At 38.4% G+C, this 60,948-nt stretch overlaps 4 protein-coding genes across 5 annotated transcripts; 2 read left to right on the top strand and 2 right to left on the bottom strand.

Moving 5' to 3' along the window:
• Nucleotides 1–385: 385 nt before the first annotated feature.
• On the bottom strand, nt 386–4,472 carry LOC115928043. Of its 2 annotated transcripts, none has more exons than XM_030994589.1 (2): nt 4,337–4,472; nt 386–2,565 (listed from the first exon to the last, which is right to left on the bottom strand). In XM_030994589.1, the coding sequence occupies exon 2, from the start codon at nt 2,558–2,560 to the stop codon at nt 914–916; it is 1,647 nt and encodes a 548-aa protein (XP_030850449.1). In that variant the 5' UTR covers nt 2,561–2,565; nt 4,337–4,472; the 3' UTR covers nt 386–913. The 2 variants fall into 2 exon arrangements, with proteins under 2 accessions (XP_030850449.1, XP_030850448.1); XM_030994588.1 differs by having other exon boundaries at nt 4,342–4,472.
• A 9,001-nt stretch (nt 4,473–13,473) lies between these two features.
• On the top strand, nt 13,474–22,116 carry LOC581696 (autophagy protein 5). Its single transcript, XM_030994586.1, has 9 exons — nt 13,474–13,584; nt 14,844–14,974; nt 16,078–16,205; nt 16,579–16,657; nt 17,494–17,593; nt 18,247–18,309; nt 19,808–19,899; nt 20,532–20,643; nt 21,351–22,116. The coding sequence occupies exons 2-9, from the start codon at nt 14,867–14,869 to the stop codon at nt 21,491–21,493; spliced, it is 825 nt and encodes a 274-aa protein (XP_030850446.1). The 5' UTR covers nt 13,474–13,584; nt 14,844–14,866; the 3' UTR covers nt 21,494–22,116.
• Nucleotides 22,117–26,411: 4,295 nt separating this feature from the next.
• Nucleotides 26,412–29,732, top strand: LOC762504 (kin of IRRE-like protein 1). The gene has a single exon (XM_011665173.2). It carries the CDS (start codon nt 26,520–26,522, stop codon nt 28,398–28,400), a length of 1,881 nt encoding a protein of 626 aa, XP_011663475.2. The 5' UTR covers nt 26,412–26,519; the 3' UTR covers nt 28,401–29,732.
• A 14,436-nt stretch (nt 29,733–44,168) lies between these two features.
• On the bottom strand, nt 44,169–46,488 carry LOC105437957. Its single transcript, XM_030994105.1, has 3 exons — nt 46,289–46,488; nt 45,319–45,513; nt 44,169–44,442 (listed from the first exon to the last, which is right to left on the bottom strand). The coding sequence occupies exons 1-3, from the start codon at nt 46,395–46,397 to the stop codon at nt 44,258–44,260; spliced, it is 489 nt and encodes a 162-aa protein (XP_030849965.1). The 5' UTR covers nt 46,398–46,488; the 3' UTR covers nt 44,169–44,257.
• Between the last annotated feature and the right edge of the window lie 14,460 nt (nt 46,489–60,948).

The following is a 60,948-nucleotide window of genomic DNA, read 5'->3' as shown; positions in this document are numbered from 1 at the left end:
ATAAATGTTGTTGATGTTGTTGAATTGTACAATTATTGAATAAATTACTTCTGAATAGGATTTTTTTTTTTTTTAATCATTAAAATAATTTTTTAAAAGGCCACATAGCCCATCATATTTGATTTGATGTGACGCCTCTTTCAATAAAATCAGGCTGTGATAAGCGAAACAGCAATATTTTCTCCTAACGCTCGTTCAGATATGATGCGCCAAATGATTGTTTTTTGATCAAGTAAACTGCAATACGCGGTACATTTCTGCTTTTTTTGTAAACAGAGCTCAGTAAAATATATTTTAAACCCCTCAAGCCTTGGATTAGGGGTCAAGTGAATTAAACACTGTATCACAACACATCCAGCTGAGGCGGTGCTCAAGGGGGGGGGGGGGGGGGGGTCAGGGGACAGAGTGTCCCCAATAGCTTTTCAGGTACCCCACTGTAATACGTGCCCGTTCTACATTCTTATAAGTGCCCCTAACTTGTGTAAATGCCCCCTTTACCTCTAGTAACTGCCCTTATTCAAATTTGAGAGGTTCTCCTTTTACTTTGACAAGTGCTCCGTTTCCTTTTTTATAAGTGCCCCTTAGCCTTATTTTAAGTGACCCTTATTTAACATACCCCCTGTTTCTTTTTATTAAATGCCCCCTTTTTTGTGCTAAATGCGCCCATTTAATTTAATGAGTGGCCTTCTCCTATTTTTAAAGGTCCCTTCGCACCTCTGATAAATTCCTCTATTTAAGTATGATAGGTGCCCTTTTTAACTTCTGATTAGCGTGGCAAGTTAGGGGCACTTCACCTATGACAAATACCCTGACAATTACCGTAATAACTAACCTGGAAAAATACTCTGGAAAACTACCCTGACACTACCGAGCCGAGCCTAGGTTCTTTATCACCGAGGAGGACCTTTTACCATCATAACACACACTCTTTCTTGTAAACAAATATTCTTTTCTCGTCACACAAGACAAGCTTTCCAGACGGAGTCACCAAGCAAGCACTACGATAGAAAGTCGTGCTTCGGTCGTCGTATCCTACAACCCCTTTCGCCTTGATGATACCCTCCGAAGACATCTGACCAACGGTACATCTACCGCGCTCTTTGCACCAGTTCGTAACAAAGATGGTGTCTGTGAGCGTCTCAGATCGGAATAAAGAGAAGTCGCCTTCGTCGTAGATGTAAGAATTTGTTTCTCCGTTTCTTGCGATGACGGTGACTTCGCAAGCACCACTGCGTGCGATGATGCTACCCGAAGACAAAGCATGGATTCTACCTCGGACTTCCTTCCCCGTGAACGTGATGGTGTTCTCGATCTCGCCATCAGCAGGGTTGATGACATGGATGTTGGACTGTCCAAACAGAGCTGCAAGGATCTTTCCATCCGAGCCAACGTCGACATACGCGTAATCACAATTAACCTTTCTCGGTATAGGGATGGTTCGAATCTGATTCCATTTGTCGTCGTGTATGGTTACGCAATTGTCCAAAACGTCTCCAGTGCATCCTTTGCAGAACTTACCACACGCGACCCTGTATCTATCAATGGAGGAACAAGAGACGAAGAATGTACCAGGAGTACCCTTAACGACCCTCGTGGATGTTCCTAGGCTTAGATCGATGACATATAGCCCCATGTCATTGCTGTCGTGGTTTGTAACAGCAATGCTGTCATACCCCACTAACCCGACAAACTTCGGCACGTTCAAAGGATTTTCAAATTTTTGAACTTCAATAGTTTTGATGAGTTTCCACTGCATTGAAGGATAGTCTAGCCTCCCACAAAAGGAACTGTTGATGTGGCCCTTGATGAAAGTGAGTCTATCAAGTGTGTTTAGCAAACACCAAGCTGATTGGTAGCCCTGTTCATCGTGTAACGAACCAAGTAATTCTAAAACTTGCCGAGTATTTCTAATCAAATATTTATCATCTTGTTTTAGTTTTTTGACGTTGTCACGCTTTTCACAAACCATCTTACGCTTCATTTCTAAGTTCGTCTCTAACTTCGTGATCCCATTGATCCGCGTGATCTCCTCAAGGATCTCGCTCTTCTGCTGTTTCAAAGGTATAATTAGTTTATCACAAAATTGGCAACATAATCTCAACTTTGCCTCCCTCTCCTGATTAATTCGTCGTATTTTGTCATCTGCATCTTCATTAATCACGCGTTCCTTTTCTCGCTTCAAATTAATTTCCCTCTCAATTTTATCATCATAAGCATTTTGAACAGCGCTCCGAATTAATGGTAGACGCGAATCTGCAATTTCTTTGCAGGATTGTATGCATGCTTGAAGATCGAGTAAATGCTTGTTCCCCTCTTCAACCGTCTTGTCTCTCTTCATCTCGTCAAGAAGATCATCTATTGTCTCTAGGTTGCATCGCGTATGGTTCTCGGTAACGCACATGTCACAAATAGCGACCACGTGATATTCGCAGTAGAATCTGACTGGTTTGCTGTGTTTGTCACATGACCACGATGTGTCTCGCCCCCGGTCACGCCTTCTCCAGTTCACTCGCCCTCGTTCAAACGGCCCTGAGAAATCGGACGCCATGTCAGTTATCATGCGATCTGGTCATAGGTCAAAGGAAATATCGTTATTTGATTAATGCCATAACATATATATAATTCTACAACACAAATAGTATATACAAATTTATGCTTGCAAGTGCATTAGACAATATGCACTGCACGCAGGTCAAGCCACAATAGGCCAGGCAATGAACGAGACTTGTCCAGTTCATGATCCAGTTAAGTATGACTTATCCAAGTGAATTGCAATTTGCTTATCACTAATACACAAGCTTCAAAACATATATTATTTGTTTTATAAAACGGGTGGGCAAATATAAATGGAAGTCTACAAAATTAATAAGCAATTAACATACCTGATCAAAATGCCAAATGTCGCACACTATTTGGCCAACCGTTTGCTATGAATGACGTAATTACGGAACTAGTTAGTGCATAGGTTTATGGGATAGAGGTTCACGTCTTGGCATTGTGATATGTTTTGCATACAATAGTCGTAATACAGTCAAGTCCTGATATAATACAACCCCTTGGGGCCTTGTAGCTATGTTACAAATGAATTACATTGAAATTGTAATAATTTCAAGTTTCAGATCAGACCATTAGACCGTAAACTCTATTCTTAAATTCTATATTCTGAATTACAAAGTTTTGTTATTTTAATAAGAATACAAAAATTAGACTTAATTTCTATTATCCCTGCCCCCTGCAACTGAGAGGGGTTGAAATGGCTTTTAAAACGACACTGGTTTGGGCTCTGAAAAGAGAGAGAGAGAGAGAGTGCGGCTGGGGGGGGGGGGGAGGGGGGTCAAATGAAGAAAAAAAAAGTAAGCTGAACACCCCCCCCCCCCCAACAAAAAGGAGAATGATAAATACCAAATGCTACCATTTTCATTTGGTTTTAACAAGAAGCAACATGTCTGAGCAAAGATGGCGGACCTTGATGGGCCTATAGCTGCAGTGGACTATGTGTGGGGATGATCACCACACCACCGTTTAGCACACTATATTGTCTGGAACCAGTTACCTGGACAACTAAGCCAGTATCATGTCTCACTTCAGTGCTTAAATGCACATTTAACAATGTTTCAGAAATTATGTTTGCTTTGTTCACGCTCAACTAGTTCCAGCACAATGGAACCGTTGTTATTACTTTTATTTGTTATGGTTCCATCCGTACAAGAGCCACGTCGTATAAATGCACAATCGAGCTTCGATCCGGGCCAAAAAAGAGAATTAGGGTACAGTATAGTGCATGACGCGGCGCTATACACAGATATCATAGGACATAATGTATTCAGGGTCTTATGCCTATATAGACTTTCCACATAATCGTAGTTGCTATGTCAGGCAACCACCTGGCATGCTTTTAAGTACGTTAATTTCATTCGAAATGAATACATTAAAATAATAAGCATGTGATCAGTCTTTACTGTACTCCGGTCATATGTTTTTATCCATGTAATTCGATATCAACATCCTGCACTATTCAGAACAGAAACCATAATCTATAGCGCTTACAATAGCAAAATGAAAAAGAACTAGCTCTTCTTCTTCTGGTCATCAACAAATCGGTGCGGGATTTACAAGTCTCATACTATAGTTTCATGGTTGGAAATGTACATGTGATTATATATAGCTGTAGTTGTGATATACAGGAGTATATACATGCATGCACTATATATCACGTCACCGATTAGCTGGTTCGCTCCCTATAATATCTTCACAACGTAGTCGTTGTGCAAATAAATGGTAATATATCAAGTAGCATTATACATTAACGGCGAACAAATTAGGTAATGTGCAGTACCTTACCAATCCTCGCCAATGAAGCTTGAGGCCTGTACCATATATCTGTCATGCAGCCGTCAACGTAGCCCAAATATCGGATCACAGCAAAAATATACATGTGACATGTGTGCGTGTGTGCAGTAGGGTGTGGCGGGTACTGAAAGAAGCCTTGGTCCAACCGAACCGAAACCGATTACTCTCTATCTCTCAATTCTTTCATGATACATATAATATACAGTGGCGGACCCAGTGGGGGGGGGGCGGCGAAACAGCCGCCCCCCCCTATTGGAGGCGCAAAAAAGGGGAAGGAAAAAGAGGAAGAAAAGAAGAGGGAAAAAAAGAAAGGAGAAGAGAAGAAAAAAGGAGAAGAGAAAAGAAAAAGGAGAATTAAGAGGAAAAAAAGGAGCAGAGCAAAAAAAAAGAGAAAGAAAGAAAGAAGAGAACAGAAACAGAGAGAGAGAGAGAGAGAGAAGAAAAAAAGAGAAAAGAAAAAGAAGAAAGCCTATCCCCCTTATCCCCCTTCCCCCCCTCCCCCCCCCCCCCCCCCCCTCCGACCTTCCCAGGGCCGGATCCAGCCGGCGGCAGGGGAGGGGGCCCAATTCGTGAGAAAATATTTAGCGGCGAAACAGCTGGCCGATAATTCGATCGGTGGGGGGGGGGGGGAGGGGTAGTGAGCAGTAATTTTTTGTTTGGTAATCGAAAATTTGAATAATCGCACCCCCCCCCCCTTTCATCGCGAAGGAAGGGGGCCCATCTCCAAAAAAGGTAATATTAAAGATAAAGATCAGTTCTGGTCAAGCGATTGCATTGTGAAAAGAAACGTTGTGGAATCGATCCAAAAAGGTTGATCTAGCATATAAGTTTTGGTGTGTACTGTAAGGTTCTGGAATCATCAAAATGATAAGAAATTTGGCCCAGTCTAGTCTTTGTAAAGTTACAAGCACTGTACACAGAAAGATGTATATGGGACTATGCACACATGCGCGAAATGTGCGTAATATCTATCACCAGGCGCGTACGCAGGGGTTACCACCCCCCCCCCCTTGAGTTTTTTATGTGTATGTTTTGTGTATGTGTTTTGTGAACCCCCCCTTTTGAGTTTCTTTTTATTTTTTATTTTTATTAAAAAAACAAACAAATTATACCAATGGCTGACCTAAAAAAAGGTGACCTCCCCCCCCCCCCCCCCACCCCCAACGGAACAAAATGTCAAAATTTCGAGACAAAAAAAAATAATAAGTGTCCGCTTACCCCCCCCCCCCCCCCCCCCCAATGAGCGACTTTCGGCGCGATTTTCAAATTTTCGGGAGCAAAATAATAAAGCTGAGTCGTTGCGAAATTTTGGGCCCGATTTTAACCCCCCCCCTTGAAAAAATCCTGCGTACGCCACTGTCTATCACCTATCACGCACAATGTCAAATTAATTATAGAGACCCGTTTTAGGAGCTTCAAACTCTTGTCATGGACCTACCATAGCTGCATGCACGCTTCGAATAATTATTGTCGTGATCGCTCAGAATAAGGTCGGATATTCCGGTTTTTTAAAGGGATTGTTGAGTTTTGTTGCAGATTATAATTTCTTTGCGAGATTATGAAAAACTGAGTGTCAAGCTTGAAAGAACATACAATTAACTATCAAAATCATTGTTGTTTGATAAAAATCGGCTCAGAGATGGCTGAAATATCCATAAATATAACCATTTCTAATATTTGTGAGGCCCCACAATTAATTAATTATTAATTAGTTATGGTCACCGTACTTTTTGACCTGAAATTGACCCGACTGATATTGACTTTGATCATGATAAATATGAATGAGAAATGACTTCCCGTTATGAAGATATGATCATGAGTTGATTTTCACAAAATGGCGCCTAGCAGGCGCGGATCTACGGGGGGGGGGGTTTAGGGGGTTTAAACCCCCCCCCCCCCTTGGGCGGCCCCCCCCCCCCCCAAAAAAAAAAAAAAAAAAAAAGAAAGAAAAAAAGAAAGAAAAAAGAACGCACGCTGGAGAAAAACCCTTTCAAGTGCAAATATTGTGAGAAGATATTCAACTCATCTGGTAACTTAACCAAACACATGATAACTGGATATAACTGTGTATTTACTGTTACTTGATTTAAAAAGACGTTATCATGCACTGCTTTTTATGGTCTCCATTGTGTTAATAGATGCCAGGAAAACATCACTTACGGAGTTCAAATAAACACCCAAAAAAAAATCAGCTCGCCGCTTCGCGGCTCGTGGACGATGCTCCGCATCGTCATTATTTTGGTCAAACCCCCCCTTAGCAAAAAGCTAGATCCGCCCCTGCCTAGATTACGTTATCAGTCAAGGTCAAGATTGAAAACCCTATTTTGCTCTTTCTATATGCCAATACACATGTGTGGCAAATTTCAAGGCATTTGATTGAGCCATTTTCAAGTTAGCGTGCTAACAAAAAAGTGGGTCGAAATAAGAAAGATATTCTGACGAAAACATAAGCCCACCTGATAAAAATAAAAACAAACAAAGAACTAGACATTTGATCGTGCCTAAGATAAATGAGCGTTATCGCAGTAATAATCATATAAGATCATGCATCAATAAGACATCGAAGAGTATCAGGATCATTTACATCCTCATTTTGACCAGAGAAAGGTTTGCCTACCCTTCTACAACCAAGCATTTGATTGGCACTAGAGCCTCACAATTGGCTAAATCGCTATCACCATTGTTGATTGGTATATGATTATGATGGTGATGGGGATAGTCCAATTATGGCGAAGATATTGGTGTAAACTTACTGTGGTTATTTATTTACCATGGCGACGATACATCATGAGCTTTCCCATCATCTCGATCATCATAATATCACAAGTTCATTTTCAGGAACTGTTAGCATATCATCAGAATGATCACCGTGCTTTGTGTGCATCGATTGGAAATTTATATTGTGTTCTCTAGCTATTAAGTATGGTTTGCGTTTTAATGGTCTTTGTGAAACTCCCAACAAGATCAGAGGCGTCGCTAGACCTTTTTCAGTGTGGGGGGGGGGGGGGGGGGGGGGGTTAGAGGCCAACGATTACCGACAAAACTAGCCCCCAATTACCGACAAAGTTAAATGTCCCAATATTTATAAATTTAACCCTATGTACCCGGGGCCGAAGGCTAAATTGTTTTTCCTACGGACTATCTGTTCATAAATTCAACTCACAGGTTAAACGTTAAACTTCTGCGTCGGAAATTAATTGTATGATTTGAAATACCAATGACCAAGACTTAATTCTGAAACTCATGATTTGAAGTACATGTACCAATGACCATTTTTGTCGCTTCATTATCTTTTGCATGTATTTGTTCCTTATTTCATCTATTTAATTCTATAAACGTGATGTATTTATTTCTTGTAATTATAAATAAGTATTTTGTTGAATATGACTGTAACGCCAGTGGAAAACAATTTTCTATGTAACTTGTTTGCAAAGACCAAATAAAATATCTTGTATCTTGTATCTTGTATCTTGTATCTTGTATCTATAGTACTTACGTATGCGCAAATTTTCCTCGACGACAGAAATATACGAATTATTTCGTCAACTTAGTCAGCATCATAGCTATATATTTTAATGCAGGCGCGGAGCTAGGAGGGAGGGAGGGAGGGAGGGAGGGAGGGGCGGTAGTGAGCAAGCGAATCACTTAAAGAGCGCAAGAATCGCGCTCATTAGGGGGTGTGGGGGATGGGCCCACCGCGCGAAGCGCGGAAGCTTAGACGTTTCCTTAAATTATTATAAAAAGAAGACGATTTGCTGTACCGTTCTCGACTGTTAATCCTTGTCTGAATTCAGTTTCTCCCCCTCCCGCGCAAAACGCGGAAGCTTAGACGTTTCCTTAAATTATTATAAAAAGAAGGCGATTTATTGTACCGTTCTCGACTATTAATAAGCCCTATTTATCTGAATTCAGTTTCCCCCTTTCGCGCGAAGCGCGGAAGTTTTGGCGTTTCATTAAATTATTAAAGAAAGTAGACGATTCGTTGAACCGTGCTCGACTCTTAATCCTTGTATGAATTCAGTTTCTCCCTCTCTCACCCGCGCGAAGCGCGGAAGCCTTGACGTTTCCTTAAATTATTAGAGATAGCAGACGATTGAGGGTACTGTTCTCGACTCTTAATCCTTGTCTGAATTCAGTTTCCCCATTCGCGCGAAGCGCGGAAGCTTTGACGTTTCCTTAAATTATTATAGAAAGAAGACGATTCGTTGCACCGTTTTCGACTCTTAATAAGCCCTATTTATCTGAATTCAGTTTCCCCCTCTCGCGCGAAGCGCGGAAGCCTTGACGTTTCCTTAAATTATTAGAGAAAGCAGACGATTCGTTGTACCGTTTTCGACTCTAAATAAGCCCTATTTATCTGAATTCAGTTCCCCCCCCCCCTCCCGCGCGAAGCGTGGAAGCTTTGACGTTTCCTTAAATTATTAGAGAAAGCAGACGATTCGTTGTACCGTTTTCGACTCGTAATCAGCCCCGTTTATCTGAATTAAGTTCCCCTCTCGCGCGAAGCGCGGAAGCTTTGATGTTTCCTTAAATTATTAGAGAAAGCAGACGATTCGTTGTACCGTTTTCGACTCGTAATAAGCCCCGTTTATCTGAATTAAGTTTCCCCTCTCGCGCGAAGCGCGGAAGCTTTGATGTTTCCTTAAATTATTAGAGAAAGCAGACGATTCGTTGTACCGTTCGCGACTCTTCTAAATGAAGTTTTCCCCTCCCGCGCGAAGTGCGGAATTTTTGGCGTTTCATCAACATATAGAGAAAGGAAGACGATTCGTCGTACCGTTGTTGACTCCTAATCCTTGTTTGAATTTACGGTTTCCCGAAAAATTTTAAACCTCTGATTTCTTTAGCTGATATTATAGGAAAGTGAAACTTCGAGAAAATACGAAGTCGTCACAGCGGATAAAAAGTAACAGTTCGTAGGGGAAAAAACTTGTCGGCCGACCGACGTTATACATCTCACCGACTTCAAACTTCTGCATTGATATAGTACACGAGGATAGAGCAAGAATACCGACACAGCTGACCCGACACAGCAATATTATTTACCCGTGTCTTTCTTGCTCCCTCGACGGGACGACTCCACCCAACAACCCCCTCTCTCTTTAACTCCCACTACTTTTATCTCAGGCTCTTAGCTCCCCTCTCTCTCCTCTCTTTCATCCCCCGTTTCTTTTGTTTCCCTTTTCTCTTTTTACTTCTTTTTTTCCTTTTCTTTCTTTTTTCTTTCCTCTTCTCCCTCTTTTGTTCTCTCTTTCTTTCTTCTCTTTTCTTTCCTTTCTTTTCCTTCCTTTCCTTTCTTTTTCTTTCTTTCTTTTCTTTCCTTTTCCTTTTTTCTTTTCTTTCCCTTTCCCTCCCTTTTTTCCTCCCCCTTTTCTCTTTTTTCCCGACGGCAGCGCAATTTTACCGACAATAACCTGACGCCCCTGGCTCGATCGTGTAAAAAGAAACTTAAAAAGGGCAATTATCAGAGGTGAAAATGGCACTTTTTGCACCTGAAATGTGACACTCAACAGAGATGAAAAGAGCACTTGTGAGAATGGAAATGGGGAATCTGTTGAAATAAAAGGGCACCTCTCAGATTTTAATAGGGGCATTTATCAGATGAGTTAAAAGGTGCATTTTGAAAAGGGGAAGAGGCTTACTATATAACAGGAAAAGGGGCACTTATCCGAAGGAAATATGGTATTTATTAGAAAGGAAAAGAGGCACGTGTCAAAATAAAAGAGGCACTTAAGTGGCATTTAAGAAATAGGGAAGGGGGATCTTATTAGTTATTACGAAGGGAAAAGTACACTTATTAAACAGGAAAAGAGGCACGAGTAAAACTATTTTTTTTAAAGGCCCAAATTATGGTGTAAAGGGAAAATGTCTCGCACCTGAAAAGACGTACTCACCAGAGATGAAAAGAGAGGAAACTAGAACAGTTATTAGAAAATAAAAGAGGCACTTGTCCTAAGTAAAAAGTTTTTTTTTTTTTTTTTTTTTTTTTTTTTTGGGGGGGGGGGTACCTGAAAAAGTGGGGGCAGAGCCCCCCCCCCTCCCCACCGGGAGTTCTGCCTATGATATAATTGGGGGAACGGGTGAAAAAGAACCGGGAAATCATGTCATGTTTCAGCTACATTTTGTAAATCACTGGTATAGAATTAGAAATAAACCACGTTTGAATTTTAATTGGGGGGGGGGGGTCAACCTGCCCCCCCCCATCAGTAGTCCTGTGAACCTATTGAAAATCAGTGCTTGTAGATTATAGGTTCCCGATAAAATAGACATTGTAGATCATATGCGTATAGGAAGCTTTTTAGAAGTAGGGGGTGGGGGGGGGGCGTTGAAGCACTCACCCTCAAAATCTGCATGTGCGCCACAAACGTGATTTTCAGTTTTTCAAATGAAATTTGAAATTTTGAATTTTGAAAATATTTTGTATGTTCAAATTGTTTAAAGGTAAAGACCAGTATTGGAAACGCCCCAATTTCAAAAAATGAAATGGAAGCTCTCATTACCAATCATGTGAAAGAATATGTTTTGACTAATACATGATGATACAAAATTTGCCGGGAAACCGCCTACTAATTCATATATTTGGTAAATTTGTTTTTCTCATGGTATGTGAGAGATATAGGGTAGTCCCATATACATCTTTCTGTGTATAGTGCTTGTAACTTTACGAAGAATGGGCCAAATTTCTTATCATTTTGATGATTCCAGAACCTTGCAGATGCTAGACGCTAGATGATCAACCTTTCTGATCGATTCCACAACGTTTCTTTCACAATGCAATCGCATGACCATAACTGGTCTTTACCTTTAAGCCTTGGTAGCTATTTTGAATGTTTTTATTTGTTTGATTAAAAAATAAATAAATCAATTATCAACCAGTTCAATCAATCAATCAATCAATATAGCAACGCCTGTGAATGAAGTAAAACAACGAAGGTGCACAAGTCCATGTGATATGTATCCCATTTTAATGTATTATAAATCAAATTAAACTGTATTGAAAAATGATCATATATAATTATTTCCAATATACTGTTTTTGTTTTGTTTTGTTTGATACAATATAATTGTGTACATTCATTGTAAGTAATTCTGCCACTTCAACATAGCAGTTGTATTATATATTGGATATATTCAGCGGCGGATCCAGGATTTTCCAAGGGGGGGGGGGGGTAAAGTCCGGGGGGGGGGGGGTACTCACATTTTAGGGCATACGGGGGTGTGCCGCTCTAATGTGTAACTTTTTCACACACAAAATCCTTAAAAATATGGGTCCCACTTATCAAAAATACCATTAAAAATGGGTCAGTTTTTTCAAAATTTCCAAAATTTTCGGCTGTTTGCAATACCCCAAAATTGTTTTTTTCGACGAAAATGCGCCTAGCGGCTGGCTGAGTATTTGCGAAATTTTCGGCCCGATTTATAAATGTTAAACCCCGCCTGCTGATAGGGTCAAGGGGCCCGCCTTGGGAACACAGAACTATGTTCACGGTAGGCCTATATACATGCAGCTAGCTGCAACCTGGCTGCAGACTCTGTGAATATAAATGCAGTTCATCACCCGACATTTAGACAGATTAGGGCCTATCTATTGTTATGGACATCATCGATGAATATGACTCGTGAAAATAAAGTAATCAAGTAATTAGTTTATCACCCGACATTTAGACAGATTAGGGCCTATCTATTGTTATGGAAATCGTCGATGAATATGACTCGTGAAAATAAAATAATCAAGTAATCAGTTTATCACCCGACATTTAGACAGATTAGGACCTATCTATTGTTATGGACATTATCGATGAATAGACTCGTGAAAATAAAGTAATCAAGTAATTAGTTTATCACCCGACATTTAGACAGATTAGGGCCTATCTATTGTTATGGAAATCGTCGATGAATATGACTCGTGAAAATAGAAAAACCAAGAAGAAAGCAACGTAATTCTTCATTACTTTTGTGATGACTTCAGTTTTGTCAAATTTGGGAAAGATGCCCCTTGTTTAAGGGCCCCCTCCAAATAGGACCCACGTTTTCAAACTAAGTAACTTGAATTTAGCTTATAATTTACTGACAAATGAAAATCATAAATGACCTCTTATTTCCATTGAGAAAAAGTGGCAAAATTATAAAGGGCAAAAGGAAGAAGAAAAATGACGACAAAGAGAGTGTGGCTTGTTCTTTTCTTGTCCCCACTTCTGGCCGTCGGGATAAGTATTTCGGGGAAAACCCGTGTCCACACTATTGATACTGTAACAACATACATAATTATTCAGGTCCAATTAGGAACGGGGAAATCCCTTCCCTTATACATTACTGTATTGATTAAACAACTACTTTTTACATTTTGATTAATCTTATTGTAAGGCATTATGCGTTTAATCTCTGGTGCACGTTCCAAAGAGCAAACTTTAATCGGTATCGAGTTCTACATGCATACGACACGTACATTTGTTTGTATAGTTTACTTCATCAAATCAATATTACTATAGGGCCTATTATATTTAAATGCTTAATGATAGTCAATGCTTTTTGTTTCAACCAGAGAGTACGTCTGGCTTCACCAAAGCCCTCTCTTACACAAAAGACAAATAAAAAAAATAATAAAAAAACACACAACAAGCAGACATAAGTTTATTTATTTATTTTTATTTTATTTTATTAGAGGAAAGAGGAGATACAAAGGGAAAGTTCGTTCGTTCGTTCGTGTCTCCTTAGATCAGGAAAGTGAGGGAGAGGGAAGGAAAAGCGAGGGAGTGAGGAAGAGAGAGGAAGAGGGATGAAGATAGAAACAGAGAGGAGGAGAGAGATTGGGAGAGAGAGGGGTATAGAAAGAGAAAGGGGTGGGGAAAGGGAAAGAGAGAAAGAGAGAGAGAAAGGAGATAGAGAGAGAGAGAGAAGACAGAGAGAGAGAGAGAGAAAGAGGGAGGGAGATAGAAAAGAGAGAAGTTGAGTGAGAGAGAGAGAGAGAGAGAGGAGAGATTTATAAAAGGCGAATAATAAACAAGGTAGGAAAACGTAGCATTAAAATATTAATACATTTCTTATACATATCTAGATCTAGGCCTATATCCTGGCTCTGTTCTGCAACTTTTTTAAAAACAATTCGGTACCGAACTTGGTAGAGGATCATACCGACTATTTATCTGGTTGTCATATCGATGTTTCTCACGACGATTTGTGTAGAAATCAGCTGAGAGCGAACAGTTTTCTACACAGATTTTCTTTGGAGGTCAAGGTATGTTTTCAAATGTCTTTTATATGTTTTTACAGAATATTATAACGGTACATAAGTAATCGTGAGTCGTGAGGAAAATATTTTTTTGAAAACACGTTTTTTGTTGTTTTGAAATTGAAGAGACAAAGAGACGAAGAGTGTCCATAAAAGTGTCGCATATAATCTTCTCCGGGGAGGGACTTGAGTCTTGGCCATAACGCTGCCGCAGCTTCCCGGCCCAGCAGCTCCCTGGCCCTGGACCCGTATCGTAAGTTCGCTTGGTCCCGGACGCGTATTTTTTATTTACACGGCAGCGAGGGGAAAAGCTCGATTAATTCCAATGAAACCGCTCGCGAAGAGTCTAGACTAGACCGAGTCGGAATTGTACTTAACATGTAAGATTTAGAGAAAGAAACAAAGAAAAACATCAAATTCAAGAGGAAAACAAGAAAAGTAAATAGATGGATTTCTTATGCAATAAATAGAGACGGCAGTATGATATTATATGCGACACCATGGCACAGAGAGCGTGAACATACATGCCCTCGGCCAAGTACCAACAACACACAGTACATCAACAACACAAGTCATCAGTACACCATCATTGTACACGCTCTACAGACTAGACTCTCCGCGAGCGGTTTCATTGGAATTAATCGAGCTTTTCCCCTCGCTGCCGTGTAAATAAAAAATATGCATCCCAGACGCGTATTTTTTATTTAAAAGGCAGCGAGGGGATTTTTCGCGATTAATTCAAATGAAACCGCTCGCGAAGAGTCTAGACTAGAACGATTCGGCGTAAATATTCATAATTGAATGACACACGCCCTTAAAACTAAAACAACAACAACAACAACGAAGTACGAGTACCTAGTGCAGTGCAGTGTATTATAACGGGAATTGTACTTAACATGTAGATCTAGAGAAGTAAACGATGAAAGACATCAAAAGGAAAACAAGGAAACAAATAGATGTCTTATGCAATAAACAGTGACGGCAGTATGATATTATATGCGACACCATGGCACAGAGAGCCTCGGCCACGTACCAACAACACAGAGTACATGTATATCGACAGCACAAGTCATATTCAGTACAGGCACTACAGACTAGACTCTCCGCGAGCGGTTTCATTGGATTTAATCGAGCTTTTCCCCTCGCTGCCGTGTAAATAAAAAATACGCGTCCCGGACTGGTAGGCTTAGATCTACGTCGTATTTATTATTGGAGGCGTAGTTAAATTTATCTATTTTGTTTTGTTTATTTCCAAACTCTTGCAGAACTTCAAACTGCAACAGGCAGAATGGCGGATGACCGTGAAATTTTAAGAGAGATTTGGGAAGGTCGTATTCCAGTTTGCTTTGTTTTAGCAGACGCTGAATGCTCAACAGAAAACCCAGAACCTTGTGTGGTAAGGATGCATTCAAAGTTTTTACTTTGTAGAATCCACTAGTCAGTAGTCAAAAGTCATGGTTCAGTCATTTATTTATTTGGTTTTCAATTAAGAGGTTTAGGGTTTGAATTCCAGACCATCTTTAGCAAGACAAGGAGGCGAGTTGGCTCAGTCGGTAAAGCGTCTGCCTGTCGAACCAAAGATCCCGGGTTCGACTCCCATCCAGGCGGATGACTGAAGTCTGCGTTGTGTGTTAACGTGCCCCTTCCCTTGTTCATAGATGCAGGTTATGTCAAGTGGAAAACACTCCGTCCCTCGGATAGGACGTTAAATGGAGGCCCCGTGTACAGGAGAGTCACCACCCTTGCACGTTACGAACCCATTGCACTATTCGTATAAGAGAAGGGGGAAACCCCGGTGTAATGGTCCACCTGCACACCCCAATCAGGCCGAGTATACGGCATCTGCAAGAATCTTCAGTATTGAAGGAGGCAGATTATCTTGAAGAAGAAGAAGAAGAAGAAGAAGACACTAATCCACATTTGCCACTCTAGACCCAGGTGATTCATTTGGATTGGTCACTATTTATATCTGTCCTCCATTCATTACCACAAAGCTTTAAAAGCTTGCTTTCATGTAGGTCCCATCATATTTCTCTCAGTTAAATCAGTACTCTATAATTGACCACTTAGTTTTATGTTATTTATGATGTATTATTGATTGTTATGTTATCACACACAAAAAAATGTATATTTAACATGAGAAAGATGAAAATAAATGAAATAAGGTGAAGTAAAAGGGTTAGTAGGTGGCATCAGTGTAACAACAAAAAAAATTCTACTTTTCTAATCACGGAAAATATTTTCGGATGTGGCATTGTAAAAGTGCAGTGCTCTTACTTTATTTATTGTTACACCAGAGTTCTTTTGAGCAATCCAGAGCTGAATTGCTCACCAATTTTTTTTTTTTTTACAGACTGGCAAGATAAAATTCCTTGAATGCTAGAGCACCATAGTAGAGTTTAGCTCATAATAATTGAGTGTCAGGACTCAGGACTGTCGTTGTATGACAGTAATTTCAATTAAACAATTGTAATTTTGGCTACTTGTATTTCATTGCAGCTTATGGTCTCCAGATTAACGTACATCACTCTGATAGCTGAGAAAATTGAGAAGCATTTTAGGAAGTTTACAGCTATTGATGAGCAAGACGAGGTCTGGTTTGAATCCAATGGACAAGCGCTCAAATGGTGAGAAAGTGAATGCATTAAGTACTTAAATTGGCTGCATGTTGACAATTTCAAATCATTCTTTCCCACAAAATTGGCAATTTGACCACTACATCCATGTTTCTTTTTCTTCAGACACATGACTTTTTATAGAAACTCCCACCCCTAAAATCGTCTCATATAGAATTATGGGTTATTGGGTTCTCTAGTTATTTTCCGTAAAAGAATATTTGAGATCTAAGTTTAAGATTTAAGGTTTAAATTTAAGATATAAAAATGATTTTTGTTTTTGTTTTTGTGTGGAGATAAAATCAATCATATCTTGTTATGTTACATGTACACGTCCTTGACAACACGATGCTATAACTTTTTCTTTGTGTCTTTTGTTTTGCAGGCATTATCCCGTTGGAGTACTGTTTGATCTTCACATGCATGACAAGCCTTTGCCATGGAGAGTCACCGTTCATTTTAAGGTATCTCTAAAGTTTCCATTTTTACTAAAATGTTACAAATTTGACTAAATTGCACCTTACTTTTATTTTTGGGGTGCTTTTTCAACAATAAATTGTTATTTATTTGAATAGAAGACATGTATTCATCCATGGATTCACCATTTATTTTATATGACAACTCGTGTATACCAAATAAACAAAGCTTTCTTTGGAGCCATTTGATAACTCCAGTGTTGTAATATCTATAAACAGTGAAACCTGTCTATAAAGACCACCTAAGGGAGACAAGAAAAGTGGTCTTTATAGGCAGGTGGTCTTTATGTACAGGTTCCTTTACTAAAATGTTTTAATGAGAAACAATTTTCAAGGGAACGATAAAATGTGGTCTTTCTATACAGGTGGTCGCTACAGCAGGTTTGACTGTATTTAGTGTTTTTATAATTTTTTCAAATATTATCTCATATATGGTATTAATATGTGTTCCATATAAAACGGGGTTTTTTCACAAAGGCTAAGATCGACTTTAAGTTGGACTTCACTGTGGCAGACCATTCATGCCACCGATTGCTCTCCCCATTGGTCTCTCAATTATGAACTTAAGATAATATGTTTTCCTTCATTAAATAAAAAAAGTAAATTCTGCAGATTTGTGACCATGATTTGTATGTCTCTTGAAAGACCAATGTCAGTAAATGGTGAGAGCAAACAGTGGCATGAATGGCCTGCAATAGTTAAGTCTAACTTAAAGTCGATCTTAGTCATTGTGAAACACTCCCCAAAACTGACTTTCTTTTCCTTTTTTCCTTTTATTTCAAGTAGTTTATGCGCACCTCTTCTTTTTCCTTCTCAATTAACAGAATTTCCCAGAAGATGAAATTCTTCACTGCAAGAGCAAAGAGGTGATTGAAGCCATATACATGTCTAGTGTGAAAGAAGCCGATATCCTCAAGCACAGAGGTACGTCATGCCCAGAATATATTGGCCCGAATTCACAAAGGAGGTTTAAATTTTACCCATGGTTTACACCATCATTTATATAACCCATGGTTTAAGATTAGCGCAAAATAGCGCGGCACAGTCAGAGGCCCAATATTAGATGCGCGCAAGTCAAGGTACGCTTCATTTGCGTTAATTTTAAATCATGGGTTATGTAAATGAGGGTTTAAATCAAGGGTCCTTTATGTCTGTCTTATTGAGCCCCATGATCAATTATACAAAGATGGATTTTTGACACATTTAGAAAGCTGTAAGGCTCTAAAAAAATAAGAAATGAGTAGTAGTAGTAGTAGCAGGTTTCACAGTAAAAATCATCTTTACATTGTTGTGCTAATAGTGCGAATTAGTAAAAACAATCATTCAGCCACGATAATAAGCTTTAAGTGGTTGTCATCACATTTAGTGCATGGTTTTCTTTTTCTTTGCCTTGTCTTTTCTTGTCTCCGTCTTCTTTGTCATGAAGCAGTTCTTTTTCTTTCCTCTTTTGTTTATCATTGCTAAAAATCATTGTAATCAGTAATTGTTTTAATAATACAGCAATAATGTTAAGAAGTTTTATTCATTATCATTTTAAAGTAAATAAGACAAACCTCCTTATTTTTTGTGCTTTTTAGGTCAAGTAATGAACAATCTGCAGCAGAAAGATCACAAACAACTTTGGACAGGGTTACAGAGTGGTGAGTATTATCATACCCTTACAATCCATTGGTAGATAAAGTTGAGTTCTGGTCACGCGATTGCATTGTGAAATAATGATAATAAAATAATACATGAGATTTATATAGCGCCATTATCCATTTTTAATTAAATGCTCAAGGTGTTATAAAATGCTTAAGGTGTGGAATGGATCTGAAAAAGTTGATCATGTAGCATGTAAGCATTGGTATGTACTGCAAGGTTCTGGAGTCATCAAAATCATCATAAATTTGGCCCAGTCTTGGTAAAGTAACAAGCACTGTACACAGAAAGATGTATATGGGACTACACAAATGGTGTCGGGCCTACTTACCTTGATTTCCTTATCTTTCTATGCTCATTATAAGTATACATTTCCTACCAATGACATTTATTTGTAATCTTGAACATTCAGTGTAAGTTTCGTTTGATTCTGTGAGAATTCATTTTCTTTTTTTACCAGAACTCAAGTTTATCTTTAATACGTCACAATATTATTTAGCTTGGCAAAGTAAAACAGCGTAGGTAGATCAGATGAAATTTATGTTCTTGAGCAAACCAACTTAAGCTGAAGATTAAGTGCCATCACATCCTTCTTTGTTTGTTTCACCTGACTGCTAAGAAAACATATTCATGCTTGTAAGTAAGCAACCAGGGGACAGATGGATTTAAAGCCTCTCTGAGTTACTTGGTAATGAGGATCAATGCCTTACCAAAGGGCGCTAGTGCATCGACTTGGTTTGAACCCTGGACCTCCTGGTTACAAGACCACTGCTCTACCACTGAGCCATCACGCCATACTCAGTCACGTTCGCCCAGCTGTACCTTTACCAGTTACTCCAAAATTACAAGCAGCAAAAGCATCATACTGAGCGTACATGTATATCTGCAAAGTATCTAATCCTAGGTCCAAAATAATATTATTTTTTCAGATGTTTTATTGAAATTGTAAAATAGGCATTGTTGTTGTGCAATTATTAGTACAAATATCTCAAATCTGAATTTGATTACCGGTACATGAGTGAAAGAAGACTCTGCTCCTCTATGTACCTCAATGATAGATAAACTAGAGTTCTAGTAAATATAGAAAATAATTTCTCACAGAATCCAACGAAACTTACACTGAATGTTCAAGATTACAAATAAATGACATGTGCCAACCAATTTTGGTAGAAAATGTATATTGGTGGCTGAGTAATGAGCATAGAAAGATAAGGAAATCTGGGCAAGTGCTTAACGAAGGTTACTATGTGCAAATGGGAGTTGTGGTTCTTATTATAGATGATGCCAAGTAACTTTTTGTGGGCTTGTTTTTATTTCACTGGTTCAAACAACCAATATTCTGCAGAATAAACAATCCAGAATAAATCATAGCAATTTTCTCTCAAGATACGATTCCCATACCAGAGTTTAAGATTAACTTTAACTAATTTGATATGGACAGCTAAAGTTGCTATTATTTATTCTTCTTCTGTGCATTTGTTGTCATTTTTCTTTCAGACAAGTTTGATCAGTTTTGGACGACCAACAGACGGCTGATGGAGAGATTGAACAATGATCCTTTCAAATTCATTCCATTTAAAATATTTCAGGTTTGTAAGTTTGGTTAATTGTCTACATCAACAATTAATTGGTGAAATATCTATTGTTTACTGTATCATCTTACGCATACCAATATTTGAAAATACATTTAAATAATGTATATATATATGTATATATCTATATACATTGGACAATATATCATGTATACGCATCAATGTAGCATGAGTTTAATCCCTTACGACAACCTGATATATTGCACATCCCGAGGTTCTATTTACTATGAAAATTGTTTAGCAGATATTATTTATCTTTAGTTTTCTAGCATGAAATTTGTGGTATTTTCTTTGGCTTCTATTTTTTTAATACCTTTTTCATAAGTAGAACTTTAAAGGGAGTGTAGCCCGACAAGACTATGTGTCTTTACCGTGGCCTGACTCAGGGCTTATCAGGTATAATACAACTACGGACGACGCAACCGCAGCAATCACATGAAGCGTGAGGAGAACTTTGGTCTGTTTCGCGAACTCTGACCAGGTAGAGATTAAGTCGCTGACTACCATTAATTAAGTCCATTGGTTTACGTGGAGTTGTCCACAAGAAGACGTACATGGCGTTAACCAGTATTTGCCATGCTACACTCCCTTTAACACGAGAACCTTTACTCTTTGTCTCTTGATGGCAGCCTGACAAGCTGCACACACAGAGGTTGTTCAAACCCGTCAATGATGAAGGGGAGCCCAGGACACTACGGGCGCTACTCAAGGAAACCTTGCCAGACATATTTGCCGATCCAGGTGTGTATTATCATTAATAATAATAATAATAATAATATTGGATTCTTATATAGCGCACGTATCGACCTTGCAAGGTCCTCAAGGCGCTCCAACATTACCCGGCTATGCTAAACCTATTGCCCATTGGAGCCAGGGTAATAATATGATTGCAGGGTCCTTGGGGAGGAACAGTACCGGTATTAATTATTAATGGGGCTACCCTAACATGTTATTATTATAAGTAGTATAAATAGTAGTAGTAGTACTACTACTACTACTACTAGTTGTAGTAATAGTAACAAAAGTAGCAGTAGTAGTAGTTGTAGCAGTAGTAGAAGTAGTAGCAAGTAGTTGTAGTAGTAGTAGTAGTAGTAGTAGTAGTAGTAGTAGTAGTAGTAGTAGTAGAAGTACTAGAAGTGGTAGTAGTAGTAGTAGTAGTAGTAGTAGTAGTAGTAGTAGTAGTAGTAGCAGTAGTAGTATTAGCAGTAGGAGAAGTAGCAGTAGTAGTAGTAGTAATAGCAGTATCAGTAGCAGTAACAGTAGCAGCTGTAGTAGCAGTACCAGTAGCAGTAGTAGTAATAATAGTAGCAGTAGTATTAATAGTAAAGATGGTAGGAAGGGAATTTTGAAAAGTTTATGTAGTATGTCAGTACAGTGATATAGAGGCAGCTGAAGACTTCGCAAGAAATAAACAAAAACTTTCATTTCTCCTTTTTCTTCTCTTGCAGATACCAAAGATTACAAGGTTTTGATTCACGGTATCGAGACTCCCCGAGACACCCCCGTACAATGGCTTAGTGAACACCTTAGCTACCCAGACAACTTTCTTCACATGTGCGTTCTACCATCACAACTCAACAGTGAACTTTGATGTTGCGTTGATATCGACAACCTGTGCGGTATAGAGACTCCCAGAGACACCCCTATACAGTGGTTACCTGAATAACTTTGTTCACATGTGCGGTCTACCATCACAACTCAACAGTGAACTCTGATGTTGCGTTGATATTGACAACCTGTGCGGTATAGAGACTCCCAGAGGCACCCCTGTACAGTGGTTACCTATATGCAAAGTATATTTTTTGCCATAATTTAATTGAAGTCATTGGAAATATAGTCACATTTTGTTAAAACATCAGGAAAATTTTTGGGCATCCTGTCTGGCACTTCATATTCAAGTCGTTCGTAAAGTCATGCGTAACTTTACGAACATCTTTATGAAACAACCCCCTGGATGACTTTCTTTACATGTGTGTTCTACCATCACGACTCAACCGAGGAACTCTAAATGTTGCATTCATATTGACAACCTTTGTGGTTTAAAGACACCTCTGGTCACTGGTTACCTGGATAACTTAGTTCACATGTGTGTATTTCCATCACAACTCCACCAACAAATTCTGATGTTGTGTTCATATTGACAATCTTTGTGGTGTAGAGACTCCCAGAGTCAACCCTGTACAGTGGTTATCCAGACAACTCTCTTCAGATGTGTGTTCTTCTGTCGCAACTGAACAATGACTAGTGATGCTGCTTTCACATTCACAAACTGTATCGGTTGAGTCTGGACTGATATTTCACCCACTTAATATAATAATATACTTATCTGTAAAGCGCTTTGAGAGGGCCTCCGGTCCTGAAAAACGCTATATAAGAACGAGCTATTATTATTATTATTATTATTGACTCAATTTGCACCCCTCTACAATGGCTCAGTAAACATCTCCATAGACACCTAGACAAATTACAGACTCTGATACCTGCATTCATATTCACAGCATTCGTGGGTTGAACTTGGACTCGCTATGCACTCAATATGAACTCCACCCTCTTAACCACGCACTACACCCATCACTGATACAACATACCATACATGCTACATGTATTATGAAAAGTGTAGCTACCCTGGGCTCTTTGCTTTGTGCTTAAAGGTAATGCAAAGTTTTGGGAAATTTTGAAAATTGGATGGATAGTAATTCTTTAAAATTTTGATATATTTGGATGCCCCTGTGAATGTATTATAAGCATCAGAAAATTTAGCCCCTGAAACATTTCTGCTTTCGAAAAATTGAATAATAAAAATTTACCGGTGCTCCCGTTAAATTTCAAATATTTTGAATAGTGCCGAAGGCCATTCCATGGTAGCTGCGACCATGAAGATCTCAAAATATGCAATTCTGATATATAATTTCCAAACAGGAATAGCAAATCTGTCGATTGTAGTCAAGAAGCATTATCAAGAAGTAATATCAGTCTTGAGAGGGAGCTATACAACATGAAGAGTTTATTATTTACAATTTCATCACTTTAGACTCGATTTCAATTGCGACAACGATCGTTGAATATTGTAAAATTGCATATGCTTCCAGTATGTTTATTTGAACCAAATTCATGACCCCATACCAACATTTTGTACTACCTTTAACCTTTAAACTTTAACCTGCATGTCTTGATTTGTGAGGAGGTTGTTGTGTCTACGGCGAGACTGTCCTATAATGGGCCTTGGGGTTATCTCTAATATTAAATACATGCTAACATTAAATACACCTACCTCTGCTCTGTGCTAAACCCACACATGTTAACACAATTTTTTTTAGACGGGTGTTTTTGGTGTGGAGGTACACTGTATTGGAACTTTGGAAGTGTATTCTTCTTTAATACATTCATTAATTATGTTCTTTGCTAGGTGCACACACTAACCTCGTGCATCTTTTTTGCACTCTTGATATTTTATGGACGAGGAATCATTAAAATTGTATGTACATGTATTTTGCTTTAAAAAGCATGTTTAATGTTTTCATTACTTTCTCATTGTAATGAGAAATTGATTTTAACTGTGCAATGTACTTGATGTAATATGTGTTTTATGCTTTAGTCAAATGTTTGTAAAGTCATATACAATGTTAGTACAAGACCTTAATTGTACAGTCGTGTAATTGTAATGCATTTCTTTGTTACCCACATTTCTGTGCAGCACACACAAAATTCAAAAGAGGTAACTTTAATCAAAAGGCTTAATCATAACATAACCACATTTAATGCAAACGTCTTTATGAAGTGCCTTGATGCAAATAATTATTTTGTATTTCAATAGTCAGAATGCAAGCTGCATATATAAAGTGTTGCTAGGTAGGGCAAGCCATAATGTTTGTTCTACCAAGCAACAAATACTGTGTGCAATTCGCTTTCTGACCATTGTAATACAATTATTCATGACAGGGGAAAGACATAATTTGTATGAGGCACTTCACAAAGACAAATGCATTGAATTGGTAATATTAAGAAAATGGCCTAATGTTATTCATTTCTTTGTTACCCACAGTCACTTGTAGCACACACAAAATTCAAAAGAAGTAACATAATAAATGTTAATGTTCAGCATTATTGAAGGGATTATTCAAAGACATGCCGTCAAATGTTACATATAGGTACAGTGAAACCTGCTTTAGCACTTACCTGTAGAAAGACCACCTGCCTGTATAGACGGTATATTCTGTACATTCTTTAGTTTCCAACAACCTGTGTTTCTCCATGGAACATGTTTTAGTATAGACCACCTGGCTATAAGGACCACCTTTCATGTTTCACTTAAGAGGTCTTTGTATACAGGTCCACTGTAACATGTTATAATGAGGCATCTTAACTTGCGGGTGTGCTAATTCGATTGCTGTTTTTTAAATACACCTCTTATTATAGATAAACATGTACCGGGTATGTAGAAATAACTTGACAAGTTGACAAACATTTGATGTATACCGGTATGTACCCTTCCATTAAGAAAGCATTTATTTTGTAAAACTGTATATTTTGTATAAATAATGTATATTAAACAATTTGATTATCTCATAATATTATATAATGTCGTAGATAAATGGAAAATAATATAACATGATATATTGTAGTTGCTTTGTAGTGTTTTCTTAATGTGTTTTGTGACATAGTGTTTTAGGTAAGATAAATTAGGCTTTTAAATGTATTTATGCTTATTGCAATGTTGTGAGAGAAGAACAGAATACAGAGAAAGAGAGAGAGAGAGGGTTTTTTTTGGGGGGGGGGGGGGTAGAGGAGGGGATAGAAAAGAGATATAGACAGGAAGACGGATAGAGAAATATAGATGGAAAGATTGATAGAGGGAAAAATAAAGAGAGAGAGAGAGAGGGGGATAATGAAGAAGAGGACAGCAAGCCAATAATAGGGAGTTAAAGAGAGAATGAGAAACAAAAACTGTGTGTGTGTGTGTGTGTGTGTGTGCGCGTGTGTGTGTGTGTGTGCGTGCGTGCGTGCGTGCGTGTGTGTGTGTGTGTGTGTGTGAGAGAGAGAGAGAAACATAGAGAGAGAGAGAGAGAGAGAGAGAGAGAGTGACATAGAGAGAGGGAGATGAACTATAAAGCTGTACGGTCTCTAGTTGCTGACTAAAAAGCATATAGTTATTGCATTCTGACATTCATATGAAATGAACATCAACGTCGACCCTGAAACCAAATACACAGCGCCATCTTGCGGCATGAGACGGCATTTGTCTAACAAAAAGTTGAATGTCAGGTCTCGCTATAATTAGAAAAGAGAATGAGATCATAATCATTGGAACCTCTGCTGATAACGTAGCACAGTGTAAACAACTGCGCTGCACCCCACCCCCCCCCCCAAAAAAAAAAATAGATGGAAATGTTTGAACTTTGGTGGCAAATTACGAAAAGAATGTTTTAGATAGAGCCGGAATCCACTGAGCAAAGATATGGCATGATTGAAAAATGAAACGAAATGAAAAGAAAAGAAAGGAGAAAACAATTTCACAAATTGTGTTTACAATTGTACTTAGGAGAATCTGGACATTACAAGAACTTTACATTTTGAGTATTTACCAATAGAAACCAAAGATATAGAATTGAGAGTGACAAAAGAACAGAAACGACATGATCCCTAAATAATACAATTAAAATCACGCAGTAGGATTGACAAAACAACAAAAATGTTCAATGAATTTAAATTAGATTATAGAAAGAGAGCCTTTCCTGTCTCTATCTGTTTAGAACTTGTCCTCTTGAGGATGTAGTTACATTTTTCTATCGACATGTAAAACACCGGATGAGCAACAAGTCATTTGGAATGTGATGACAGACTTAACGGTAGAATATTTACATGATCTCAAAATGAGCTCACCGAAGCTATTCATCACTTAATCGTTGTGCGTCAAGGATAAGACACGGTTCCAAACAGATGCACGCGTCTAGTCCGAAGTGATAATTTATGGCGGTGTAACGGCGCGCGCGCCTTTTTTTCTCTCTCTTCATTTGAGGTCGTCTGCGGCCTGGTTCATTGACAGAGCCAGAATCAGTTAGAGCCATCGTCAACTTGATCACTCCCGGGAAGTTTAGTCATAGTAAGTGACAGCCGTCCAGCAGTCCACAAGTCAAACACTGTCAAACGAGCTTGTCTTCGCTTTGATAGGGACGGACACAAAGGTTTATCAGAACTTGGAGAGTGCAAGAATTAATTGATTCATTCAAGTTCGACTGCGAGTATTCGATTTAATCACGGTTTTGCTACAAATTGATTGAGTTTTACTAACGAGGTCCGGTCAGCAACTATTCATTTTTTGAAAGTCAAAGGAAAAGCTCAGACTTTTCTTGATAGATTTTGCTCAGAATGCTGTGAGTTGCTGTGGGAGGCGAGACGCAAGCAGTATTTGGACACTTTTTGTTTGGCCCTTAGTATTGGTGAAAAAGGTTAATAAATTGGTGAGAATCTTGGAATTATCAGAACTGCTATCGGGACCAAGTGAAAAAGTCTGCATTTTTTAAATCGCTCTGGTACAATTTTTGTGTGCAGAGGTGCATCCTGGCGTCTTTTCTTAAGTGATAAATAGATTATTTATCTGGAAAGATATTGGTGCTAACATGGCAGAGTTAAATGGAATAACGAATCTTTCAAAAACTGTTTCATTATGGATGTGGATAATGGTGACTGCGACTTGTGTAACAGCCATATCGTTTCGGGAGCAGCCAGAAAGTGCAACCGCCATCGCCGGAGAAACGATAGAACTTCACTGTGCAGTCAATAACCAGGCTGATCTCAAACTCTACTGGCAGAACCTCGACACCGCCTCCTACATTAGTCTGAATAGGAGATTGAACCCATACGGCCAGGTCGGCGAAGAACAATTGAGCAGAATCGAAATCACAGGCGATGTCGATAGAGGCGAGTACCATCTCAGAATCACCAATGCGTCTAAAGCTGATGAAGGAAGGTATGCTTGTGTGTTCTTTCTTAACTTCAACTATTACAGTCAGGTTGCCAAAATCAAGGTAGTTCGACCACCCGATCGGGGCTACCCAAAATGCGCGATCGATCCGATAAGGAGGGCGAATGTTGGGGATAACATCACGCTGACTTGTGAATCGCGAGGAGGAGATCCGCCCGCGACGTTGTCCTGGGTGAGAGGGACGACACGGTTGATCACAAAGCGAGGGCGCCACCATACAGGTGATCCGATTGTCCATTATTCCATGACGCTTACAGAAGAAGATTCGGACGTCCGATTCACGTGCGTTGCCACCAACCCTGCCCTACAACAACCAAGTACCTGTTCGCTGACTCCACTCCGCAGCAGCCTTGGTGTTCTACTTCGACCTGTAGTCGCCAGCGTGAAGGTGGGCGAAGCCTTCACCTTTGTTTGCATCACGGAGAGAATACCGAACCTTGTTTACCAATGGTACATCAACAACGAACCCATCGATGGCCGGGAGCCACGATTCACCTACATCCGTGGCGGTCAAAGACTCCTGATCGAGGCTGTCACCATGGAGGACGATTATGCTCTAGTTAAGTGTGAGGTCACCCAGAAGGATTACAGCTATTCAGGTTCAGCAGTGGGTCTCCTTTGGGTACAGCCCAACGGCATTCCTGATGTCCTGGAGACCACAACTGAAGCACCCCGCAGGATACCCACAACAAGCATCGTAGCCAAGGTTCGAGCGACTACCACACCGCCAATGGCAACAACTACAATTGCCACAACAACAGTTTCAACCACTACATCACCGCCAACCACAACCGTACCTACAACCATAGCAACCACAAAAGCAAAAACGAAGACGACACGGCCTACAATACCTGAAGTGCCACTTGTTGTCAATGATGGTAACATTGTGCTTTACGAGTCTTCATCGTCGTCGTCTGTGTCAGCTCTTTCCAGTTTCAGTTCGGTGTCGTCACTTTCGTCCGATAACGACTTACTCGATCCCGGAAGCGAGGCTGTGAGCCAAGTTGAAAACATACCTGAGACCGAAACTGACGGACCTCTCGAAGCATCTACAGCAGAAGTGACCAAGACGCTGCCTCCAAACATGGATAATAATGATCTAACTCCGACCGAAAATCAAGAAGAAACGAATGCAAATATCGTCCAAAACGCAACTCGTCCAGTTGAAAATTCAACAAACAATATTGCAGATGCTTTTGTGACGCCCTCTACTCAAGGAACCATCGTGGACAACGAAATCGTTGCAGACGGCCAACATAACACTGTTACCATGGAGATTGGTAGTGGTGATGAGATGAACAATGCGATAAACGAGCTGAGCATCTACACGGATGCTGAAATTCGGCTGCCTAACGAAACTGGTTTCAAAACCGGACGATTACGGGGTACTCCCAACTGGGGCTTGATTGCGGGGTTGTTCGTCGTGTTTCTCCTGGTGGTCGTCGCGCTCAGTGCCTTAGCAGTATTTCTCTATCGGAAACATGGCAAAGAGACAACATCGACGTCATCCACGTGATCGTAAGGAGGATCCGAATGGAAGACACTATCAAGACCTTGACAGAGGTTTATCAGAATTGGTATAACTTAAAGCGTGAGGCAGTTACGCGATGTTTTGCAGTTTAGGATTTAAATTTTATACTCTGTGCTGCAGTATTCAGGAACAACGGACAGCTGCAGTAAGAATGAAGTTTTATTATCTCTTTCAGCAATCTCTTACCGAGATATATCACTAAAAACGTACCTTTAATTGGATATCGTCCCAAGAAGGATCAACAACGTTTCAAAGACTTTCGCGTGAATCGTTCTTTTTATTTGAGGTATGTCAAACATGTCAAATGTGTATATTTTGGTGTAAATAATATTGTACAGTGTCATTAGTATATGATTGCTCTAAAGGATTGTATAGTTCAAAGTACATACTCCACATTTAAATAGGCCTAATATCGACATTTTCGTAAAGAACTAAATTGCCAAAAAAGTAAATTGCCTGACCTGTTTACAAACAAGTTATGATAGATTCGATGCTCAAGGATGATATATGGTGTGTTGAATTCCATTTTTTAAAGGAAAGATCAACACATTGTAACACCTTAATTGATAGATACTCAAAGAGGGGGTTAATAGAGCAAGTGGATATTTTTATTTTTATATGCTCAATACATGCATGAGTTTTATGAGTTAATCATTTAACTTGATTTTGTACGTACAAGTAGTTCATAAACACCCCTGGAATACTGATTTGTTATAAATAGATCCGTGTGGACCATAAAATAAAATGGGCCATAAAATATGTAAGAGGTAATATACAATACCCCTTGGGAAAAGTGGGGGATACCTTTGTCAATGAAAGTGTTATTTAGGTAAGAGGCACCAGTCCTCGATCCTTGCGAAGATACCCGTACACCTTTGCTCCTACAATATTATTATTGAGTTTATTGTACAGTCATGATCATATATCGTTGTGATATACCCTGTATAAATTTATATGAAATGAATATGACATACATGTATTTCATAAATGATAAAATATTCTACGTACGGCAGGAAACAGTTAGAGGATTTCTCACAGTTAAAGAAATTTGAGTTTGTTTATCGATGGGAAGGAAAAAGATACCTAAACTATCCTATATAATCGGTCCATGATATCCCTAAACCCATCATTAAACTAACCTCAATATAACCAGGGAGGTCCCTGATACAGGTGTATACCTAAATCATGGACCATATGACACTAGAACATGACTTTGAGTCAGTTTTCTGAGGAGTTTGGTCATATGGTGACGGACATCTTGGACACGGTCCAGTCTGCCACCTGCCCTGTCTATCTGTTGATATATTAACAGGACAAGGTAGCTCAACAGGTGACCAACTATGGGAAGGGGCATTTAAAGGGACTTGGTAACATTGTTCAGATGAGAGAAAATGGTGCTAAGGTAGTGACTCAATGCTTGATGTAGAATTCGAAAGTTTGAGTGAAAACAGACCATTATTAATGTTACCGAGTCACTTTAAATTGGGTTAAAGGGCTATCTACAGTTTTATTTGATTTTCAAGCTTACTTCGTCGAGTATAATATACTCAAAGCTAAACAGAAATGTATACATTTTTTTCTTCAAATTTGATTCATGTGATTTATTTCTCTTTATAATATTTTCCTACATTTATTTTAAAAACTGATTAGAACATTATATAAATAATGTGATTTGATCGATACATCATCAACGTAAAGACATTAAATATAGAGTTAACGTCAATTAGTCATACAGATTCATAACCATTAGCAGAATCATACTTACCATAATCATAATATTCAAAGGTTTATGTTCGTATCCACATAAGTATGTAAAATAATTCGGTAAAGCTGGGTCAGACCGCAGATTTTGGAGCGTTTAGAGTCATCCTCTTCATTGCTGTATTAACGACTGCAGATATGTAACAAAATTAATAAACGAAAGAAACAAAGTCATGTATAAGGAAAATAAGAACTTGTTTCCTGATGACATGAATTTGTTTTCGTTATGGGATTATACTGATTTAATAGGATGAAAGCTAGATTAGTACACGGTGCTCCATAAATCACTAAACAAGCCCTACTCACTTAGTCCAGGGAGATGGGAGGAAGTCAAGGCATAGGTCCATGGTCTAGGTTAATACCCGGAGTAAAAACGAATATCGGCCATAGACTGTTTAGTCAAACAGAATACAATTAATTTCAGTACATTTTGAATGATCGTCGACAGTTTCTATCTGTGGACCTTAACTATTCAAATGATAACGATATCATTTATTTGTACGCGATTTTTTTTGTTAGCAATGTTTCCTCAAATGCGGATTGTCAATATACTGCAATGCATTTATTCGAATTATTACTGGTTTCATGGACTAGTTTGAGTAATAGTTTGCAGGTTAATGAATACAGGGCATAAACATGTATATGAATTTTGTTTTATGATACACCTTGTACAGTCGAGTGTTGTCCCATGATCACAGGTAATACAGACAGGGACATTCTATTTTATGAGACGCCTTGTAAAGCTGATCGTTACCCTCAGAATTTCAAAGTGACAGAGACAGGGGTATACATTATTTTTTATTATATGAGTGTCTTCCCTTGTTCGCATGGTATAGATGTACACAACAAAATATTGGTCTATTTTTTTGAGCACCCTGTACAGCTGAGTGTTTCCCCTGGATCACTGGGTAACGAAGACAGGGGGTATAGACGCAGGAAAAAGGGGCTTCCAGAGATCGGAAACAAGAGGGTTGAGTTGGTTAAGGGCAGAAGGAAGTGCGTTTCCTTGGCATTTAATAACGGATTGGCATTCGCATGAAAAGTTGAACGCAATCATAGCCCCCCCCCCCATGTTCCCCCTCCTCGTAGTCTGCAGGCACATACTCTATTTGACGCTTGAAGACAATTCCATAACATCTTGAGTCTAGCCTTACTTCCCCAGTCCTTGTTGTTGTTGATGTGTTGTTGTTGTTGTTGTTGTTTTAATTTTTAATTTTTTTTTTAATTTTTAATTTTTTTAAAAAAATGTATTTATTTATTTTTTTTTTTTTTTTTTTTTTTTTTTTTTGGGGGGGGGGGGGGGGGTCAAAATGAGGTTAACAATAGTACAGGAGAATGGAGTGCAGAAGTCTTGCAGTCCAGACACTGTGTAACACATTACGAATGACAAGGGTATTGTCCTGTAAAAATCACCCCCTCCCTCTCTTTCCTCTCCAGGGTAATCTTTGGCTTGCGCACAGAAACTTTGTCATTATCAAGTTTTCGTTTTCGATTTTGTTCTCTCCTTCCATTTTCTGTCGTACATTTTTAATGGATGGAATGTAAGACGGAATTTTTCAGTTCAATTCTCCTTCAATTTTCTGTCGCTAAAAAGTTCTTGCTGTTAGCTTTTTTAAAAGCTTTTCTCGAAACTTTTAAACTTCATTTTGTATTTTTTATTTAGTCATATATTTGTGCGTGTTGGTAATTATTTGCTATGATTTGTACTGAATTACGGGTTCAAGGGAGATGAATTGTTTCTAACAATTTTTGGATATGATTGTCAAGTTTTGCTTTTGTGTTATATAGCTGAAATGATGTGTTACATAATTTCAATACCAATTTTACTTTAGCCGATATTTTGTTAATTTTTAGATTGTGCCTTAAACACCAGTGTACTTCTATCTAGCATTGTAAATTAACTGAATTTTTTAAGTGTGATCTGATTCAAATCTTTGCAATACACAGACACAATTTACAAAATTTATCTATTCATACATGTAAGTGCGATTTTTTCCGATTGTATTTTAGTTCTATCAATCTCTGAGTCAGTAGATATATATGTAAATTTTTGATGTGCAAACGATGTGATTCGTCCATTTTGTATAGTTATCTTTCATAAATTCATCTATGGATGTGCCTTATTGACAAATTTTGTAAGAAAGTTCAGAGTATATTTGAGTGTGTTTTTAAATATTTAGATTACCCTTGTGAGGTGTAAATTGTGAAGAATTTGGTAGCATTTCAATGAATAAAGTCTATACTTTTCAATATGATTATCATGAAATACGTGTATTTTCGCTCCTATTTTGTTGATAACAATAATTATTTGACGGTCTTTTTGAGGACTAAGTATAGTTTATGCGTTTGCTGCATCCCCATCAAAAGCGATTCTATTTACACGAAAAAGAAGTTGTCTTCTTAAAATAAGAAATAGCCCTAGTGAAGACTCTCTCAAATTATTCTGTAGGCACTGCACACCGACGAAGAACTTTCTTTCTTAAACTACGAAAGTCTCAAAGCTAATACACTCTCATCCTTCAAAAAATATTTAAATGATTCTAAATACGCAGAAGAAGAAGAAATTGTATTTCCTGAACTAAGAAAATAGTCCTTAACATGCCAGTGAAAAACATTCTCATTTTTTACAAAGTAATCCTTTGCAATTCCGTGTAAGTCCTTCTAAGAACGGAGGAAAAAAGTTGTCTTTCTTAAACCGGGATATAGTCCAAGCGATGACACTCTCATCCTTTAAAAGTCATCTCTTCCTCTCAGCGGATGTAGATATGTCGCCTCGGTTTACCGATTCCCTTTTTTAAATGGCAAGGGGGTGGGGGATCGGCAGCACGCTGTTATAAAAGTGGCGGATTCGGGATTCTCTGCAGGGAAGGGGGTCACCCAAAATCTTGTGACAAGCAACAAGGGAGGGGTGGTTATAAGCCATCTTCTCCTCATTCACCACTCTCCCCCTTCTTCTTTATTTAGAGGAGGGGGGGGGGGGGTACGTGCCCCTGGAGTCTCCTGGATCAGTTACTATCTTATGTCAATCTAATGGTTGTTAGGTTGAGATAAAATGATTGCCAAATTGGCGCGCATACAAAATCGAGCCGATTATCGCATCAAATTTGAGAGATGTTTATTCGTTATGGGGGAGGTTATTGAGGTGATGATGTACATGTCAATAACCCTTCCTGAATTTTGCTCTGCAAGTTTTTTTGTAATGATTATGATGATGAAACCGTTGAACACGGGGTGCAGTGAAAAGTTGGAAAAACTGAGAGATGAAAACTTTTTTTTCACAACTATAGATGTTAAGATCCGAAAGGGGAACGGGGATTCCTTCCGTCATAATGATGTTTTTCTCCCTCTTTTCTGAAGACTTTCTAATTAATCTATGTGATTGGTTAGTAATTTGCTTTAGTAGTGGCAGTGTCAAAAAAGTAACCTTAAAATATGATATTAAAAAGAACGAATTTGATACAGGAAACGGCATGTCCAATAGAGCATTTGACACGAATTCGTTATGTCCGTATATATTCTCGCCAAATTTGTGTCCGTCTTTCTCTCTCCCTCGGTTCTCTTTCCCTTTCTTCTCTCTCTCTCTCTCTCTCTCTCTCTCGTTCTCTCTCTCTCTCTCTCTCGTTCTCTCTCTCTCTCTCTCTCTCACACACACACACACACACACACACGCACATACACACTCTCTCTCTTTCCCTCCCTCCTTCCTCCTCCTCCTCATCTTAAAACCCTCTCACTTGCGCTATTACCCCCTCCCCCTCCTTCCCCTGGCCCAATTTCTCACATCTCTCCTTTTCACATCGTTTTCTTTACACCTTTCCTTATGCATGCTTCCCGTATCCCTCTCCCTCTTTCTTCCCCCTTCCCTCGATCTATTTCTATCATCATCATCCAATAATGTTCCCCAACGTATCCCATCGCTTGTTGAAACCAATAAGCAAGAGGAAATAACCAATGTCAAACCCAATCATTGGTTTAAATAAGTTCTACTTAACCGTTAAACTGATTGGCCAAACAGACAGGTATTTTTAGACCGCCTCGCCCAACAGAGTATGACCCGGATGGTTATAAGGTGTGTGGTGAAACCGTTTGGAACGTGGTAAAACCAAGAGGGTGCAATGTAGAGCGAGTGGCGTAGCTACCGGGAGGTATGGAGGGTATGTTCCCCTCGAATAAATGCCCCCTCCCCGCCCCCCTCCCCAAACAAAAGATAAGGAGGTAAACTAAAGGGTAAAATGGTAAAGAATTAAAAAAAATTAAGACGATCGGACCGCTTCCTGCACCTCCCCCTAATTAGCATATTTTCATTTACAAACATTGTAGCAAGACCGCCCCCCAACTTGGCTGGACTCTCTCTACTCCACTATCATGACTATGATCTGTTCGCAAACACACAAATAGAAAGTCCATCAATCGACGCACCTTCGGTCATCCTCTTTCAAAGTCATGGTCAAGGCCATACAATTATCGAACTTTCCGGTTATCAGCATTATTATAATGACAAAAACAATTATATTTTTGTATTCGTTCTTAATACCCACAACATGACATTGTATGGAATGCTAATGCGCTTATTGGGTAAATAAGACAACACGAGCGCATCACTAGACGTTACGTTTGAATAGAACTAAATAATAATAATTATATCAAATTCATATAAAAAAGATTATAATAGGAGAATTATGTGTCGCATGATTTTACTAGAGTTAAGGTGCAGTGATTAGCAATGTACGATTCGCAAATTCATCAAAGGATGTCGCTATTGCATGTTGAAATGTTTTTAAAATGAAAAGAAACAAGAAATTTTATACCAGAGTGATGAAAATGTTATACTTAATAAGGCTAAAAATAGATAAATGAATAGAAATAGATAGATACATAATAATAAAATGTACAAGTTAGTACACCGTTTTGGTTAGTGATTATACACACCTGCCTAAGGATCTCTCATGGTGCTTGTGATGAGTAATTCATATGATTACGTCATCATAAAATTGATTAGGTTGATGACTGGTCACAGACAATGGGATATATAATATTGCTGGAGCCTGGAGGGAAATCGAGAATTGAATGATCCACCTGCTGCCTGGCTGGAAACAATCGCATTCAATTTCATAAAATTATTTGACCAGGATATGACACTTTCATTACGATAATTTGATCAATGTCTTCCGGATTAGGTAAAGTTATGAGGAATAAAGGAACAAGTTGAAGACAAGTGAAATTCGAGTTTGGCTACTCTACATACAATTGTATTTAATGATAGAAATATGAATAAGATGATATTCGGTTAACCCCCATTAATTCATAAATTCCAAAAAATTAATCAGATGGATTCACTTCTGTCAAAGCCTAGCTCACAACTTTTTATATCAAATTTAAAGTTTATTCAACGAGTTTGTTCGTTAGACCTAAAAGTAACTTTCACTATTCTATTTAAAGTATAGCTCAAAACTTTTTTTTTAAAACAAGTCATAAGCCCTTTAATCTAATTATTAAAGGAACAACATCTAATGTCTAAAGGGATTAGATGTTCCAGGATACATGCATATTACATGCAGTTCGGGTTTGTTTCTTTTGGTAGCTCATTAGAAAGTCATATCCAACCATTATTGTAAAGATATATAGAAAGAGAATGGGAGAGAGGGGGAGGGAGAGAGGGAGAGGGAGAGAGAGAGAAAGGGGGGGGGGGGGGGTGGAGGAGGGGAGAGAGTGGGGGGGGGGGGGGGGGTTAGGGGCCAAGGCATAGCCAACAGTGGAAATCAAAATAAGAAAAATACATTCACCCCCTTCCCATGCATCTTTCTTCAACGCACAATAGAATAAACGTTAAAAATATGTTTCCCGTTACGGGGAGGTCGAGAGCCCTGTCTTTTAAAGCACTGACTGCTTGTAGCTACTTGCTCCCTCTGTATAGAAAACAATGCCTAAATCGGTGCCTGTTGGTCCCCCATTATCCTCTTTTTTATGTTAATTGAGATCTGAGTTGATGAGATAGCCACCTTCAGTGACCTCGCTGGGTGGTCTAATCCCTCCTGTCCACACTAGTACAGACGGCCTTTAAGGATTGACAATGACAAGACTGGTCAAGTGTTTTGAACTTGAAGGGCTTATGTGAGATTAACCTGCGACACAGTCATCACAATGGGCAGTTGTTTCGTGGGTTAGGAGCTACGAGAGTGTTAAAAAATTGAGAAATGATTTAATAAACCATAATCTTTTCTTGTCGCATTCAATATTATGAAGCGATTAAACCAACATCGGCAACAAGGGTAGCCATTTACAACAACAAAGATGATTACAAAAGTGACAAAATTAGAGAAATATTTTAAATAATCATAATTTATTCTTATTGCATTCAACATTATAATGTAGTTAAACTACCATCGGCAACACAGTGTAGCAATTCAAAAAAACAAAAATAATGTTTTTGGACGATCCGGACTCTTCGGCGTCAAAACTTTCCTTATGTCATCAATGAGATTTGTTATCAATGTAAACTATTGCTGAGCTACTGCGAGTTAAAATTATTGATGTCCATCTGTACAGTCTATGTACAGATATATATACAGGACGGATTATGTGGGATTATCCATTGACGTTCACAGTTGACAGTCATCAGTATGGGCAGTTGTCGCGTGAGCTAAGTGCTATATGATGGCCAATATCACGGGATTTCACGTAATTAGTAACATCAAAATAAAAAAAAATAATCACGGTACAGTCAAGCTACTTTTCTATAAGGCCACCTGTCTATAGCAGTCAATGTTGTCTCCATCGAGACGGAAAAAAGACAGTCGTGGAACTAGTCTAGAAAGGCACCCTGCCAAGTCATAGGGGGGGGGGGGGCACCAGTCTTTACTCTACTGTTCAGCGTTGTTTAACTTTTCTTTAATCATGTAACTCTTTTAGGAGTTAAAACGTTTCGCGTCACCCCAATCCCAAATTCATCAAAAATTATTCATTTTCTATTCCTCGTACTTATAGACGTACGGTCCTTTTTTTTGAGAGGGCTTCTTATCCGCCAATATGCTGTCCGGATCTAAAAGATCGCGAGCGAGTGAAGCGAGTGGGCCAAAAAAAGAGGTACTTTTATTTATGGGGAAAGAATGTTATTTATTCATCGATTTACACTAGAGAGAATGTAAAATTATATATTCGGTCATCTCGTTGCCAGGAATCATCCTGAAATTTTGCGAGAAGTAAACGAACAAGGGGGAAAATACATTTTATTGTGATGTAAATTTCACTTCGATATACAAAGATTATAAATGAGGGAGCCCAAATATCATCATAGCATCATATGGGGATATACATGGACTTCGCTGCCTGAAACAATCCAGTTTCGAAATTTTGCGAGGGAGCTAAGCGAGCGAGGAACAATACACTTTACTATCTCTGAAATATTATTTTCTCATTAAAATACTACATAATATTTAGGTATCTAGCGGTTTCTGATACTTTTTTTTCATGAAGTTGACGTTACTCCAAAATATATTTGCAATATAACTAAAATTTCCTCGCAGCACCCCGGCGGAAAAACGCTGCACTGGATGGTCAAAACTTGAGGGGGCGAATTGACCAGGCCAGGAGGGGATATATATATATATATATATATATATATACCCTCGCCCCTTTAGAGTTGGAAAATGTTGTATTTTAAAGAGAAATGGACACACATACATACTCTCCATTTCTTTTTCTTCTCTGCTGTACACTACACCAAGAACGCAGACGGATCACCCCAAAGCATTTTTCGATAATCGTTTAATAATTATTACTAATGATTTGACCGTAAATATTATTGCATTGTAAAATCAATAATCATAATGAAAATTACAACAGTGTTTCAGATCCAAAAGAGGTAACCATTATAATACGTGTACACGGTAAACGGTAACATATTCTTAACTCTTTAGCAAGTCACACAATGAAATATTGCAGGAAATAATGTTGAGTACTATAACCACATCTAATAATCACAAGCTTAAGAAAGTACAACCAAATTCGCAGATCAACTTACATCCAATACAGCCTGCTTTAATATCCTCCTAAAATCACAAAATACATAGGCACTTCCACTTTCTTCAGCTCATCCTACCCTGCCTGCTATAGCACTCGTTGGCTCCGTATACGTTCTAGCATGCACCCACGCATTCCACATAGAGATTTCATATACGGATACTCAGAATGGGTAAGGGAAATAACACCTAAAATGAAAGAAACAAACTTGTGATTGGTTTGGAAGGACCGGGGGGGGGGGGGGGGTAGTAGGAATTCCACCTGACCCTTCATGGAGCAAGGAGGATAGAAAGGAGGACAGCGCGGTATTTTACCTCAAGAAAGATTTGTTTTTCATCTCCTCCCTCCTCCATCCTTTAAAAAGGAGGCCGCTGTTTCGGCCCTCTGATCCGCCTATGGAAATAATTAATGTTTTTATTGCTACAGACATGTCTCTGTACAATCCCTGAACTTTAAATGAAAAGGAAGCTGATAATGAGACTTATGATGACGATCGAAGCGGTGGCGGTCACCGACGTCGTCGAGCACGGTATGTCGACATCTCTGCTCAGCTCACCGTCATCATTGTACCAGACGACCACGGCTGAACACGACTCGATAGAGTAGATTCCAGACTCAGAAAATCCTAAAATGAGTAAAGATAGGGGAGAGAGATGATGATATTGATATTGATACTAATAATCTGTCTTGTTTACCCAGGGTAGCCTCATCAGTATTCATACTGTTCTCCCTGAGGGCCCTGCAATCACTCTATGGACTTTTAGATTGAGTGGACGAGAATGGCGTGAACGTCCACTGATCATGCATGTCTATGGCAAGCCGTTTTCCTTTTTCTGGATATCAAGAATTCAATTCTTGATATGAAGAATTACCATTGCTTTACAACGGAAAATCATTTCCTGATATCAAGAAATAGGAATAAACGTTAAAACGGTTTGCCATATATAGACACGCATGATCAGTGGACGTTCACGCCGTTCTCGTCTTCTCAATCTAAAAGTCCCTATTATTAGCCCGGCTTGAGCATGTTAGCACCGTCTACCGTGATGAGGCGTACGAGCATTCATGGAATTTCTTCCTAACGGGTACCCATAATACCTGAGTGTAGAGTGGCAAACGTAAATTAATATCGTGCCAAAGGACATTATTGCCGCAGCGGAACTCGAACCGCGAACCTTCATGATGATGATACCCCTTTTCCAGTTTTTTAAGGCGATACCCCTGCTCCCACCACCCACAGGAACGCAATTAAACCAGGCTCTCACAGTACAATACATAATCAATCTCAACAGATAAGTTTACTAACATATTCAAATTTTAGGCATACTTTTAAAACAAAGGTTGTTCTTGACAACCTTAAAGCTTTCCGGAGGCTTACCCGACATATCAACACATAATGCATGGTGGCAGGCTTCAAGGTATTGTAGTTCCATCATTAATACTAATAGTATATTAATAATAATAATAATAATAATCTTTTAAAGTCCATTCCAAATTTTATTAAGTTAAACCGAAAATGGAATAATTCGTCATTTTGGATCCCAGGAAAGAAACAACCATACATTTGAAATGTTAGTCAACCGGTCTATTGGCGCTATGTTGTGACATACCTCCTGCAATCAGATAGACCACGCCCTCTTGAAAGTTATGGAACCCGCATGAGGTGGCCGATGTTCGTATATCCAAGGTCTCATTGACATGAATGCCTTCGGTTGTGTTATGGTATACTTCTTGTACATGGACGCTGTAAATCAGATCTTCCATCAAAGTGACGTTGCCTCGGATGTCCACGACGGTTCCTTTGATTCCTATTAATAAGCAAGTATTCACGCTATGAACATGACGGACAAAGAACGAGGACAAAATAGATAGTTCCTCATTCTACCCTCAACAATTGCTGTGGTAGACAAAGGAACATCCCTTCACTGCTATTATGTAAGAATGTGTAGAACAGGTAAATATGCATGTCACACCTGTTCTACACATTTTCACATAATAGTAGTGAAGGGATGTTCCTTTGTCTACCTGAGGAACTGTACATTTTGTCCTCTTTCTTTGTCCGTCATATTCATAGTGTCAGTGGAAGTAAAATGTTTATGCATTAGAAGTGTTTGAAAATGTTTACCATGTTCAATGGAAGGTCGTTACTTGACGTTATATTGTTTGACTTAGAACCTAGGAGACTTGACTTTAAATTATTTGTTTTTTCGGGTGTCACAAATTCACATAAAAAGAGGAACCTTAATTACCGATACAAAATGTCACTGTGAAGAATTCATCTAAGTTGCCATGGAAATACCTCTACATAAATTGCTCAAAATATGTTTTTAAGATGGGGAGTGAGACTCGGGCACAGAAATTGCATTTTTTTACTTGTATTAATTACGTTATTTAACATTAATTTAGTAAGTGTAAGTGCATGAGTATCATCATTTCTCTAATTAGTTATAAGGAAAAAAACGTGCAGTTATTTGTGTATAAAATAATAAGAATAATCCCCAGGGAGTGGAGTTGTTGTTCACATTGTGTGTGCATGTAGTCCTGTTTGTGTGCATGAGTGTGTAATATGATATTGTAATTAACATGATTAAATAAAGGGTTTAGTATGCTCTTTATAGAGACGTTAATTCGTAACCGCGCCATAAAGCCAAATATCTTCTGAGATCTTTATTGATCAATCCCTATGACTTTAGATCTGATATGCATTATCTTTATCTATCAAGAACAAATCATATCGTCACAATGATTTCACAAAAAGAGGTTAGAAAATAAATGATCTCACTTAATGAGGCCGCCGTGACGTTCAAGCTCTATAGCTTCAGATTGTGGTCACCTGCATTTTGCAATTTTGAAATGATCGGTCAATTTTTTTTTATTTTATTTTTTTTTATAGATGATGATTTAATTGATTTCTATTATTATGTGATTATAAATGTATTTTGACAGTTGTTAATGAAAACTAAGTACCTAGTAAGTATATTACTTTTTATTATGATAACAAAAAATGGTTTATGACTATTACCATAATCAAGGGAGCAGAAAGGCGCTTCTTTATACGCCGGGCCACAGGAACATCCCGATGCTGGGTGTAAGATGACACCCACCAGGAGGAGAACAGAGACGAGGAGGATGGATGTTGACATGGTTACTTGGTACAACGCTGATGAAGCCGGTTACTCTGCGGTAGAGAAGAGTTTATAGAAGAACATTCAAAGATTTAATTAAAATAAAAGAGAGATGTACACATTAATCATGCGCTCATTTCCACTGATAACAGACAATGTCTTTTATACCACGAATCGTCTTCATTACTGTTCCATTTATGAATGTTTTCTCCCACGACTTCCACCTCATATCCAATTACAAATTGTAATATAACATTTTAAAAGATGATGGGCCTATTTCTAATCTCTCTAGACATCATTGATAATAATAATCATTATCATACGTCAAGATAACAAAAAATTATATAATGATATATCTGAAGTGGGACGATCATGAAAAGCACACAAATTGCTTGTTAACAATGATCCTCACAACATTCAATTTGCAGTGATATTGCAACAATTTGGTGTCTTCTTTAATTTGTGTCTACTAATGTACATGATATATCGTCATTATTGTATTCATTTTTTAGTTGTTGAAATTTCATTGTCAGAGTAGGCCTACATCGACTGAGCACTGAACTTTGAATTTCATAAAAAGTGCCTTAAAAAGAAGTATTCTGAAAAATCAGAGCTGGAATAATCATATGGCTTTGAAAAGCTAAATAAATATCATTTGACGTTCCAATATAATATCAAAATTATGCTTTTTACAATGCGCGTTTCAAAGGCACATTTCACGGAGCAGTATTCACTAGCACACGCACACACGAGTGTCCATAAATTATGAGGTGCGGTCTCCGCCACCAATGCTTGCAATGCATAATACTCATCAACATAACACACACGCATTATACGTACCTGGATAGGCACTGCTAAAACAGTGGCGTGCAAAACACCACCCTATATGACTCACACAGTTTTGATGTGCACGATCTTCTTTCTTGTGCTCATATAATGTCGAAATGAAATCATTCTTCTAGATCTATATCTGAGGTATAGGACATGGAAAAGCGGTGGCCTTTTCGGTTAAAGTCCATTTAGATATAAATGCAATAATATCTCTTGTTGATAAAGGTAAATATAATAACACAATCAGCATTGTTTGCACATGAATTGGAATGCATCCCGCTGAATGAATATATTTTGTATAGGAATGGCGTTTTTATAATAGTCGTGATTCAATCGCAAAATGAAATGTATTACGAATAGGCCTAAATTACCGGGGAGCATTATGGCCCCTCTCAGGATCTAAAACCCAGTTATATTTCATTAATATTTTTAGAATTGTATCTTATTTCCTAACTATCTTTCATTTTGCATGCAGATGAGGATTCATTCGAAAATGTCAATTAATATGATGTCTTCAGACTGAAAGTAAGACTACTAAGAGAAAGCTGTATCACTATGCCTGTCACGATCCTGTTTTTGTTTTGTACTACGGGATAACAAAAAGGAAATCCATAAAAATAAGATCAAGAAGAGAGACCAAAGTGCATTTCCCCCTTTTGTTCTTGAGCAAAAATGTGTTTCTTCTCTGTTTGTTTTCCATTCTAGACCTGCATGTAGTATGCTTGATGATTTACAAGATTGTAACCCGCTCTCTCTTAAATTCGTAGAAAATGGACGCAAATAAATCACGTATTTGAACTCTGAATAATATATCTATCTAAATAAGTTTAATGACTCCACATCTTTGTATATACATATCACATAGCTTGTTTACATGTATGGCGATTATATTCAGTTCACACTTTTGCACATAAAAATTTAATTAAGATAGGAATAATTAATAAAAATAATTTTCTTATCTCTTTTTATTACGTTTATTCTTAATAGAAATAGTTTATAATAATCTTCTCATAAATTTATTTATAAATCTCTCTGACTCTTTAAATTGATCAATCAATATAAGGTTCTGAGACGATTTAAACTTTATCTATCAAGAATAAACCATTTGGTCTCAAATGGCACTTCATGAAAAGAGATTAAACAAAAACGTTTATTCCAACTTTATGGTAAACAGTGTATCTGAGTAAGGTTAATCTTCTAAACTCTTTACATTATATCTTTGTAACCTTGCTCAACAGAATGGTTTCTCATCTTACATAAAAATTGGGGGATGCAGAGAAAGAGACTAAACTAACTCTTCTTTTTTCCACATAGCTTTTATAAGAGAAAACATCTAACTTAAAAAGCTTAGTAATAACAGTCCAGGATAAACCGTTGTATGCATAAAGTTCACCAACGATTCTATATTTTGTAAACAACAACACATGTAACTCTACATCAAAACGAAACGTCATGGAATGAAAATGAGATATCGATTTATTGAGACAAGTTTATATTTTTCATTCAGATACAGAATAATATCTTTACGACAGGAATAGTTAACGATTGGAGATCCATATCTTTCGTAGACTAACTTTATCCACTTAGTTGGGGCCAAAACCCTGACTAAAGTTCGCATTTATCAATAAAGCCAATGACATTTTACAAGTTCGTGGGGGTTGTGTGTCCGGACACCACAAATAAATCTGTTACTTTTGCCTTTAGACTTTTACGAAAACTGTGCCTCAAGTAAAACGATGCATCATAAATGTTTCCCCTTCATAATATTGTCTAACATAAATCGTAAAAGATTTATAAAATATGGCATGTGAACTTCTACAAATTAATGTTTGAAATCAACTGTCCGGATACACAACCTATTTGGACACGTAGACCCGAATTCACAACAGAGGTTTGTCGACAAACCTAGGTTTATGTGTGTCATATAACGCGTTTTGACGCGTTTCACACCAAGGTTCGTAACCTAGGTTTGTCGACAAACCTCCTTTGTGAATTCAGGCCATAGCGTGTGGAAAAATCTATATACTCAATCAACAACGTCTCAGATATTTTATTGATATTCTTCGGTTAAATCTCTTTATTTAGAGTCTTTTCTTAATCTTGAAGTCAGTGGAAGAAAATAAGGTTGAAAAGGGCGACGATGAAGACGACTAATGCACTGGAGGCCATCAACGACCTCGCCGAGCAGGGAATGTCGACGTCTTCATGACTAGACTCGCTACCGATGTAGTCATTGTATGCCACGACGATAGATCGACATACATGGAGATGGTAGCTTCCCAATACGAAATCTGGTGAAATTATATAAGTAAAGAAGGAGGAGGAGGAGGAGGAGGAGGAGAAGAAGAGAGAGAAGAAGGGGAAGAAAAAGGAGGAAGAAGAAGAAAGAGAAGAAGGGGAAAGAAGACAAAGAAGAAGTAGGAGAAGAAGTAGGAGGAGGGGAAGAAAGATAGAGAGAAGACGATTAGGGGAAGGAAGAGAAGGACAATGAAATGAGAAGACGGGGGAGAAGGAGAAGGAGACAGAGGAGGAGAAAGAGAAAAAGGAGGAAAAGAAAGAGGAGGGAGAGGAGGAGAGAGAGGAGGAGGAAGAGAAGGAGACGGGGAAGAAGGAGAAGGTAGAGAGAGAATGTAATGTCACTGTTGCTTGATTTAAACAACATACATCAAGCCCGAAGTGAAGATATTTTATTCGATTTTCAAAGATAAATTTTCAAATATATTGTACAGGGTGCAGCCATCGTATACACCGCCTAAGCCCATTTCTTAAGTTCTAAATGAAATCAATAATTCCATTTTATGCTCAGTCTACCTAATTAGTGCACAACAAATTGAGCGGGACCTCCACACAAAACTCAACTTATTTAGGTATCAACTTCAAGATTAAAAGATATTATATACAGATAGAGGTATACTTTAAACCCCTGGGGGGGGGGGCGTAGGATTATTGAACCTAAAATACTTTAGTATGACGCAATATATGCCTTTGAAAGGATATAATATATAATTTTTGAAGAAAAAATATACTTATTTTAATAAGTTATTATCATTAGAGCTGGTTATAATGTCGCGATTATTCCGAAGTCAATCAAATTTGTTGTTTATAATATGGGCCTAAATTGACTTATTAAATATATATCAATATTGTTTGGCGCTATGTCAACATACCTCCCGAAAGCAGGTATGTCACATTCTCCTGCAAGTCGGTGAAACCACAGCTCGACCTAGTGTTGATCTCGATTGTGTCGTCAACATAAATGCCCTCTGATGAGTTACGGTATACTTCGGATATCCGAACGTTGTAAATCAAATTGCCTTGAGTAGTGACGTTGCCTCGGATATTAGTAACCGTTCCTTTGAACCCTGCAAGGATATGAAAATAGAGTTTTTGAATCAATTTGATTACAATTATGTTGCACTCAAGCCAGTAGCGGATTTAGGATTGGGGTCGGTGAGGGGAGGGGGAGCCTGCGCCCCCTTAAACAAAAAACACCAATTGGCATACCTTACGTAAGCAACCTTAATTGCGTTCGTGTGCCAAGTTTTCCACCCAAAAGGCACATTATGTAATACATTTTTGTAAGGGTCATGGTGTTGAGTATTTAATTTAATCAAAATGTGCCCCCTTTCTAATTGCGTACATGTACCCTTAAACGTTTGGATCCAAAGGGCACATAATGGTATGCAGTTTTGTTATGGCTATGGTGTATAGTATTTCACTTAAACATGGTTTTTGTTTAATATAACGAATGTCAATGATACATTATGTTTACATCTTGCATTTATCATTCGTAGCATTCGTGTGGCCTAAAATATCTTTATATTACAGAAATCAGGTCCCCTTTATGACCTCTAGACGGTAATCTTGAAGTCATATTCCCTAGAGAAAAAACAATTGGGAAAATTCCAATCCAGTAATAACATTTTTTTTTCTTCCACCTTATCCTCCCTTTTATCCCCCTCTACATCAGTTTGTGGGCATGAAGAGAACCGGCAGAGTTTTCCCGTGATCATGTTCACTCAGAAAATTAATGTCAGGACAAATTTCGCCCCCCGCGCCCCTGCCCATGTCCTGAAAGTTCTGGGTCCGCCCTCGTCATCCCCTAGTAAACGGAATCCTGAAAAAACTTTTCGTTACCAAATCCCGAGTAGCAGAAGATCGGTTCCCCGGCACAATCGCAACCCGATGTTGGGTGGAGGATGGTAGTGAGAAGAAGGAGGATGGAGGCTGGGATGAGGGTTACCATGGTAGCTATCTTTGTTCACAATGGCGCTAAATACTGTAAATAAAATCAGCAAGAGGAAGAGAGAGAGAGAGAGAGAGAGATAGAGAGAGAGAGAGAGACAGACAGAGGGAAAGAGACACGCAGAGATCTGGGGACAGAGTGAGAGAAAGAGAGAGAGAGAGAGAGAGAGAGAGCGAGAGACAGACAGAGGGAAAGAGACACGCAGAGATCTGGGGACAGAGTGAGAGAAAGAGAGAGAGAGAGAAATAGAGAGAGAAACAAACAGAGGGAAAAAGACACACAGAGATATAGACAGGCATAGGGAGAGAGTGTGTGTGTGAGAGAGAGAGAGAGATAGAGAGAGAGACAAAAACAGACAGACAGAGACATGCAGACAGAGAGAGAGAGAGAAAGAGAGAGAGAGAGAGAGAGAGAGAGAGAGAGAGAGAGAGCGAGAGAGAGAGAGAGAGAGAGAGAGAAAAGCGAAAGTTAGAATTTAAAAAAAATGGAGAGAAATCGGAAGGAAAACTGACAAAATGAAAAAGTTCATGCCTACGAACTTGACACTCAGCAGGGAGGTGACATTAAGTTAACACTTTGCTCTCAGTGAGCTAGGCGTGTTTCCATCAGCTCGAGATTGCCAAATAGCCCGCTGTTTCTGATTTGGGAAATAACCCGAAGTTACAAATCGCACCTTTTTTAGCTCGAGATATTTTGCTCAGCGTTCGCGCATAGTGCGAGTCTTCGGGCTGGTGAAAACGCACCGGACAAATAGCAGAATATTTTGACAAATAGTGGGATATTTTGCAAACTATGATTATCCAGACCAAATATCTCGCTAATTGCAACTTCGGGCTGATGAAGACGCAAACTAACTGGATAATTTGCGATCGGGATAGTTGAAATAGCGGAATATTTGGCAATCTCGAGCTGATGAGGACAGGCCTACTACTGTTCAGAGAACTCAATTTCTCGAAGGCATTGGTAGCATTTGTGTACTATAATCATTGCCATGCACAATGTACTACCATTGTAAAACATTGCCTATAGTCATCATCAGTATATCAACCGGAATAAAAACTGTCGTGTTGTATTTGTGAATTTTAGTCATTAAATTCTGTAGAGGTGTTGTGGTCTAGTGGATAAGTCACCCGACTGCAGATAACAAGGTGCGGGGTTCAACTCCTGACGCGGCACCAATGTCCTTTGGCAAGACGTGTATCTACATTTGCCACTCTCCACCCAGGTGTAAATGGGTACCTGATATGCTTGAGCGCTAGTTACTTTGGCAGCTCGGCTACAACCAGGGTAATATGTGTAAAGCACCATGCGTCTAAACATGGCGGATACCGGCGTTATATAAATATAAACATCCATACTATCATTATTATTGTTATACCAGCGTTCATACTTGGCATATCCAACATTTTCCCACACAGTTTGCAACAACTCTCTCACTATATTTCGGAAGACACAACCTGAAATATGTAATTCCTGTTGTAACTATTGACTCCTTCAAGTTCTCATACTACCCAAGAGCAATAAGGATCTGGAATCATCTGCCAGGCTCAGCAGTCAATGCAACAGGAATATTAAACCAACTTTAAGGAGGCTGCTCTACCCTTCATCAGAATGATGTTGATTCTCACATCAGCTTACTAGCTAGGGTTTTACTTGCACTGGACTTAGCATATTTTACTGTAAATTAACGAGTGCTTTGTCCACACACCATACCTGCAATTCATGGCACTCCTTGTAGTTACTCGCCTCACCTACCATCCCAGTATAGCTTCCTGAGTGAGCTGCCAAAGGGATTACACAAACAAGTACCAAGTACTATGTTATTATAAATGAACAACAAAAACTTACCTTGTATTGACAGCGCAGCTCTTCACTTCCCTTTCACTTTCAGTCTAGACTGAGACAATTTTGTCGTGGGTTGGCGAGTTTTCTTCTAATCTTCCAGCTAAAGTTAGTTGCTACAAGACCATTACGGAACCATCACGAGCAATATGGAATATAAAACAGACCTCTAGATTGACACATTTATCTTTCAGAAACTAAAACTTTTCAAATGTGGTGTTGGCTTAAATATCTGGTGGCAGTTAAAACCGAAAGCACAATTCTGCACAGTTTGCAAAACACGACATTAATTATTTTCTATCACTTATTGTTATGCAGGATTAACTGAAGTGTACGCTGACTGGTTTTCATTCGCTGTTATTTTTTTTGTACTACCCTCGGAACTATTGTGTTTACATAGTGCGATAATAATAATATGTTCACATACATGTATATCCCTAGGGGCGAGTTATACATCATTATCGCAGTCGAGAGTTATTTTCTTTTCTTGTCTAGATAAGGTTATTCCATTACATACGATGGCATTCTTCTGATGCATGTGGCGTAAGCAGCAAAAAAAAAAAGGAGTTGGCGTACTCAACGCCGCCCCCCTGCTCCAAGTACCCCCATCCATATAGCTATATTGTGTGTCTTCTGTAGGCCATTAACATTTCGCCCCTACCCCAGTGTCTGGATACGCCACTAACGGGGGGGGGGGGGTGTACCCAGACGCACATTCAATATCTAGTATGTGTCTTTCGTAGACTATTTACATTTCACCCTATACCCCAATGTCAAAGATGAGTAGATAGTAGAGTTGAGGAGGTAGACAGATAGAGAGACAGACATATTGACAGACATAACAAAGACAGGGAGATATATCAGGAACAGAGGGAGAAATTATCCAGGCCCGTCAAAACAACAACAACAACATCAACAACAACTACTACTACTACTACTACTACTACTACTACTACTAATACTACAATGTACTTCTACTACTACTACTACTACTACTACTACTACTACTACTACTACTACTACTAATACTACAATGTACTTCTACTACTACTACTACTACTACTACTACTACTACTACTACTACTACTACTACTACTACTACTACAATGTACTTCTACTACTACTACTACTACTACTACTACTACTACTACTACTACTACTACTACAATGTACTTCTACTACTACTACTACTACTACTACTACTACTACTACTACTACTACTACTACAATGTACTTCTACTACTACTACTACTACTACTACTACTACTACTACTACTACTACTACTACTACTACTACTACAATGTACTTCTACTACTACTACTACTACTACTACTACTACTACTACTACTACTACTACTACTACAATGTACTTCTACTACTACTACTACTACTACTACTACTACTACTACTACTACTACTACTACAATGTACTTCTACTACTACTACTACTACTACTACTACTACTACTACTACTACAATGTACTTCTACTACTACTACTACTACTACTACTACTACTACTACTACTACAATGTACTTCTACTACTACTACTACTACTACTACAATGTACTTCTACTACTACTACTACTACTACTACAATGTACTTCTACTACTACTACTACTACTACTACTACTACTACTACTACTACTACTACAATGTACTTCTACTACTACTACTACTACTACTACTACTACTACTACTACTACTACTACTACTACTACAATGTACTTCTACTACTACTACTACTACTACTACTACAATGTACTTCTACTACTACTACTACTACTACTACAATGTACTTCTACTACTACTACTACTACTACTACTACTACTACTACTACTACTACAATGTACTTCTACTACTACTACTACTACTACTACAATGTACTTCTACTACTACTACTACTACTACTACTACTACTACTACTACTACTACAATGTACTTCTACTACTACTACTACTACTACTACTACTACTACTACTACTACTACAATGTACTTCTACTACTACTACTACTACTACTACTACTACTACTACTACTACTACTACAATGTACTTCTACTACTACTACTACTACTACTACTACTACTACTACTACTACAATGTACTTCTACTACTACTACTACTACTACTACTACTACTACTACAATGTACTTCTACTACTACTACTACTACTACTACTACTACTACTACTACTACAATGTACTTCTACTACTACTACTACTACTACTACTACTACTACTACTACAATGTACTTCTTCTACTACTACTACTACTACTACTACTACTACTACTACTACTACTACTACTACACTACTACTACTACTACTACTACTACTACTACTACTACTACTACTACTACTACTACTACTACTACTACTACTGCTGCTGCTACTACTACTACTACTACTACCAGGCGCTTACGCAGGTGTGTGTGGGGGGGGGGTGGGGTTGAGGTTACCCCCTCAAATTGTGTTCAAGGAGGCCAAACAAAAAGGGTTCCCCGCCCCCAAGCCACTGAACAAACTATCTGACGACGTAATTTTCCAATTTCCGGAGCAAAAAAAAAAAGCATGTTCTCTAACCTTAACTATTTTAACAATAATTATAATAATAATAATAATAATAGTGTAAACTTATAGAGCGCACACACCGTCCAGGGACGCTCATGGCGCTAGCTCAGCAACAGTTCTCTTAACAGAAAACGAATGATTATTCGAGAAGGAGAGATCTTTTTTTATTAAAAGGGATATACAATTCAAAATGCTTTGCGATGCATGCCTTTGCATTTAAAACTCATGCAGGCAGAACTTCTAATTAAAAGCGGGAAAAGTAGGTCCCTTTACGACGTCACACATTTTCGGAGACTGCTAAGCTATGATTTCCTGCTATCGAGACCATTGGCTAAATGATTTATAGTGGTCAGTACAGTCATTAGTGGACTGGTTAGCGGATACCGTGGACGTGTGCGATTAAGAATAAGACAGACCCACTTTTAATTGGTAATTAAACGGTAGACCTATATTAAGCCCAGTTTAATCACACATTTTAACGAGTGATAATGTATCGTTGTGCCGTTGTTGAATGCTTTAATCGATAATAATCTCAATGGCGTTTATTTTAATGGTTGTCAAATATAAGCCTACAAAAGAAAATAAATTCATGAAATTAATATATATTTTGTTAAAGCTTAAATATGTCAACAGGACGTGTAATTCTGCCTCATCATACTCATGGTTGAAAATATTAATATCAATCACGGGGGGGGGGGGGGGGGAGGGTTGGTGGATGTAATTACCAATATTGATAGATCGAACTCTATACTAAGCAGGTTATAAGTTTAATGAATAACACTGATATGGTTTTGTATAATTACTATTATTATTATTATTATTTTAGGCATTTCTATAGCGCCGTCTATCTAGAAATTTTATTCCGAGACGCATTAATTATTACCCCCTGCTTTAGCCTTGCTGCCATTACAGCGCTCTAGCATTTCAAGGAATTAATTCCTGCCAGCTAGTACCCATTTACCTCACCTGGGTAGAGTGTTGCACATGAAGATCAAGGACAATAGTGCCGTATCGGAGATCGAACCACAACCTTTGAATTCCAAGTCCAGTGCTTAAACCACTCGACTACGACACTTCTATACCCGGGGTAGCACCATCAATATCAACCCAGTCACTCCTTGAGAACCTGCGATTAGTATTACCCCAGCATTTCCCAGTATCCATTCAATACACCTGGGTAAAAACGTGCTCCTTGTCCAAGGATGTAAGCACCAAACAAGGTTCGAACCTAGACCCTCTTCCTTAAAGAGTCTTCACCAATATACCACAGTGCCCACACATGACCATGATCTGGAAAATGATTTCCCATCTCTGCTACAGCTATTAATTTTTTTTAATTTAAACATTTTCTCATAGATTCAAACCATGTACTCTGTTTTGGGCATTTTCAGATAGAGTTGAGGCCGCAAGCGACTACGCCCATAACGCCCCCCCCCCCCCCCACCGCTTATCAATATCTAAATATTGCTTAGATTTACAGGCAGTTTTTAGAGTCCTGACGAAAGCTATGAAAGAAATGACTGATCCAAGGTGTACTTCTCACGGAAATGTTGATTAATTGAGTTATGAACGCTATATGTCATTGACTAACGACTTTCTTAATATGAGAAATTTAGAAAGTGTAATATAATGACGACGTTAGTTTAAATATCGAGTATATTGGCGTATGCTAAAGTTATTAAAATTAATGACCAAAACATCTCGAGGGTTTTCCCCTTCCTCTTCTTCTTATCCTTCTTCTTTTTTTCTTCTTTTTCTTCTTCTTTTTCTTCTTCTTCTTCTTCATCATCTTCTTCTTTTTCATCATCTTCTTCTTCATCATCATTTCTTCTTCATCATCTTCTTCTTCTTCTCCTTCTCCTTCTTCTTCTCCTTCTTCTTCTTCTTCTTCCTCTTCTTCTTCTCCTTCTTCTTCTCCTTCTTCTTCTTCTTCTTCATCATCATCATCATCATCTTCTTCTTCTTCTTCTTCTTCTTCTTCTTCTTCTTCTTCTTCTTCTTCTTCTTCTCCTTCTTCGTCTTCTTCTTCTTCTTCTTCTTCTTCTTCTTCTTCTTCTTCTTCTTCGTCGTCTTCTTCTTCTTCTTCTTCTTCTTCTTCTTCTTCTTCTTCTTCGTTTTCTTCTTCTTCTCCTCCTGCTTTGTCTCGTTCTTCATTCTTCGCGTTTATTGTTATGATGGGATTCCACATTATGCATACGGTTTCGCGTGTTACTGAATTACCTCCTCCTCTTTCTCCTTCTCTTCCTCCTCCCCTTCTTCTTCTTCTCCTTCTTCTTCTTCTCTGTATTTGGACATTTTCATTATTTGAGCACGCGCATTGGTCTCATTCTTTTCTTAAGATCAGCTTTTTTGGTTTATGCTTTATTTTGTGACTTTTTTCTTTCTTTCTCTCTATCTATCTCGCTCTCTTTTCGTTAATCTCTTAGATTGTGATCTTTTTTCGCGTAGTAATTAATCAAAAGTTTCATAGCTCGATGCTAAAACTGGAGAGGAGCTCGTCATGGACCCTTACAATTCTAGGCACTCAACCGGCTGGCAACTGAACTTACTTGTCTCGTTTAATCCAACATGCCACTTGGATCCCTGGACAAAACTAACTGAGAAATCTCAGGAGAAGAAAGTAAAGTAAATTGTTGACCTAGAGGACGTCATCACAACATCTTTCTTGAACGAAGTCGGTAAAGCAATCATCATAATTATAGTAGTTATGGAGAGAATGTAAGATGTTATAACGATCTGCGCATTTGAAATATGTAGCAACGTTTGAGAGGTATCAAAAACATATCTTCAACAAGTTTAACATGTAATGTGTGCCAAAACGAGTTTATGATCATTATCAGTACCCCTGGTTACATCCCCTCGCCCTTCCTTAATCTGTCATTTTCTGTCTTTTCTATCGACAACCCCTCCTCTTCTCTGCTCCATTTCCCTTCCTCCGCCCCTTTCACTCTCTCTCTCTCTCTCTCTCTCTCTCTCTCTCTCTCTATATATATATATATATCTCTCCATCTCTCTCTTCATCTCTCTCTCTCTCTCTCTCTCCATCTCTATCTCTCTCTCTCTCTCTCTCTCCATCTCTATCTTTCTTTCTCTCTCTCTCTCTCTCTCTCTCTCTCTCTCTCTCTCTCTTTCTCTCTGCCTCTCCCTCGCTTCATGTTCCTTATACTTTCGCTTCTCTCTCCCTTTGTTCTCTTTATTCCCCCTCCTTTTCTTTCTCTCTTTCTCTCTCTCTCTATCTCTCTCTTTCTCTCTCTTTATCTCCCTTGCTCTCTATTCCTTCTATCTCTATTTCGCTTCTCTCTCCCTTTCTTCTTCATTTCCCCTCCCTTTCTTTCTCTTTCTCTCTCTCTATCTCCCTCGCTTCATGTTCCTTATATCTCTTGTTCGCTTCTTTCTCCCTTTCTTCTCTTTCTTCACCCTCCCTTTCTCTCTCTCTCACTCTCTCTCTCTCTCTCTCTCTCTCTCCCCTCTCCCCCTCTCTCTCCTTGCTTTCTGTTCCTTCTATCTCTATTTCGCTTCTCTCTCCCTTCTTCTCTATTTCGCTTCTCTCTCCCTTTCTTCTCTTTTCCCCTCTCTTTCTTTCTCTTTCTCTCGCTTTTCGCTTTCTACCTCTACCCCTACCTCTCCCCCCCACCTCTCCCTCCCCATCACCCTCTCTCTCTCTCTCTCTCTCTCTCTCTCTCTCTCTCTCTCTTACCCCCCCCCCCTTCTTTCATATCTTCCTTCATCTCCGTGTATCATCTGTATCATCAAGTGTTGTTCTCATTAGAACCAATGGGTGTGATTCAGAGGAATGCTAGGAGTTCCATTTGACTAGATCCTTGATATATATCTGTGTAATGAAGGAGGTCAACACGTACCTCTTTCTAGCTGTTCTTCGTACGGTTTTCATCTTGAAGATGAAGTTTCCACGCCATGATGATCAGCCTTAAAAATGAAGAGGGAAAAGAGGAGAGAGAACAATAATAGGAAAACAACCACAAAAAAAAACACACGAAGTTTGAGGTTTGAAGCTTATTTGCTCCACATTCACATTAACAAAAAAAAAATTCAGATTCATATACAAACTGAAGAGTAATGAAAACTATACCTATATATAACTTTAAGATAAGCTTGAGTTCTGTTAATGATAGAAAATAAATTCTCACAGAATCCAACAAAACGTACACTGAATGTTCAAGATTACAAATGAATGACATGTGCCAAACGATTTTGATAGAAAATGTATAAAAGCTGACCAATGAACATAGAAAGATAAGGAAATCAAGGTAGGTAGACCCATGTACACAGGTCACTATTTATAATTGAGAGTTGTGGTCTTTTAATGAAGATGATTTCCAGCTAAATTTTGTGAGATTTTTTTATTTTACTGGTTCAAACAATCAATCTCCTGCAGGATAAACAATCCAGAATCAAATTTAGCCATGTTCTCTCGACATATATATACGGTGCCCATACCAGAGCTCAAGATTAGCTTTAAATGAAGTGTATAATGTACGGTAAATTAGCAAAGTATTTCTTGAGCAGTGTAGATACGACAGGGAATATACAAACAGTGTTAAATTTGAGGAGCCTACATAAAAAACAGAGTAGAGCTTAATGTATAAGGTTAGGCTCATGTGAAGAGCAGTATTACGATATCTAATTAGTATGCTTCATCACGTAACCATTATAATGTTGCATCCAGCAAGAATGATATGAGTGAGATAAAAACAAACATATTAAAGAAATCACTCCCTGCCTCTTTTAAAAGCTGATGTAACTAAGTAAGTTTTTTTTTTGCAAGGGTCTTAAAAGTCACTTTATGGGGTCGAGTTGTCAGATATAGTATGTTGCTTTAAACTATGGGTTCAATACAAAAAAATCTTGTATTTTGGCTATACTACTTTACAATATCGAACATAAACATCCGTTATATTTTATATAATTTCCTTTACAATATCGAACATAAACATCCGTTATATTTTATATAATTTTGATTAGTTTTTTTTAATTTATGCTATATCTCTTTATATACTTCCAAATACGAATGGACAAAAATTCAGTTAAATAAAATGCATTAAAACGACTGGCAGTATTAAAGAATTAAAAGCCACTTTGGTAATTGGAAGCAACGGAAGCGCGCCCTCGTTGGCCAGCCCTCTTCTCGCTCCGCACGATTTTCTTGATGAAGATCGAAGATAACACGTACCAATTATCCCAATTAATGAAAGCAAAGTAATTACGATACGTTCCACTCTTAAGTACCCCGTCCTACTTTGCACATGTCACGTTCTTCATAATTAATGAGACATTGATTGGTTGGTACTACAAGGAAACTGGCAGACTTGACAGTTCCCCCGGTTACAATTAATGGTCGCCTTTGACGCTCTTTTGTTTACGTTTGGTTTTATCAGTTCAATTTGTTACCGCCACACATTCAATACAATATGTTACCTCCTCGAGCTTTTTTTTGTAATCTACAACATTTACCTTGATTATGTATACTTAATTATTATTTGATAACTCAGGGTCTCCTTTTCTATACTTCCCTTTCAAGCCTAATTTGGGATAGACACATTTTTTCCTGTTCTGACGTAATAATCCTATTATAATTATGAGGAAATATTTGTTTATGTTTTACACCGCTTGTAACTGATTAAGTTCATGCACTTTTATTTATTGTAAAATCATTTGTAGTTCAGCTCTTGAGCTGCGATAATGATTATTTAATAAATATCATTATATATATATATATATATATATATATATATATATATATATATTTATATATACGACGTGTAACTGTTTGTCTGTCATCGGAAAGTTTTTTTCGCACCTGGGCCCTGTTTCATAAAAAAAACTTGTTACTTGTTGCTACTGAAATCCTTGTATTTGGTTGGCTATGAGCAGATTTGTCATAGATTTGTGGCATTTTTTTTTATAACAACAAGTTTTTTAAGACAGGGCCCAGAGCCATATTAGGAATATTACTTTGACACAAAGGAAAATAAACAAAGGTCTTTTAAATAACACCTAACTGTTTGCCCGTACAGGTTCAATTCTACTGAATTAGAAACCACAAAGACACGTTGTGAGTAGATACATTAACCAATACATTTGATCCAAATCCATTTTAATTCCCACACTCCAAATTGGTAGTATATTCATTTTGTCAACTGCCGTAATAATTAGCTCCAAGTAACGGGACTTATAAAAGCATGATGCAATTATAATGATATAAAACTTGACTAAAGCCCCCCTCCCCCCGCTTATTCAGCGGTTGGCTGAGTCGTTGCGAAATTTTCTGCGCGATTTTCAAATTTTTAACCCCCCCCCCTCGAAAAAAATCCTGCGTACTCTACTGTTCCAGGTGCCTCTCCACGCCCGTATTTTATCTGCTATTATCATTTTCTGAACAACTTTATCTGAAATTATCTCTTGGGGAATTGCTCGTTATAAAATTATCTTGGCCTATAACACAAGAAATTTACAAATTGTTAAAGACAAGACGAAAAGCAAGCGTAACAACTGATAGTGAAATATATTCAGATATCAACCCATAGATTAAGAGCATTTTTCTTCATTATGGACGAACAACAAAAAATAGACCATAGACGCGTGATGGTTTTAACGTGAACTTGTGGCACCGAATAAAATTACGCGAATTCTGTTGTACTTTGATCACCGATAAAGTAAGTGACAAGAATCTAAAGAACAAATGATTTTCAAGGATCTGTATCAATTATGAAAAAAGCATGACTGATGTTTAACAGTAGCTATCGATGAAAGACAGAAGCGAAGGGGGAAAGTCATTTCATTTCCAGAATAGTTGGCCAGAGCTCAGAAAAAATCGACCCCTCCCATTCCCATATATCCTGTTTCTATATACGCCTCCTCATTGACTTTTAACATGGACGATGAAGAAAGACATTTTGCTAAAGCGAGAAAGAAGTTGGAACGAGTATCATTTTCCCGTGACGACCCCTGCTATTCATGTATCACAATGTATTTAAGTTGACTGCGATGTACTTTTCAATTTATGTTGACTGCGATGTACTTTTCAATTTATGTTGACTGTAATGTACTTTTTATGTTGACTGTGATTTAAGTTTAACTTCTACATGACCTTGAATTACACCATTATTCTGTCCTCCGCAACCCTTCCGATTTGGGCTTTGGGTTCTTTACTTTGGATATTTTCCAGAGATCTACACGACTGCACCTCTCCTATATCTTCTCTCAATGTATCTTTTTTACATCCTTTTCATTTTATTTCATAATATTTCCCATACGATCCTCTTCCCTTATTACTTCCTATATATCATTGCCAGAAATCAGGCACAGTCTTCAGCAACAACAAAAAAATACTAGAGAATTTATAATACGCAATAGGACAATGAAGATCCGTGAATGTCAAAGTCAAACAAATTCCACTGTTTTCCCCATCTTTAGAAATACAACTACACACAATGTAAATACGTACATTTGCTTTTTTCTGTTCATATCCTGGTTTGGAATGCAAACAAAATGGACACTGAAGAGAGGCAATTGACCAGCATACTATATTGAGAAATGTGTTCGAAACATTTCTTTCTGTTGGGCGCCTGTGCCATGTTAAGTCTTTTCGGAAACATCGTTGCTCCCATCGAGTCTGCTGCTCATGCGTTGAATATTAGAGAGGCGAGGAGCCGTAAAGGCTGGATACGCCCCTGTTCGACGATTTCCCCGAGGGAAACTTGACTATTTTTAGGGATCCCGGGGGAGGGGGTGACACTATGCATGAACTCAAGCGTGATGGTCAAGTCCTGATCGTTCTATTAACATGATTAAAGTTCGTCTCAACCGTTTAAAGACACGTAAAAGGGGCTATTGATTATGAGCCAACGCGGCAGGAGCAAGGCCGAGAGCCCATATTACCACCCTCCCTCACCAAAGTGTGAGAGGTAAGATACAGAGGTGGCTCAAGGCTATTCTGATATATAACAAAAGGGGCACAATTTCAAAAGCTCCCTGACAAGGAAAATTCGGGGGGGGGGGGGGTGACATCATATTTTACAGGTGCCCTCTGGAACTAAGGTCCAAACACTTAGGGAAGAACACAAATGCATATAGAATTAAACAAAAAAAAACGGATTATACCTTTTGTATAATTATCCCACAAACGTAATGTTCGTAAGATTTGCCTATTTCACAATGTGATGAATATTCTTTTTTTAAGGAAGTCCTGGCGGTGATGTTACCCCCTAAATAAAGGTACCGTAGTTGAGAATCAGTGTTTAAAGCACTTGACGCACTGTGAAAAGGTTGGGCAATATTTTTTCAACACTTTTCCCAACGTTGTGCCAATAGTCAACCCAACCATCTATTGGGCAATATTTTGCCCAGTGGTATTGGTAAACATAAGTACCCTACTTCACACGTGCATAATTGTTTCGTATTTTGACCAAAATTTGGGCAAAGATATGACCCTTCAACTGCCCGACTACGGTAGCCAACTTGTTGGGAAAATCTTGACCAACTGTTGGGCAAAATACGAAAATATTGCCCAATAGATGGTTGGGTTGACTATTGGCAAAGTGTTGGAAAATATTGCCCAACCTTTTCACAGTGCGGGAAACGCAACGGTCGTTGGTTCGATCCCCTGACACTACACTGCACTGGTGTCCATCGGGAAGACATTACTCTATATTTGCCACTCCATACCCATGAGAAGAATTGGGGACCTGGTAGGAGGACGAAAGTCTCAGCGATAGAAATTACCATATACGCCCTCACGTTGACCATGAGGTAGGAATAGTCCCCAGGGAGTGGTGATTTTGCACACTGGGGTAATAATATCATTAAAGCTTTGTAAGTCCAGAGTTGTAATTATAATTGTAATTATTATTATTATTATGAAATGAGAGACGGGTGCTGGTTGAACACCTTTCAAATATTGCCATTTGTTAGAAAATACTTTTGTCTAACTTCTTAGAAAAGTTGTTCCACTTCCCTTTAAAACTGTACCACGATATCAATGTTTGTATAATTACAATAAACAAACATATTCAAAACATTTCCAACTCTCCTATTTCGAATGTAGAACTGTCTTGAACACCAATCGGATTTCCCGTCAAATATTCCCGAACTGGCATCCCAAAGTTCCAACCCATATAACAAGCGGAAGACGATGCTGGCATAAGAAAAGATTGTTTCCGACAGTTGCCATGGAAATTATCTTTAAAAATCTTTTCAAGTCATATCTTTTTACTCCAAGTTAACTAAGATAACCTGCTTGATATTTGATAATCTTTTGGTGTCAATCGGAATATCATCAGGTTTTTTTGTTTTGTTTATTTGTTTTATTTCCCTGACTGCTAGGAAAGCATATGCATGCTTGTAAGTAAGCAACCAGGAGTCAGACGGCTTTACAGTCCTCTCCGAGGGACTTTGTAATGAGGGTTAATGCCTAAAGGGCACGAGTGCATCGACTTGGTTTCGAACCAGGGACCTCCCGGTTACGAGACCACTGCTCTACCACTGATCAATCGCGCTCAGAAGTAAAGATTTTATTTGTATTTTGGTGTTATGTTGAAAACTCTTTAAAAAAAAAACATAGCAAAACAGAACGAAACCACAAAAAAGATCACAATCTCGCATTTGGCTATTTTCTTTGTTAGCTTTCCGAATGAATATATATTTTTAAAAAAGGGGAAAATACATCGGTACTAGATTAAGGATCCAGTATCAAAGATTTGTAACTGATTCGAATCGAATACGGCTTAACTTGAGATTGATATCTGGTCATGTTATGACTTCTTGAAAATCTTAAACTAGAATAATATAGATAGAGCTAGAGGTAGATAGATTGGATGAGACATCGTAATCATTTTGATAATTTAGAAATCTTTTCCGTACCTGTTTACATGCCCCTATCTACATTGAGTAGATGTAAAGAACGGGGGGGGGGGGGCATGGATGATTTCTTTTTTATTTTGTATGTATACACTTCCATATATGATTGTGAGTGTTTATGTCATATCATCTTATCTTGTTATGTCACCTTGAAAGTGGGAGAAATAAAACGAATCTTAAAAATCACACCCCAAAATACGAATAATTGGAAGACTTGCGACCGATTGAGATCACTTGCAACGGTTTATAACTATTACAA

This window comes from Strongylocentrotus purpuratus, unplaced genomic scaffold (genome assembly GCF_000002235.5).
Source record: "Strongylocentrotus purpuratus isolate Spur 01 unplaced genomic scaffold, Spur_5.0 spur5_scaffold_21, whole genome shotgun sequence".
Taxonomy (NCBI): domain Eukaryota; kingdom Metazoa; phylum Echinodermata; class Echinoidea; order Camarodonta; family Strongylocentrotidae; genus Strongylocentrotus; species Strongylocentrotus purpuratus.
This window is presented reverse-complemented; position numbering and strand designations above follow the sequence as displayed.

Coding starts and splice junctions, on each gene's coding strand:
- LOC105437957 (XM_030994105.1), bottom strand. CDS start 46,397: ATGGTAACCCTCATCCCAGCCTCCATCCTCCTTCTTCTCACTACCATC. Junction 45,514..46,288: donor CTTCTGCTACTCGGGATTTG/GTAACGAAAAGT, acceptor ATATCCTTGCAG/GGTTCAAAGGAACGGTTACT. Junction 44,443..45,318: donor GACATACCTGCTTTCGGGAG/GTATGTTGACAT, acceptor TAATTTCACCAG/ATTTCGTATTGGGAAGCTAC.
- LOC115928043 (XM_030994588.1), bottom strand. CDS start 4,435: ATGTATATTTTTGCTGTGATCCGATATTTGGGCTACGTTGACGGCTGC. Junction 2,566..4,341: donor AGCTTCATTGGCGAGGATTG/GTAAGGTACTGC, acceptor ACCTATGACCAG/ATCGCATGATAACTGACATG.
- LOC762504 (XM_011665173.2), top strand. CDS start 26,520: ATGGCAGAGTTAAATGGAATAACGAATCTTTCAAAAACTGTTTCATTA.
- LOC581696 (XM_030994586.1), top strand. CDS start 14,867: ATGGCGGATGACCGTGAAATTTTAAGAGAGATTTGGGAAGGTCGTATT. Junction 16,206..16,578: donor AATGGACAAGCGCTCAAATG/GTGAGAAAGTGA, acceptor TTTGTTTTGCAG/GCATTATCCCGTTGGAGTAC. Junction 20,644..21,350: donor AGACATATTTGCCGATCCAG/GTGTGTATTATC, acceptor CTTCTCTTGCAG/ATACCAAAGATTACAAGGTT.